This window comes from Cryptomeria japonica, chromosome 5 (assembly GCF_030272615.1).
Source record: "Cryptomeria japonica chromosome 5, Sugi_1.0, whole genome shotgun sequence".
NCBI lineage: Eukaryota > Viridiplantae > Streptophyta > Pinopsida > Cupressales > Cupressaceae > Cryptomeria > Cryptomeria japonica.
Genome location: NC_081409.1, coordinates 662,409,802 through 662,481,890, shown reverse-complemented (window position 1 = coordinate 662,481,890; position 72,089 = coordinate 662,409,802).

The following is a 72,089-nucleotide window of genomic DNA, read 5'->3' as shown; positions in this document are numbered from 1 at the left end:
GGCTATCATTATTCCTCCAGCGTTAAATTCCTCCACTCATTCTCTCTCCTCATAACTTTCCCGCTTGCTGGTGCAGAGACACCTAAGCACACAAGCATGTCAAGAGGTCAAAAGTTATAATATGAGCAATTTTATTGTATTTGAGTCATTCATAATGTAATAAGGTTATTTGAGTCCATTGAATAATAATATGTAAGGCTAAATGAGCCATTTTGTCCAAAGATATCATATTTGGTCCATCTTGAAGTGTTAAAAGTGTCCATGTAAGGTTAGAGTCATTTATGTGAAAAATGCAAAAAATTGTAAAAATTGCAAAGTTGCAACATTGCCAAAAAGTGCAACAAAAGTGTAAGAATGTAATCCATTGGTCATGAGGTGGTTAGATTAGTTAGGAAGGAGTTGGAAATGGTTTATAAAATCATGTTTTGTCAAAATCAAGAGGGTAGAGCAGTTTGGAGGGGATTTGACAAAAATTATCCATGAAACCCTCAAACTGTCATGAGGTTTTAAGGAATCTGTGGCTGTCATGGATCCATGGAGGATCACATTTGGTGTGATTTTTATATGTATATTTTATTGAATGATATATTAATGAAATAGATCTCAGATGAATCCTTTCTTATGCATTTTTGTGGAGTATTTGGCAAGATATGTTTGTTTTTACAATAATTGTCAAAACCCTGCCAAGGGTTACCCGTTTTTGGGAAAATGCTCATAACTTTTGATTTAACCGCTGGATCTGGCTGAAACTTGGAGACAAATTATGTAACTCAGTAATCTAAATTCTAACTAAAGTGATTTTATTTGGGATCAATATTTAAAATTTTATTGATAAATGTTTGTTACAGTTCATGGTGAAAAGCAGACTAGTGAAGACAGTAGCAGTCCGACTGCAGCATTTGGTATGGTCACATGAGGGATCATAATGCAGAAATATTATATATGTTAGAAATTTCTTTGAATCCTCTTTCTATTGTTTTTTTTCTGACTTAATTTAGTTAAGAAGTGAATAATTTGTGATCATTTTGGTGAAAACGGTTTTTAAAGGATGAAACCCTGAACTAGGGTATTCCATGGCAAATAAGAATTTGTTCTCTCATGTTAAGGTGAATGTTATGATCTAAAATCTTGAATGAAGGTCTATAGGGATGTAATATAACCTTTTAAATTGGTTTGGTGTTGAGAAGAGTGGTTGATATATTTATATGACTCTTGATTCAAGTTTAAAGTCTACCCTTGAATGAAGGTTTGACGGTTTGTGATAGATGCTCTGCATCAAATTGGTATTAGAGCCCAAGTCCCTTGGAAACGTGGTTAAAATGACCTGGAAGAAAAATTTTGAGTGAAATTTTCACTTTTTTCTTCATCTTTACCTCTTTATGCCTCTTTATGTTGTTGCTTCCTTCTTTACAATTTTTGCATTTTTCACATAAATGACTCTCACCCTTACATGGACACTTTTAATGCTTCAATATGGACCAAATATGATATCTTTAGATAAAATGGCTCATTTATCCTTACATATTATGATTCAATTGACTCTAATAACCTTAGTGCATTATGAATGACTCAAATACAATAAATTTGCTCATATTATGACTGTTGACCTCCTGGTATGCTTGTGTGGTTAGGTGTCTTTGCACCACTTGCACTCTAATCACTCATTAAGCCATTTAATCAATCTCTTTAATCATTTGCACATCCCTAATCACCTTGATTATTTCAAATAAATTCAAATTCTTTGAATCTCCCCATGCCTCCTCTTCCCAAAGAATTTTTAATTCCTTTATACATTTAGTCTTCCCACACATCCTTTTATTTAGGAATTTTTAATTCCTTTTTCTCCTCCCAATGTACCTGGGAGCTCTTCCCCATGTAACTTGAAAATAAATGCCTTTATGTCATATTTCTTGAATCTCACACCTTGTCCTCTCAATCCATGTGCTCCATCTCAAATCGATCACAACCCTTCATTTTGAAATCAATCTTGGCCCTCCATTTTGACCTCCTCCAATCTATAAATTGTGGTCTCCTTTTGTCATTTCCATATCCACTTTTCATCTAATATTATATTATCCATCTGAGAGTCAAAATCATCCATCATGCCTTCATAATTCCCAAATCATCCCACACTTAGCCATTATCATCCAGCTCATCCATCTATCAAATATTATTCAATCTTGTTGTGAAGTGGAGAGAAATCCACATATCATCCATCAAAAGAGAAAATCAAAGTAGAGAAACAAGGGAACCTCTACTTCATCAAGCTCAATCTGAGGAATAAGTCAATATTTGTGAAGGTATAATGGTGTTTATTGAGTTTATTTGAAAGTTTTATGCATATTTGTATTCAAACTAACCTTATATCTTCATGATAGTTTTCCCTTCCCTCATTTTGGCATGCCTGATGGAACCCACATCTTGTTTTTCTACCAATTTGTCAATATTTTGTGTTTTTAGCACACAGGTTTCACTTTAGTGCCTCTGTCTCCAAATCAATGTGTCCGCCCCTTTTGTTTCAGCACATCTGTAGTGGATTAGTGCATCGGTTTCAAATTTTGAATTTTTGATCATCTTTTTTGTGCATATTTTTTATCGATCAGTGCGTTTGCCTATGAATCAACACTTTTGCTTCACTATTTTGATGCCTCCATTTGAAAAAATATTCCCACCTAACTTTCTTTTCAAAATTTTCATTACAAAACTATAAATCAATGCCTACGCATGTGAATCAGTGCCTGCACAGGCATCAAAACGCATGCGCTTAATGAAAAATCTTTGCGCTTAGCTTTTTCTTGAATTTTTCATTAAAAATTGTGAATTAAGTGCTTGTGAATGTGAATCAGCACCTATGCCTATGGATCAGTGCATGTGTTTTGACACCCAAGCAATTTTCATAAAATGAGCATAATGTTTTGCCTAGGTGTCAAATTTTCAAAATTCAAAATGAGTTGGAAACAGGACTCGAAGATCCAAAATGGGTTGTCAATAGATTTTTCATATCATTTTGCAAATTTTAGTTTAACACATTCAAATTCAAGCTTTATTTTTGAACTTTAAATGAACATAACTTTAGCATATGAGATCATTTTTCATTACTTTCTTTTTAAAAAATTATCTAGAAAATATAAGGAATCTAATTTTGTGATTATAAAATCATAAGGAATTTACTCATATTTATATCTTTATACTAATTATCTTATCTTTGTAGCCTCTTTGTTGGTCCAAGACAAAAAAATCAAACTACGAATCAGCTTTTGTAGAATGTTTGTCGAAGGCTTTTGGTTTTCCACTAAAGTAGATTTAATTCATGTATTAGATTAGAAAACACATATTTTAGGGTTAAAAATAATTTTTGCTTTCCATGTCTTTTTCACTTGCACGTGTGTAGGGTGGACCCATCATTATGCTTAGTATCCTCTCCCCTCACCTTTGTGGATCTTGGGTGTAAGAGAAAAGCGATTAACAACACCCATATTTTTCTTTTTGTAGTGAGGGTTATTCTTGATGAGGATTTGATCACCTCACAAGGGTATCTTGAATTGGGACACATCGCGGATATCAACTCTCATAGTGTGATCTCGAGCGTGTTTTTTGAGCCGCTATATAAATATGTCGGTCAGGCAGCTGAAAGTGCTAAGTGAGTTCGACGTATGTGGAGGCTCTCTCTGCACTGATAAGCTCAATTAGAGCCTTCAGTGGCTTGCTTCAAGAACCTATCATTGGATTGGTGATCCCTCAGTATTACACTAAGAACTTTGTTTAGTAGCCCAAAATCCCACATTCATAGTGCAGGGGATGTAGTTCATACCCCGAAGTTACCTCTCATGTACCCAGTAAAGATGAGATAGGAATTTCCTGTATAGTAGATCCTCAGATCTTTGGGGTAAGAGAATCTGGTATGCTCGAGAAGTGAGTGTGCTATAAGGGATAGCTAGTGCTACCAGAATCTCTATATGTTCACTTATTTGAGGTATTTCTTTTGTGAGGGACCTATTGAGTGGTTCCCATCTTCCAACCTAATTCATGGTGTCTTCAAGTGTATTCAATTGTGCTACACTTGTGAAATCAATTTGGGCTAATCTAGGCCCCCCCCATCACTTGCACACTCATCATTGAGTGGTATACTTGTCCAATGTGCTTGTCATTGTTTGATTTCTCTTGTCAATAATATATGACATCCAAAACATTCCCAAATTGACAAAACCCTTCAATTTTTATTTTGTCATTATCAAACCCATATTTTGTCATCTCCATTCGAGTCAAATCCCTAATCCATTTTCATCCATCTAAACAACCATGAATCCCCAACCAATATCTTTGGCCAATCATCAGTCTAGTGTTGGGTAGCCTTCCCCTTCTTCTTATCATCAATTCATTCTTCCATAATCATTTTCATTCCATCCTCAAGGAATTAGCTGATGAATACTAAAAGGGGGGGGTGAATTAGTATACCAAAAAATGTTGAATACATACTCTTAAATAGTTTAACAAATAACCGGTACAACAGATTCACTAATAAACTGGTTAAGATAAATGCAAACTAAATAGCAAATAAAGAATTCACCCACAAGAGAAAAATCACCATAACACAAGATGTTTTGACGTGGAAAACCAAATGGGAAAAACCACAGTGAGAAAAAAATCACAAGTAACTATCCGCAAAATAGAAACCAGACCGGTTAAGGTCAGACTGGTTAAGATCATACAATTGTTCTTCACTAGAACAAATCCTGTTAGGAAACTAGATCTCTATTAGGAGATAAGTCCTGTTAAAGACTACCTTGTGAGAGGATTTTAGATTCACCATTGTGAACCATCTTGTTAGAGGATTTACAAAGGCTTTGCTAGGCCTACCTAGTTAAGGGTTTCAGACTTGTCAAAGATATGAGTAATTAACAAGTAGATTATCTAGATACTAGCATAGTATGGTTGGTTAGATCCTTGATAGCTCATTGTTAATGCACATTTAGAATTACTTCAGTCTTCAATATCTCCACACTCTATTTCTTCATGCAAGCCTAATCTTCTCTTCTATGATAGCACATACAAACCCTTATCAACATCTAAAACCCTAGACATGATGTCCTTATAAAGGAGTCTAATTTCATGTCGGTCCAATAGGATTAAATTACAAGTTCCTAGGTTCAGTGCATCAGGACACATTTGGTAACATGGCACAAAATCACCGCCAAAGTGTCAGTGGATGATAACTCATCATAGAAATACCAGTTGGTAACTCATCACAGAGTAATACCGATTCATACAGTTTACCGATTATCGGTTGTCAAAAATGAAGACTGGAAAGAATGTTAACTATCGCTTTGTTCCTTTGTACCGCTTGAGATCCTTGAACCGCTTGAGGTCTTTATACTGCTTGAGGTCTTCAGTCAATTTATGATCGGTAAACAGCTTCTGCAAAACATCGATAGTCTGAAGACTGTAATACATAATACCGGTTGGAACAATTACCAATTGAGCATAACTCATACATAAAGAAAGTGATCACAAAACAAGTGTGTTTCCATCAATGACAATCAAAACATCATCAAAAATGCCAACAATCTCCCCCTTTGGCATTGATGGCAACACTTAGGAAAATTTTGACATCTAAGTGTTTTACAACAAAAATATTCCATAATCAAAATTACTCCCCCTAAGCATATACACTATCCCTTTTTGCAAAAAATACAATGTATACAACTCCCTTAAAGAGGTAACATGAAAGTATACATGAAATGGTAACATTCACCAGAATTTTAAATACTACTCCCCCTTTGCCAACAATGACAGTAATGCAAAACAACCCCTGTTTCCTTATATATATTAAAATAGAGTAAATGTTTATGACAATAAGGAATGAAACTTATCAAAAACAGATTTAAAATCTTGCATAAAAGTCTTCATGGCTAATGACCATGACTGAAGTAATGAGGTAGCAACCTCACTTTCTATTTGCATCTGAGATACCAGTTCTTCCATGGCATCAATGGTACTCATCTCTTGAGTTACCGTTAAGGCTTCCAGATTGAGAAAGCACTTCTGAAGTATTTGCAGTCTAGGTAATAAGACCAGTTGAAGCTCCTACAAATCTCTTATCTGGTTGCTAATCTCCAATTCTATCCTAGCAGACTGAAGTTGATACCGGTGAACTGTTTGCCCATATGAAGTGAAAGAATCATATGGCATCTTGGAGTTGCTTATGTACATCTACAAATCTGATTGGAGTTTATCCTTTTGTGTGAGCACATCATCGCAAAATAGATGGGGTTGGCTGATTTTGCTGAACAATAGTTTGCCCTCATCCATACCATCTCTTATATCCTTCTGTTGTTTCTGAAGTTGAGACCAGAGCTCATTTAGTTTCTTGACTAAGGCAGTGTTTAGTGCCTTATGATGCTTCTTCTATGCTTTTGCTTCAGCAAATTCTTCCAAGCATTGTACCTAGTCCTCTACAATGGTACATAGAAGTTTCAGTTTTGATAGAGGAATCGGTATTGGGGAGTTTAGTACCTAGAATCAAACTAGTGATGGTGTCAACCATAGTTTGAATGACATCTTGTTCCTTTTTCCTCCTCAATGTTTCCAATCTTTCTTGTGTAAGCTTTATGCTTTGCAGCAGCTCTGATTCATTTGCAGATTGGAGATTAATAGGACTAGAGATGTTATCCGGTTTGGCTTGACCATCGGTTGCCTTGGGAGTCTCTTCTTGTTTGGCTCTTTCTTCTTCCTTCTCCTCTGTGACTCTTTTCTTTTCTTCTTCTTTCTTCTTTTGGTCCTCTGCTTGTTTCTTCCTCAGTTCTTCCTTCTTCTTATCTTTTTCCTCCTTTTTCTCCTCTTCTTTCTTCTTCTCCTCTTCTTTCCTCTTCTCCTCTTCTTTCCTCTTCTCCTCTTCTTGTTTCCTCTTGTCTTCTGCTTTATTTTTCTCCTCCTCTTCCTTTTTCTCTTCCTCTTTCTTTTTCTCTTCATCTTTCTTTGCTTTCTCCTTATCAGCCTTTTCCTTATCCAATTTCTCCTTTTCTGCTTGTTCTTTATCCCGCTTCTCCTTCTTTGTGTTTTCTTTATCCTGTTTCTCCTTCTCTGTGTCTGGGGTGACATCTTCAACATCCAATGCATCAACATCAATAGTGTCAACCTATTTTGTAACTCTTTCTCCTTCACCATCAAATACCTCATCCGGTTTGGCTAAGGATAGGTTAGGGTCTTGTTCAGCCTTCTTGTTGGCCTCAGACACTTGATGTAACCAAACAACAGCTTTGGCATGTAAATGAGTGTCCTTCTCTACTTCAGAGGTTCTTCCTTCTAGCAGCCCAAGTCTTCTTCTTCTCATGAAGAAGAGACCTTTATGCGTGCCCATTATCTCAAATAATTCATAATTGGAGGCTTTAGGAAAGTATTGAGAAAATACATTCTCCCTTATTTCCTATTCTTTCTCAATGGCAATGCACTATTTGTTGTCCAAATAATTGTATAAAGAATCAAGTGTCACCGATCTAATTTTAGATGGCGACCGGTCATTAACACACAAATATTTTATCATTTCTTGCTCTACTTCTTCCTTCTCATTATTAGAGAAATCATCAAAATATTTTTTTAAGTCATCAAGCACCTTTCTCTTAATATTCTTTAAAGTCCTTTGACAATGTGTTAGAGGCTTGTAAGAAGAGATGTCTATATTTACTTGTGTTGATGATGTAGGTGCAGTACCGGTAGACTTAGCCTTCTTGCTTGATTGTTGGGTTTTCTTATGCTGCACTTCCGCTTTGGTATCCTCTGACTCTAGTGAGTTGTTTTTGGTCTTCTGCTTCCTTTCAAATACTTTAGTGGATGCAACTTCTTGTTTCTTCTTGATAGGTGACTGCTTGGTCACTTTAGGACTTGTTGAGGTAACTAGTGTCAATACCGATGGCACTACCTTGCCCTTTTTCACTATAGGATTTTCAACCAGTGTTATCCTCTCTAAGTGGGTGCCGGTTCTCTTTTTCTTAGCATCTAGAGGTGAGACAAGCAGGGTAGAGGAATACCCATCTAACATGTCATACATCACCTCATACCCCATAGGTTCTACTTCTTCCTTTCTTGGCTCTACCACTTCCATTATACATTCATCTACTTTTATAGTAAAGAAGATGTCCTCTTCATATTTCTTTACATTATCTCCAGATATCCTCTTCCTCTGGCTCATTTTCTACTTGAATTCATCAAAATATTTATTCAAGACCTCAGGATATCCGGTTCCCACCATTTGGAGACTTTCCCTAATTTGTTTAGTGACTGGTTGGTCAGTAGACCATTGAATATCACCAACTCCTGGGAAATAGCCTTGGAAATAGAAAAATAGGCTAACCAAAAGTTGTCCAAATCTGAACCTCAGAGCATTGTCCTGTATGATGGACTTTAGGTTCAGTAGAAGTTGTTTTTGCAAACATGTACATAGATCAAATGAGGTGTCTTCCTTGATCATTCTGTATGCGGCATTCACTACAACAACAGGGATAGAGTTTATTCGGCTAGCATAAAACACTTGGTAGCCAATCACCATGCAAGCATACTTGACCAAATCATCATTCATGGGATTGACAGTCATTCCTTGTTGATCACTCAAAGAACTAGTGAGCTTAGTCATTTTAGCCTTGATGACTTTCCTTAGGGCTAGCACCTCACCAATGTTGTGGAAACTGGTGACAGCATGAATTGCTTCAGGTTTTATGTCATGCGTCCTCTCAAGATACATTTTGTCACCATGAACTCTGCTTAGGATGATGCAGATGTGCTCGTCAGTGAACTCTTCAAGAAAATAAACAACATTATATAGTTTCTTCCTCTCTAGGATGTTGTATTCTAGTTTAATTTTCTTGTCATCCCCACAGAACAGACTTAGCTAGGAATGAATCACTAAGGATCCTAGGCCTTCCAATTTACAATCAATGTACCCTGAAATATCTTCTTCAACAATGACTCCGATAGGTATTTGGGACAGGGCATTGTATTTCATTTTCCTTTGAATAAATTCAGTTGAGTCCATAGGTACACTAGAACTGGAGTGTGATGCAGAAGCCATGATTAACAAGAATTTTGAGAAATACCTTCACAATTTTTAAATTTAGGGTTTGTCAATGCAGCTCACACCACACCACTTTAGTTGCTTGATTACCACTTAGTGTTCTTCACCGATAGGTTGAAAATATCTCTAGATTCTTCTGCAAGATTTGAATTCTCTCTGAATCGCAAGTCGAATCACCTTTTGTCATTTTGCTCTTGAAAATTTCTTCGCTCGTAAACTGATAAGTGAAAATGACATTAAGAATCCCTTTCAAACAAATTCTTCACCTACCATAATAAATGCTCCACTGCTAGGGTACAAACCCTAATTTTGCCTTTCACCGCTTCAAAAACTTCTACCAATTGATAGGTAACATATACCGATTTGATATGCAAGGTTTCATGGAAATTATGGAGTGGCTTATTAATGGTTACAAGAAAGGTGTGGATGAAAACAAAAAACTCTGCAATAGAATCTTGATTCTGGAAATCATCAATACTGGGGAAGGGAAGACCATGGTCAACTATATAGAGGACTTGAAAAGAACCATTGCCAAAGCTGAAAACATAAGAGATGCTTTCAACCCCAGGTTTGAAAAAATAGAGAAGGATTTGCTAGAAAGGAAAAATCTTGCTGACACTAACGACCAAACTCTCTCGGATATTGTTAGCAAAGTCGGCAAATTGAGGAGTGTCTAAAGAGGATTGGTGAACAGAGCCTAAGCATCCTGAAGATTTCAGCTAACAACACCAACACTCTCATTAGCAAACTGGATGAAGAAAAGGAAATCCTGGACATTGACCTAGAAACTGAAGGAACAGGGGAAGTTCAGGGCCCCAGAACCTATACTAGATGTAAAAAGAAGGATAAGAAACCTAACAAGGATCTAGAAGACCTTAAAGTTGTCGGGGCCACTTACAATGAGCTAGTGATAAAGGTGGAGGACCTGTTGAAGAAAATTACTGTGTAGCGCCTTCTTTGTTTCTCTATTGTTGTTTGTTTTGCTGTCCTTTTGGTTTGCTGGCTTTTTTGCCAGTATTTTTGTATGCGGTTCTTAAGCACTAAAATTTTTGGTGTCTTATCTTAATCTCCTTTGTTAAAGGTTTCGGGTACTAAAAACCTAATTTTTTTATTAATTAGAACATATACTGGTTTGAGTCTTTACCGATATAAATCGGGGGTTCAAAACATTTCACAGATTTGTTCCCCCTCTGCTTTTCTGAAGCTCAGTTTTCTGGTTCAGAGACTTCCACACTAGGTGCAAAAACCAGTTCATCCTGTGACACTTCTTCACATTTCTTTTCCAAGTTTTATGCATTCCCGCTTGAATAGTTTCAACATTAATCTTCCCTTCTGGAGTGATCAGTATGTCATCTGATAGGTTCTTTCTCATTCTGCAAGTTCTAGCAGTGTGTCCCAGTTTGTTGCAGTGGTAGCATACCATTCCAGGTGTTCTCCATGGTCCATTATTCATACTACCATTCTTTCTTTTGCATGTTGCAGCAGTGTGACCACTTCCATGATAGATCATACAGGTTGTTCTTGAACTGGTTGCTGCTTGATAACCACTTGACGGATAGGTATTGTACCAGTTGGGATTTCGGTTCACAGAGGGTTCCGGAAAAACTCCTTGAGTCCTTTGAGGATATCTCCTAGTTTTGTGCACAATAGACCTGCATTGAAATGCTCTATGCCCAAACTTGTTGCATGCATAATAATTTCCATTGAGTCTATTGGATCTAGGCTTATTGTTTAGAAAATAAGGAAAATTATTGTAGGCCTTACTTCTACACACATTAGCAGTATGTCCTTCTTTCAGACAATTAAAGAAAACAGGTTTAAAATTTTGCTTACCTTTATCCTTTGATGTTAGTTGCTTCTTTGATGCTACATCTTTTGTTCCAGAGGTCTCATCTTTCTCATAACTAGAGAAACCAAGTCTAGTGGTATTCTTTACCGATTTTGTTGATTCAAGCTTTTGCTCTAGCTTAACAGTACTCTAATTGAATTTGGCAAGTATTTCCTTCGACTCAGTGAGTTCCTTGGAAATAGCAGGATTAGATTCCTTCAAGGTTGCATTCTCAAAGATAACCATCTTTAGTTCACCTTGCATTTCTTCTTTTTCCACTTTACTCTCTTGGAGATGAGTGGTAAGGGCACTAATTTCTTGCTTCAGCTTGGAGATCTCATGATCTTTGTCTTTTACTAGATCTTCATCTTTCCTTCAGTTCTTAAGCTCTTGACACATTCTAATAGTCAATCCTTCCAGTTCCCTTCTCAGGTTGTCATTAGATTCATTGAGTTTTTCAACTTCTTCAACTAGGGCCTCCATGTCTACTTCATCAGAATAACTATTTTCAGTAAGCTTCATCAATTTCTCATCATGCTCTCTTCTTTTGGCCAAAGAGGTTTTATACTTGACTTTGATTTCATCATAGGCTTTCTCAGTCTGAGTGAGATGATGAGTAAGTTCCCTCACGGCGTATTCCCCCATATCTCCTTCCAAGTGGTTACACTTATGGAAAGGTTGACTCTGATACCAATTGATGAATACTAAAGGGGGGGGTGAATTAGTATACCAAAAAATGCTAAATATAAACTCAAATAGTTTAATAGATAACCAGTACAATAGATTTACTAATAAACCGGTTAAGATAAATGCAAACCAAATAGAAAATAAAGCATTCACCCACAAGAGCACAATCACCATAACACAAGATGTTTTGATGTGGAAACCCAAATGGGAAAAACCACAGTGAGCAAAAACTCACAAGTAACTATCTATAGAATAGAAACCAGACTGGTTAAGGTCATACAATTGTTCTTCACTAGAACAAATCCTGTTAGGAATCTAGATCTCTGTTAGGAGATAAGTCCCGTTAAAGACTACCTTGTGAGAGGATTTCAAATTTATAGTTGTGAACCACCTTGTTAGAGGATTTACAAAGGCTTTGCTAGGCCTACGTGATTAAGGGTTTCAGACTTGTCAAAGATATGAGTAATCAACAAGTAGATGATCTAGATACTAGCATAGTATTCTTGGTTAGATCCTTGATAGCTCATTGTTAATGCACATTTAGCATTACTTCAGTCTTCAATATCTCCACACTCTGTTTCTTCACACAGACCTAATCTTCTCTTCTATGATCGCACATACAAACCCTTATCAACATCTAAAACCCTAGACATGATGTCCTTATAAAGGAGTCTGATTTCATGTTAGTCCAATACGATTAAATTACAAGTTCCTAGGTTCAGTGCATCTAGACACATTTGGTAACATGACACAAAATCACCGCCAAAGTGTCAGTGGATGATAACTCATCACAGAAATATCGGTTGGTAACCCATCACATAGTAATACCAGTTCATACAGTTTACTGATTACTGGTTGTCAAAAATGAAGACTAGAAAGAATGTTAACTACCGCTTTGTTCCTTTCTACCGCTTGAGGTCTTCATACCGCTTCAGGTCTTCAGTCAATTTATGACCAGTAAACACCTTCTGCAAAACACTGATAGTTTGAAGACTATAATACATAATACTGGTTGGAATAATTACTAGTTGAACATAACTCATACATAAAGAAAGTGATCATAAAACAAGTGTGTGTCCATCAATGACAATCACAACATCATCAAAAATGCCAACATTAGCATATCAACTTAATCAATACTAACCAATCCAATCAATCAACCTCATCCTAAGGTTGACACTTTGTGAAAGTTTAATTTAGACCTTTACCTTTAATCAATCAATCAATTGGCTTTTGTTCTTGGGAAAGAATCTCCCCCAAGTACCTTTTCCTAATCATTTTGGGTTGATCAAAACTCTATTCCTTTTAGGCCCCTTTGCTTAGGAATGTAAGCCTACTCTAAATAGAAGAAGGTTTGATCAATTGCAAAGGTTTAAATTTTACCTAGCTTGGTTGTCACCTTTCTTGTGGCCCACATCATCAATTCCCATCCAAACCCTGATCAGGGCTGAGGTGTCATCCTAATCCAAATCAATCTTGTCCTAATCCAAGGACCAATCCATATAAATCAAATCAAATCCAATCTAATCAAATCAAATCAAGCCCAATCCAATCAAATCAAATCAAGCCCAATCCAATCCAAGAAAATCAAATCAAATCCAATCCGAATTTACTAAGTCTTAATCCTCATCTTCATCTAGCATCATCTCATCATTTTTCTTAATCAAGTCTAACTTATCCCCTCATTCTCATCATTTTGAGGTTACGCTTGCATGGTCTACACACGCTCACAAAAGAAAAGTTGGTTACCCAAAATCCACATTCAAGAATCATGGGTTGGTTCGAAGAAATGGTTATAGAAGTTTAAGGATCACCCTATCAACCATGTTGGGTATGTGAAGGATCATGAGGGACCAAAAAGTGGTGATATCCTGACTAAAGTTCTAATTCATAGGCTGATAAAAAAAATATCTATAACTTTCAATGGGTATCACATTTTTTGAATCCAAAAAATGTGTCACGTTCTATGCTTTGTCTACTATAGGATTAAAAAAATAAAATTGAATTTTATAAAATTTTGACCAAGTTATAGTGGTCAGACATAAGAGTTTTTAATATTTCTAAAAAGTTATAGTAAAAAAATCATAATTAATTATTTATTTCAAAAAAATATGCATCACATCTAGACATGAGTCTTATATATAAAATCTTATTAAAAAGTATTGTGATTTGATTGTGGTTAGGGTGGTCAGACACACGCCTGCTTCTTATCTTTTTCCTAAAATTTTAGTACTACTGCATTGAAATTTCAAGTTTTCATCAAATAGATTTATTTATTTTCATAAAACAAATAGTATCTTAGAAACTGCATTCAATTTTATACAAAGTTTATTCTTACGTATTTTTGAAATAATGTTGGTAGCTTATTCAATTTTTTACGTCAAGTTTCCTAACTCTTTTTTTCTATTTTTCATTGCCACTTAAGGGTCTTCTTGGCCCACCATGATCCTGTACATACCCTGCCTATCAAGGCTCCCACCCCAACCCACTCATCAAGTCAGTCCCAATTCATCTCAAATCTCTTTTTTTTTCCCCTACCTTTGACAAAGGAAAATCATCTTATTCCCCATCCATGTCTTTATATTATCTCTCATCCATATACCACCCCCCCCCCTCAATCCAATATGTATACCTCCATTTCCCTCCCCATCCACATCCCAATCCTCATCTATTTACAACACCTCCATCACCTCCACTCACTATCCAAATCCTTTACACCATAGTTCTCCAAGCCTTAGTCCTAATCCCCCAATCCATAATCCCAATCCTCCATCTAATGCTAAACCTCCAAATTATCCTTATCCTCCAAAATCCACATCATCCCCATCCTCCAAGTCCTTTCTTCATAATTTTATCCAAGAAATACTAGCAAAAGAGAAAAAATCCCCACCTCCAAATAAAGTTGCCCAATCTCCCCAAGTCCTCCATCCACCTACATCCACTCCAAATCAAGACAAAACTCAATCCCTTTAGATTCATGACACTCCCATCCCTCCATCCACTTAGGTTGAAGCTTTCATATCCTCCTCCATCATGCAATCCCTACAACTCCAAACATTCCAAGAGCTTGTTCTAGAGAATGCAAGCATAGATTTCTCTCTATCTCAAGATCAAAGCATCCCTCCATATCAAAATCCATGTCTACCCTCCACTCCATCTCATGATCCCATCCCCTCCACCCCCTCTCAAGTGGAAATAATCCCTCCATCTAATGCTCTCCTTACAACTAAAGATCCAATAATCCCTTCCACTCCACCACATGATCCCATCCCAAGTCAAGATCAAAGTATTCCTTCCTCTCCATGTCATGATACCAATCCATCTCATGATCCTAATTTTCCTCGTAATCCCCCACAAGATCCCATCACCCCTAGCCAAGTTATCCACAAATCTAATACCTACCAACTTGGCTCTTCCACCTTCATCCACTCTAGTTTTGTCGAAGAGCTTACAATCCCTTCCACATCCCATCCTACTCAAAATGGACTCGCATCTTGTTTCCAAAATAATAAGTATCCTATTGGAAAAAGAATGTGTGAAAAAATGAATTGTCAAGGCAAAGGGTTAGGCCTCCGTGAACAAGGTATATTAGAACCCCTTCAAGTTAAAGAAAATGAAAGTTCATATGGCCTTGGATACAAATCTCATGCTCAAGATGTTGGTATATCTTTCATACCTCCTAAATCCACATCAAAATCACACCATCCCCCATCTTCCAGACCCATTTTGGATCCTTATGTTCCAAAATGAAAGCCTTCATCCATGTAAGGAAGTTTAAGTAGCGGAAACAACTTCCTACACTAACCTTGAGAGGAGGGTAATGCAAAACTTTTTCAGATTGTTACAACAGTTACAGAAAATAGAAATAGATATAATAGCATTCATACCACAACACAGTGATTTACGTGGGGAAAACCCTTTCGGGAGAAAAACCCCACCCTCCAAAAGCAGCTGGAGGGTAATGCAAAACTTTTTCAGATTGTTACAACAGTTACAGAAAATAGAAATAGATATAATAGCATTCATACCACAACACAGTGATTTACGTGGGGAAAACCCTTTCGGGAGAAAAACCCCACCCTCCAAAAGCAGCTCAATATTTTATTCAGCAATCAAAAACAGATTACAAAATACTTGCAGAGAAAGCTCTTCGCAGGAGTAGCACTAATCAGAGATTCAGAGGCAACTCAATAGCCATAGGACTCTTACACACAACCTCTATCTCACACACCTCATAAATAGGAGATACAACACAAGAAACCGTCAAACGGTATTACAAAACCATGGGCTAAAACCACCCAATAAGGTGTAGCCGACCTTATCTCCCTTCTAGATGCCCTATGACATGTTAAAGCACACATCAACACATGTCTCTCCCTTTTACAGCTCATTTATGTATCCGATACAAATTATTTTTCCTATTTCAGGAGTACAAACTTCTGGAGGCCATAACTTGAGAACCGGGTGTCCGATTGACGAACCGTTTGAAGCGCCGGAAAGCTCGCGAAGTGCTCTATCACCTCGTAACCCGCTTCGCTAGTTACGACAACTTTTCAGGGCGTTTCGGAGCCTCTAAAGTCCCCAAAATTAAGTTTAAACATTTTATTGCACCCCTCCAAGACGAAAACTTTAATATCTTCAAAACTAGCTGTGACCTTGCGACGAAACTTTACCGGAATGCTTATCTAGCCAATCAAAAGCTTCAGGGAGAGTTTCGCACCATTTCGTGCTCAAATGAAAACTTACTATAAATAGTAACCTCGCATAAATGCAAGATTGAGACACCATTTTTCCCAACAAATCTCCCACTTGTCGAACACCTTGCATGAGCGGAAGGGAATGTCAACACAATGAATCAATTGCTAGGGGCCATAAGGCCCATAGACTCTGAACACCATCTGAACTTCTCTGTGCTCACAGCCTTAGTTAAAGCATCTGCAACATTCATCAAAGTGTCCACCTTAACCAGCTTCACCCTACCATCTTCGACCATATCTCTAACAAAATGATACTGAACATCAATATGTTTGGTCCGGGCATGAAATGTCGGGTTCTTAGCTAGGCTAATTGCACTCTGACTGTCACAGTAAACTGTCACTGTACCTTGTTTTATTCCAATATCCGAACACAGTCTCTTAAGCCAAATGGCCTCTTTACAAGCATGAGTAGCTGCCATATACTCTGCTTCAGTAGTGGATAAAGCAACCACAGCCTGTCGCTTACTCATCCAACTAATTGCACCACCAAACAAAGTAAACACATAAGCACTGGTGGATCTTCTGCTATCAATATCACCTGCCCAATCTGAATCTACATAACCATGGATATCAAGGGAAGTCATGTCTCCAACTGAATTACCATGATAACACAAAGAATACTCTGAAGTACCCTTCAAATATCTGAAGACTCTTTTGACTGCATCCCAATGAACTCTACCAGGATTAGACATATATCTAGAAAGTACTCCCACTGCTTGGGCAATATCTGGTCTAGTATAGACCATAGCATACATCAAGCTTCCAACTGCACTCTGGTAAGGCACTCTGCTCATGTCTTCCATCTCCAATGGGGATGTAGGACAATCTGAAACAGATAGTTTCGTTCCAACTGTAAAAGGAACACTCAATGGTCTACAATTCTGCATGTTGAACCTCTGTAACACTGAATTCACATACTTACTCTGGCCTAGCCATAGCTTTCTGTTCACCCTATCTCTTCTAATTTCCATCCCAAGAATGTGCTTTGCTGCACCAAGATCTTTCATTTCAAATTTAGCAGCGAGCTGAGACTTCAGTTCTGAAATCATACCTTTCCCTTTACCAATGAATAACATATCATCAACATACAATGCAATGAATAAGAAATGATCACCATAAGATTTATAATAAACACAGTGATCTAATTTAGAACATTCAAATCCCAAACTCAACACATATGTATCAAATTTCTGGTACCACATCCTAGGACTTTGTTTGAGGCCATACAAAGATTTCTTCAATTTACAGACCAAATTACTTTTGCCTTTCACCACATAGTGCTTCGGCTGTGTCATATAAATATCTTCCTCCAAATCACCATGAAGGAAAGCAGTTTTCACATCCATTTGCTCAACCTCTAAATCATAAGCAGTAGCAATAGAAAGCAAAAATCTAATGGACGTCATTTTTGCAACAGGAGAAAATATCTCACCGTAATCAACACCCTCAACCTGAGAGTAGCCTTTTGCAACCAACCTTGCTTTATACTTCTCAATGCTTCCATCTGAACCAATCTTTTTCTTGAACACCCATTTACAACCAACAGGTTTTCGTCCTTCAGGCAATGGTACAAGATCCCATGTATCATTCTTTTTCAAAGCTTCCATTTCTTCCTCCATAGCAATCTTCCAGGATTCTGCATCATTCATACCTAATGCCTCTTCTACAGATTTCGGTTCATCCACACTAGTATTCAGAGCAAAAATACATCTCCAATCATCAGGTGAATACCTTTCAGGTGGTTGTCTATGTCTTGTAGACCTTCGAATAAGCTGAGTTGGAGGTTCTTCTTCCTCTTCTGAAGATTCAGAGCTAGACGAGCTCTCCTCAAATTCTTGCCTATCTAGGGGTCTCGATTCAACTCTTTCAGGTGTAGAAGGAAGTTGAATCACATCTTCTTTTTTAGTCTGTTCTGGCTGCAATGTAACAGAAGGAGACTTAATTTCTCTAAAAATAACACTTCTACTGTGAATTACCTTTTGTGCAATAGGGTCCCAAAGCTTGTATCCTTTCACACCATAACTATACCCGATGAAGATACATTTCACAGCCTTGTTCTCCAACTTTGTTCGCTTCTCCTTTGGCACATGTGCATATGCCTCGCAACCAAAAACTCTAAGATGTCTCAATGAAGGCTTGTGACCTGACCATGCTTCCATAGGCGTTTTATCAACAAGAGCTGATGTAGGAGACCTGTTAATCAGGTAGCAAGCAGTGGCAACAGCTTCAGCCCAAAAATTTTGTTCAAGACCAGCACCACTCAACATACTCCTAGCCTTTTCCATCAGTGTCCTGTTCATTCTTTCTGCAACTCCATTCTGCTGTGGAGAATACAGAGTTGTCTTCTGCCTGTTAATTCCACAGTCTTTACAGAATCTATCAAAATCATTAGAGCAAAACTCACCGCCATTATCAGTTCTCAAACATTTTATTTTCTTTCCAGTCTGCAACTCAACCATTGCTTTAAATTCTTTAAAATGACTAAAAACTTCAGATTTACTCTTTAGAAAATAAACCCATGTCCTTCTACTAAAATCATCAATAAATGAAACATAATATGTGGATTTTCCAATCGAAGAGACATCTACTGGACCAAACACATCAGAATGGATAAGATCCAAAACACCACAAGTTTTATGAGAACTCGAGTAAAACTGAACGCGGTTTTGTTTTCCATAAATGCAATGCTCACAGAAATCAAAGTCAAGGTTACAGTCATTCAAACCTTCAACAAGGTTTTTATTTTTCAAGGTCCTTAGACCCTTTTCTCCAATGTGGCCAAGTCTCTGGTGCCATAACATAGTCTTCTCTGCAGGTAACTTTGCCTCAGACGAAAGAGCACCCTTACGTACCCAAAAACCATTTCCATCTGCTGAAGGTGAAACCTTCAAATCTTCCAGTGAAGTATCCGCAGATTTGCTTTTTACAGAAGTGCTATTACACTCAACAGTGTATGCTTCAAGCTTATACAAAGTGCCAAACTTGACACCTCTAGCAACTACCATAGCACCCTTAATCATCTTACATCCTGTTTCAGAAAAGACTACCTGCACACCTGCATCTATCAGTTTGCTCACAGATAACAAGTTTCGTTTTAATCCAGGGATATGCAACACACCATTAATCCTTTTTATTCTACCATCAGAAAACCTGATTCTAACTTTACCTCGACCAACAATGTCTAGTTGTGAATCATCACCCAAGTACACCTTACCTCCATTAAATCCTTCATATTCAGAAAACCAATCTCTATTGGAAGTCATATGAAAAGATGCACCTGAGTCAATTAGCCAGGCATTATTACCTGCATGAGTCGCCAAAGCCGCAATAAATGCATCGCCATCTTCCTTGTCAGACTCAGAATCAGAATCGAACTTTTTCTTTTTCTTCTTCTTTTCTTCTTTGCAGTCCTTACGGATGTGACCCGGTTTACCGCAATTCCAGCAAATGACTTTGGACTTTCCAAGAGATTTCGATCTCCCTTTGGATTTGGACTTGCCGCGCTTCTCATTCTTCTTGCCTTTCTCCTTAGGTCTTCCATGAACGGTTAGGGCTTCCTTTGAACTGATGGATACCTTCCTTCGCATCTCTTCACCGAGTAGGGCACCCACCACGTCTTCAGTTTTCAAAACAACAGAAGTACTACCGATAGCCATAACAAGAGAATCCCACGAATCAGGCAAAGAACAAAGCAAGATCTGACATTTCTCCTCCTCATCCATCTTAACACCGACGGATACTAATTGAGCCACAATCATATTGAATGCTTCTAGGTGGTCTGCAATTCGTCCACCCTCTTCCATCTTCAAGGAATACAATTTCTTTCTTAAGAAAATTTGATTTAATAAAGATTTCACTTGATACATCTCACCAAGCTTAGTCCATAGCTTCTTTGCAGAGTTTTCTTCATGGACATTGATTAGAACAGAGTCTGCCAGGCACAGTCTGATGAGACCCTTGGCTTTTCGGTCCATAACATCATACTGAGCTGCCGTAGTAGGATCTGAGGGCCTTTGGACATTCGCATCAACAGCATCCCAAAGATCTCGATCTATTAGCAGATCTTCCATCTTCAGCTTCCACATCTCAAAATTACTTCCATTAAATTTCTCCACCTCTATTCTCCCTGACGAACTCGCCATCTGAATATTCCTGCAACAAGATCAAAAAGTGTCTTCTGCACAAGCTCCCACTCAAATCTGGATTAGTTCAAAAAACCCAACTGCCCACAATTGAAACCAAAGGTGATCAGGCTCTGATACCACTTGTAAGGAAGTTTAAGTAGCGGAAACAACTTCCTACACTAACCTTGAGAGGAGGGTAATGCAAAACTTTTTCAGATTGTTACAACAGTTACAGAAAATAGAAATAGATATAATAGCATTCATACCACAACACAGTGATTTACGTGGGGAAAACCCTTTCGGGAGAAAAACCCCACCCTCCAAAAGCAGCTGGAGGGTAATGCAAAACTTTTTCAGATTGTTACAACAGTTACAGAAAATAGAAATAGATATAATAGCATTCATACCACAACACAGTGATTTACGTGGGGAAAACCCTTTCGGGAGAAAAACCCCACCCTCCAAAAGCAGCTCAATATTTTATTCAGCAATCAAAAACAGATTACAAAATACTTGCAGAGCAAGCTCTTCGCAGGAGTAGCACTAATCAGAGATTCAGAGGCAACTCAATAGCCATAGGACTCTTACACACAACCTCTATCTCACACACCTCATAAATAGGAGATACAACACAAGAAACCGTCAAACGGTATTACAAAACCATGGGCTAAAACCACCCAATAAGGTGTAGCCGACCTTATCTCCCTTCTAGATGCCCTATGACATGTTAAAGCACACATCAACACGTGTCGCTCCCTTTTACAGCTCATTTATGTATCCGATACAAATTATTTTTCCTATTTCAGGAGTACAAACTTCCGGAGGCCATAACTTGAGAACCGGGTGTCCGATTGACGAACCGTTTGAAGCGCCGGAAAGCTCGCAAAGTGCTCTATCACCTCATAACCCGCTTCGCCGGTTACGGCAACTTTTCAAGGCGTTTCGGAGCCTCTAAAGTCCCCAAAATTAAGTTTAAACATTTTATTGCACCCCTCCAAGACGAAAACTTTAATATCTTCAAAACTAGCTGTGACCTTGCGACGAAACTTTACCGGAATGCTTATCTAGCCAATCAAAAGCTTCAGGGAGAGTTTCGCACCATTTCGTGCTCAAATGAAAACTTACTATAAATAGTAACCTCGCATAAATGCAAGATTGAGACACCATTTTTCCCAACAATCCATTACATCAATCTTGGGTCCTTGCATCTATCCATCCACCACCCCATCACCTCAAACGATCCCTAAACAAGATCAACAAAGGGACACATCCTTTATTTCATTTCAACATTCTCCCTCCATCATCCCATACATAATATCTTCAAGTCATCTGCCCTTATACACCCGCACCATTTCTATTGGAAGCAATTGGGATACCAAATAAAAAAGGCATAAAGTCAAGAATTCATAAAAATCAAAGGATCATTATGTCCCATCAAAAAGACATGCTCAAGAAAATAAAAATATGATACAGAAGAAGGAAAAATCCAAAAGGCCACAAAGGCCCCAAAATAAAAGAACCAAAACTATGTGGATTCCCAAACTACTCATAGAAGCAATTCACCTCAAAGTAAAATCCAAATTGGCATCCAAACTTGCTAATCCAAAAGCTCCCTCCCCTCATAAGTCCTCCAATCCTCCATCTAACAATCTGCCATCATCAAAATCCATTTTGGGCCCTTACGTCATAAAATCCAATATCTTAACTCCATCACCTCCTTCATCTATTTTGGGCCCTTATGCCCCCAGAACCACATTTGATCCTCGATCTAATTGAAAACCTCCTCCTCTCCAACTCCACCACCCTTCAAGGTGTGTGCCAATTATGATCTTCCAAAATTTTCTTAAAACCTCATCCATTATCTAACATCCATTTTTCATAATCCCATTCCTTTAGTCCAAGCCTTTGCATAAATCCTTATCCCCTCCATATTTCATCCATTCCATATCCCCATCTAATTCTACCAACATCTATGAGCATGCCTCCAATTATATGTCTATTATAGCACATCTTCAAGGGATAGCATCAATGGAACTAGATGCTTGAGTCCTTCCTCTATCCTATCACACATACACTATTCTCCAAATCTACTTATCCTATCCTTATCCATCCAAGAAGTTCAGAAAAGAAAAAAAAATTAAAGAGAAAAAATTCATCCAATGGTGAAAACCACTTCTTGTGGAACCTTGGGTAAGTACCGTGATGAAAACTGGGTAAACAAGTGTCATGTGTAATCCCCTCATCCTCTTGCACTCTACACTTGGGGGAGTGCTTCATCCATGCCATCCTACCATCCACATCTACCATATTCCTCCATCTCCTATCCATAATCCCATCTAAATCCATTCTTCTTTCCTATCTTTGATTTTGACTATCCTATCCATATCCTCCATGTCATATCCCTCATCTTATCCAAATGCATTCTCCATTCTTACCTTTGGTCTTGATCATGTTAGAGGAAAAATAATGTATATGCATTCTTTGGAAAATCCAAGCCTTAATTGCTCTTCCATCCATATCCCAAACACACTATTCTTCCATCTCATACATCTTTATCCACCATTGCACTACCTTCAGTGGGGTATTTTCCTCCATTGCAACATAGTTCTTGGATCCCCATTCCACCCATCTTTCATCCTTTAGTCCTCCATATCCTATCACTATCCATCTACTTAATCCCTCCATCTCCTATCCAAGAAATCGCTTGCTACATCCATCCTCTTACCAAGCCTGGGTTCTCCCTTGTCATTGGTCCCCATCCATTTACCATAACCCACAATCCAATCCTATCATATTCCCCATCTCTTCCAATCCAATCCAATCATATCCCCCATCTCATCCAATCCAACCCAATCATATGCCCCATCCCATCCAATCCTATTTGATCATTAACCCCCCACCCATATCATCCAAGCAATTTATGATCCCCATCACACTGAGTTTTTCCCATCAACCTGAGATTATATTTACTTGCATGTAATATAAATACCCATCCATAGTGTGCTAACTGAATCCAAGTGGAAATCCTCCCATCTACACACCTTTCAGAACCATCTTATATGTTATCTCCCATCAATCTATCCACACCCTGCCCATCGGGATGCATCCTTCCCATGTTTGGCTGTCTATCCAAGACCATCACCTGCCCATTGGGATGTATCCTTCCCATATCCAATAGTCCACCCAGATCCACATCCTACTCTTGGAAAGAGATATCAGTTGTCCATGTGCATGTTGTTTTCATGATTGAGCTTTTTGCTTTGATTTTTTATCTTGTGTCCTAGAACTATACCTATTCAGGGTTGCCTCGATCATCCTATATCTCAATATGTATTGGTTGGTGTATAATGGGGCATAGTTTTTATGGTTTGGTGTGTTTGATGGTTTCTCTTGTGCGATCCTACAGTCCTACATGTACATCATCATCGATGTTTGCGAACCTGTGTGCATTGAGATACCTATTGTCTAAGAATCAATGCACGCCTTGGGTTTTTCATAACATCCTGATTTCTATAATCAGTGGTGTAGACTACCCTTAAAATATTAAAACTATGTTTTCTCTCCACATCTACACAACAAGAAATCCCAACCACTTACTTCATTTTATTCATTCATCTCATTTCACTCCAATTCATTTATTCTCCCTTAATCATCTTTATCCTTTTTACATGCTCAATCCTCTACTCCTCTAATCCATTTTGAGAGCACACCCATGTTCGTAGAACCCGCATGTCCACTTGAGGGGGCATACCACTACCTCCTTGTCATCAGGTTCCTCATCTCACTTATGATTGTGGCATCATTCTACTAGTCCTTATCCTTTCTATCCACTATGTTTTATTCTTCTTTGATATAACATCATTTCATGACACTATATCAAAGAGGGGCAAAATGTAGACACCTTTAATATTTAACTAATTTAAGCCTCTCCACATAATTAATTAATTTAATTATGTTGGTCTCTTTCTTCCTAAAACTAATTAAATCAAATTTAATTAATTTATCACTATGGACCTATAGTTAATTTATCAAAATTCATTATTCCCCATTCTTCTAAAGTCATCTCAATCATTAATTCTAATTAATTAACTTAAGTCATGTGATTCTTAAAAATCACTTCTCCTAATCCTCACTTAGCCTAATTAATTCTTCTAGAAGCATTACTACCATTATTCCTCCACTCATTCTCTGTCCTCATAACTTTACCACTTGCACTATAATCACTCATTAAGCCACCTAATCAATCTCCTTAATCATTTGAACATCCCTAATCACCTTTATCCTTTCAAATAAACTCAACTTGTTTGAATCTCCCCATGCCTCCTCTCCCAAGGAATTTTTAATTTCTTTATCCATTTAGTATTCCCACACATCCTCTTGTTTTGGAATTTTTAATTCCTTTTTCTCCTCCCAATGTACTTGGGAGCTCTTCCCCATGTACCTTGACAAGAAATGCCTTTATGGCATATCTCTTGAATCCCACACCTTGTCCTCTCAATCTATGTGCTCCTTCTCAAATCGATCTCAACCCTTCATTTTGAAATCAATCTTGGCCCTACATTTTGGCCTCCTACAATCTATAAATTGCGGTCTCCTCGCCTCATTTCCATATCCACTTTTCACCTAATCTTATGTTGTCGATCTGAGATCCAAAATCATCTATCATGCCTTCATAATGCCCAAATCATCACACACTTATCCATTATCATTTAATTCATTCATCTATCAAAAATTATCCAATCTTGTTGTGTAGTGGAGAGCAATTGATGTAGGAGCATCATCGGTTGATGAGCAATCTTGCATCAACCAAAAATATTTTCATTTAGTTTTGTGTTTATTTAGTTCTTTGTGCAATTTTTTGTTTTCTTGCTGGTTAGTACTGGTAGTTGCTTTTTCTTCGTGGCAGATCTTATTTTCAGTTTCCAGATGGTTTCATGTGCTTGCTTCTATATTTTTAATTCATTTGGGTTCTTTTCCAGTCAGTTTTCACTTCTGGTTGACTATTTTTGGGTTTTGGGACAGTTGTTGTGCTTACCAATTGGTTTTCCTTCATTACCGACACAATTATTGGTATGTGGATCTATCTTGGGTCTTGTTTGATGTTCTTTGGCATGTGGATGACCTTCTTGCTAAACCGCATCACTTGGTTGTTATTTTCTAGAAAGATTTATTTAATTCTTAGGGCTGACCTAATTACACATTTCATTTTCCTGCATTGGTGAATGTAACCTTATGAGGCTGACCCGGATGTGTTCTGGTGGGTATAAATATGTTATTATGTATTCATTTGTAGGGGTAGAGGAAGTGGAACTTATAATAGGGATGAAGATTCGCATGTGATCCGGTTGATTCTTAGAGTCCCAGTTAGATTGTATCTAGCTTGAAGCCTGCATGTAACTGGTTAATTACCAGATGTTCTTTGATAATAATATCATGATTGTTAGATGATTGTTAGAAGTTCTAAGGCTTTAATATGATCAGTTTATGTAAACTTGTTATGTTCTCTTGTTGCATAAGTCAATTGACTCTATTGAGGGTTTTTATTGGTTATAGCTGCATTAAGTGGTATCAGAGCTAGTTATGGATTGGCTGGTGGAAGAATCATTTGTGAACATTGAGGCATTCCTTGGGGTGGGTAGATTGCCGATTGGAGGCAAGCTACATGTGTGTTCAATAGATTTCCAAGGGGAGGCAATTGAAACTAGTAGTCAGATCATTGAGTTGAGGTAGTACACTAGAGTCGTAGAAGAGATGTCAATGAGGTAGACAAACCCTTAGAGGGTAGAAAAGATGATGGAAGACTTCAAGAATGAAGTAAGGAATGAAATCCAAAACTCTTTGGCTGGTTTGCAGAGAAACCCTAATTCTAAGGATGAATATGAGGAAGATGGTGAAGAGCTTGAGATAGCTAAAGGATCAAAAGATGAAGAGAGGAAATATTCATGAGAGTAGTGGTGCAAGTGAGTAAAGTTCATAAAGTTGAGGTTTCCAATTTTTTTGGAACGTTGAACTTGAAGGATCTGATCGATTGGATCAGAGAGTTGGAGGACTACTTTGAGTTTAAGGATGTCAACGACCTGCAAAGAGTCTAGTTGGCACAAACCAAGTTGAAAGGGAATGTTGCCTTATGGTGAAAAAAATTGCAGAAAGACGGGGTGGAGAATGGTGAATTGAAGATCACCCAGTGGAGACAGATGGTTGCAAGATTGAAGGCTAAGTTCATACTGGGAGACTGTGAATTGGAACTTGTCAAGAAGTTACAAAACCTAAAATAGAGAAACATGACTATGAATGAGTATACTAAGAAATTCTACAAGGTGGTGATTAGATCTGGACATAGAAAGGTGGATAGGGAAAAGGTGGTGAGGTACATCAATGGACTTGCTTTTAACATTCAAGTTGAGATGAGTATGTTGAAGGTTTCCACAATTGAAGAACCTTACCAGTATGATTTGAGGGTTGAGGAGAAGGTGAGAAGAAGACAACCGAATAAGGAAAGGAGAAATTCAAGATGAACGATAGTATGAAGAAACTAGTTGAAGAAGAGGAGTCAAAACCTAAGTGGAATAAAGAACCAAAATAGAAGCCATCGAGGAATGGTCGCAGTAGTACTGGTAGAGAATTTACTGGAGAATGTTTCAAGTGTGGAGAAACTAGATATAGATTCTATTAATGTAAACAAGGAATGGAAAGAAATTGTGTGACAAGTGAGGAACCAGAAGGTGATGGTACCAGATCTGACTATGCACCAAAGCAAGGAGAATCACTTATGTTTAGAACAAAGGATATCAGATATACTCAGAGGAAGAGTCTTTTCTGGACTGTGTGCAAATCAGGTGGTAAGTATTGCAAGGTCATTTTAGATAGTAGAAGTACTGATAATTTAGTATCTAAGGAGATGGTTGTGAAGCTTGGGTTGAAGAGGCTTAAGCATCCTTGTCCTTATGAGGTAAGTTGGTTACAAGATGATCAAAAGATAGAGATAAAGGAGTAGTGTTTCATGAGTTTCGATATTGGGCCTTTCAAAGATGAAGTTTTATGTGATGTTTTATCTATGAGTGTTTACCATGTCTTATTGGGAAAGCCTTGGTAGTATGATAGAGGAGATATTTATGATTGTAGAAGAAATATAGTTACTATTGAAAAGTATGGGAAGAAGTTCACATTGATTTCTTTGAAGGAGAAAGAGAAGAAGGTGAAGAGGTTATACCAATGGTAGAGGTTATACCGGTGGTAGAGGTTATACTGGAAGGTTTGATAGAACTGGTTGCAGAGGTCATACTAGAGGTTTTGAAGAAAGATCTGATAGAACTAGTTGTAGAGGTTAAACTAGAGGGTGACATGAGTTTGTAGAAGGAGTTGATGGATGAACCCAATGTACATATGGAACCGGTTGATAGAGAGATGATGGTGACAAACCAGATGAAGTCTTGTGGCAAAACCAAATTAGAGTTGCAAAAATAGAGACAATCTATAGATTTGAAGAAAAGAAAGAGAAAGAAAGGGAGTCAAAGGTTAGAAAAGCTAGTTGAGGCACCAGAGGAGCTAAAGGAGAGGTTGGAAGATAACGAAGATGTCTGGATCAGAAATGAGAATGGGATCTTCATTCCAAATCCTTTTAGGTGTTCGTGAGTTGCCTCTCTTGCAACATATTTTTCTACCTAGGTTGTCTAATGCAAGAGAATCCCCAGTTGATGAGAAATATTGCATCAACCAAAAATATTTCCTTTTAGTTTTGTTCTTTCTTAGTTCTTTGTGTAGTTTTCTATGTTATTACCAGTTAGTACTGGTAGTGTCTTGTTCTTCATGGCATATCTTATTTTTGATTTATAGATGGTTTTATGTGCTTGATTTTAGATTTCAGTTCATTTGGGTTCTTTTCTCATCAGTTTTTGCTTCCGGATGACTGTTTCTTAGTTCCAGGATAGTTCTTGTGCTTACCAGTTGGTTTTCCTTCATTATCAACATGATTCTTGGCATGTGGATCTATCTTGGGTCTTGTCCGATATTGTTTGGCATATGGCAGACCTTCCTACTAAACCGCATCACTTGGTTGTTATTTTCCAAAAAGATTTATTTAATTCTTAGGGTCAACCTAATTACATGTTTCATTTTCCTGCATTAGTGAATGTAATCTTATGAGGCCGACCCAGATGTGTTTCGGTGGGTATAAATATGTTATTATGTATTCATTTGTAGGGGCAGAGGAAGTGGAACTTAGAATAGGGATGGAGATTCACATGTTGTGATCCGATTGATTCTTAGAGTCTCAGTTTTATTGTATCTGGCTTGAAGCATGCATGTAACCGGTTAATTACCGGATGTTCTTTGATGATAATATGATGATTGTCGGATGATTTTTGGAAGTTCTAAGGCTCTAATATGATTAGTTTATGTAAAACTTGTTATGTTCTCTTGCTGCATAAACGGGTTGACTCTATTGAGGGTTTTTACCGATTATGGCTGCATTAGCAATCCACATATCATCCATCAAAGGAGAAAATGAAGTAGAGCAAGAAGGGCGCCTCTCCTTCATCAAGCTCAATCCAAGAAACAAGTGAAGTTTTGTGAAGATATAATGGTTTTCATTGAGTTTATTTGAATTTTTTATGCATATTTGTATTCAAACTAACCTTATATTTTCATGATAGTTTTCCCTTACTTTAATATTTTTAAGGATTTTGATAAGGTTTTTATTAGAAGCCTTAGCTTGATCATTTCCTTGCAAGTAGTAAGGAATGGAGAAATGGTTTTGGATATTAAATAGCTTTAGAAAAGTTTGTGTACATCCTAATTTTTGAAGGGTCTGCAATTACCTATAATGATGGCATCCCATGCCATAGCGACATATGAGTTAATTTAGAATAAAATTTTTTTATGTGTTTGCTAGTGGTGTAGGTGAGTGGATTGAACTTGACCCATTTGATAAAGTATTTTATTTTTGTTATTACGATCTTGTGGCCATTAGAGGAGGTGGGATGGATTTTGCTAGCAAGATCAAGCCCCCATTATGAGAAGGGATAAGGTGTAATAATTGGTTGCAATGTTTGAGAGGATACATGAATCAAATCGCTCTGTTGTTGACATGAGAGACATTTCTTCAAAAATTAATAGGCTACCTGTTCAATTGTATGCCAATAGTAGCCCATTATGGGGATATTTTTAGAAAGTGTAAGACTACTTGAATGTGTCCCACAAATACCCTCATGTGCCTCACGTAGTGCTCTTTGTGTTGGCAAATGCACACTCCATTAAGAAATTGTAGGTGATTTAAGGTACTGTCATTGCTGGAAACCTTACAATCATATGATACCGGCAAGCACTGGCATTGATAGACTCTACACCGGCATAGAGTTCACCGGCACCCTGGCCGACAGAAATTTTGTTTAATTATATTTTGTATTTAATTGTAAAATCCTTTTGTAAGCCAACATGGTGGATTGTAATAAGACTCATATAAGTATGAGATCTTGTAGATCATTTAGAAGGTAGATATGGATAGATTATTGCAGACTTAGTGTGTGAATTGTAAGCCAGATTTTAGATAAGGGTTTATGATTATTGCAAAGCTTGAACCGGTACTGAACCTGCATAGAAGATGCTGATCTGAAGCACTACATGACATTGGATTTGTATAATCCATTTTTGTAAGTCAGTGAGACTTCTTTTGTAACTGAGCAGTGACCTCTAGGCACTTGGCCTTCTTGCATGTGCAAGCCCCTATTGTAATAGTAATATTCTCTTATTGGCCAGTAAGTGAATATTGTGGGTCACAAATCCCTCTAAGGTTTTTCCCAGACTGAGTTTCCTCGTTAAAATATTGTATTATGGTGTGTCTTTCATGTTTTGGTTGTTTTTCTTATTTATTGAATTAATTTTGGTTTACTGGTACACATTTTTGAAATGCTTTTCATACTATAAGTCAAGAAAATTCTTTAACCAGTCAGATACTGATTCACCCCCCTCTCTCAGTATCTTTGGGAATCCTAACACTTTGAGCTTCTTCTTTCCATAAACATCATAAGAGGATTTTATCAAAGTGCTTCTAGTATAAGGTACCTCCAAGGATAGTGTATCAGATGGATCACCAAATGAAGGTTTCTTGTTGGCTTCTGGTAAGGTTGGGCAAGATGTTATTATGAAGGTACACATAAATTAATGTCTTGATAGCATGGTGAATTAAGACCAATAATTTCACATAATATTTTAGATTTTGGGACATCATATGTTGGTACTAAGAGATTCTCAACCAAACACTTACATTTGTGACTATTCTTAGGCATTTCTAACAAGGAACGAATCGTTTCCATGGTCTTAGTTGTATTATTGACTACTTTGGGTATTTTCTCAAATTATATTTAGGTGGAGTGTTGTTTCAAATATTTGACCATCCTTCTATAATGAAGTATATTCATCCTTTGTTTGGTACTCATCATTGACTTGCTTAATGACCAACTTAGAGTCATCATAGACATGTAAATCAAAAGAAATTCTATTTGATTTCTATTTGGAGTCCTATGATGAGATCCTCATAGTTAGCAATGTCATTAGTTCATTGAAATGCTATCTTATAAGACTTTGGGATGAAATCACCTTGATGTGTGATAATAATTTTTTTTTCCCTGATCCATGTTTGGTGCAAGAGACATGAATGTATAGCTTCCATTAGGTGGATTGTGTAACTATCATTATGGCATCATCAAAAAAAATTGGGATTAATGTATGACCATATTATAGAGGGGTTTCAACTAGCTGATTTGAAATTACTTATCCTTTGATTACCTTTCTATTTACATATTCATTGTCAAACTCACTTAGGATCATTATCCATTTAGTTGTTCATCCAATAAGATCTTCCCTAGAGAGAAGGTACTTTAGTGGATCTATCTCTGCAATGAGCTTAGATTTATGACTAGGCATGTATAGTTGAAGTTTTTGAGTTCTCTAATCATGAAAATAAGAGCTCACAAATTTAGCTATTTAAACAAGCAATTAGACCTATTTCACACACATTACATTAAAACAAGATTGAACCCAATATCAACCTCAAATTTATTAAAAGGAGGGTTGAATTCAATTTGAATTCTAATTAATTTTGATTGATTTTAAAATGTAATTGAAAGGATGTAATTTGGGTGTTAGAACTAGATGGCAGTCTTTAACATATATAGGAAATCTTAGATTAGATATGTAGCCACAAATGCAAACATAAAACCAAGATGTAGAGGGGAATTTGTAACCAAAGCTGAGAGAGTAACATATATGATTGGGATGCAATTAGTAGCCTAGTCCTCTTTGGGCATCTTGGTCCTCAAGAGTATCCCAATCCTCTACAAAAACTAGATCTATTTTCCTTCGTCTCCTCTACCTAATTTTTCATTTGCAACTCCTGGATCTATCACCTATGCACAAAAAGAACATAAATTGTGTTATGGAGGGGGGTTTTCCTAGGCCAAACATCAAGTTTGGAATTAACCTTTGAGTTGAATTAAAATTGAATTGGAAATGCTTGAATTGAAATGATTTACCTTAAATTGATGAATAAATGTCTTGAGGATAAGTCCTCCACATGTTGATGTAATAAGATAATAAATCACAAAAAATCCATCATGAAATCATAATTGAAAAAAATTGAATATTCTTTAATGTAGTTTTTTCCTCCTTGAATTAGATCTACTCTTGAAGTGTTGCTCTTGAATTGGAATGATAGAATAATAATGAGATAATGATAGATTGATGAAATGAGTTGAAAAGGATGTCTTAGATAAGGGATTTCATACTAAAATAACCTTTAGGTGGACTTAGAATTATTATATTTTTGCATGGTGCTATATTTGAATAGAATAGGACCATCTTATTATACATTCAAAGTTTATGGCAAAAAGAATGAGACGAGGATGCATTTATCGATACGGTCCTAACAATTTCAACTTGAATATTTAATAATTCAAGATACTAGGGTTATAATGCCAAAATTAGTTTTGTGTGACAATATATAATGTTTATATTGGGGAAACATGTCTTGAGATTTAAAATAGGGTAAAATCTATTATAAATTAGGATAATAAAAGATAAAGGGTTTACCTTAAAATAAGACTGTAATATTGAATTAAATATTGATTAATTACAATAAAGGTCCTGTAATTCATAGAGGAATGGGAAATAATAATTTAATGGGTTCTAAGAGAGTGTTAAATTGGATGCCCGAATTAAAGGTGTACAATTTATAATGCTACATGTATCCCAAACTTTAGTAGGGTATGACCTTACGATCACACTCTTGATAAAGTAGAAATGAAGAAATAAAGCATCTGATAGTAAGACATTTTGGGGATAGGAAACTAAATTCAAGGGATGTGCAAGCCCCCAAGCATAGGGTCCTATCATTCCATGCAATTAACATGTATACAACAATATTACTAAAACACAATGTTCCAAGCCAATTAGTTGAAGAGACCTCGATAGTCAAAATGTCTCAACTAATAATACCATTCTCAATATGTTATTGCAAGAACACAAATGAATTTATAGAAAGAACAAGTATGTGCACTAATTTAAATGAGAAAAGACCATGATTCAATGCTATCAAAGTCTATTATTCTATGGGTTCATGGGAGATGGAGAAAGAAATATGGATTCCACAAGCTATCAAATTATGTTATGCTAGTTGAACAATGAAAAAGGAAGGGAGAGTTGAAATGAAGAGTCAAAAGGTCTAACAAATGGTCTTATGCTAGTCAACTCTTCCTACTATGACATTGTATGGTTGTAGGAATGAAGTACCCCATCTAAGACTTTTGGTCTAGTTTCAAGCATGCAACAACCTATATAAAATGCATAATAGAAAAGTTATGGTTTTGACAATTAAACATCTAATCCGAGACTTTGGTCTAGTTTTGAGAATGTACATCCCATCTAAGATGTATTAAAGAAAATGTTTGGTTTTCAAAATCAAACATCTCATGTAAGAGTTTGGTATGGTTTCAAGAATGTACATCCCATCTAAGATATATATTAATGTGAAATTAGAGGCTAGGTCCCTCCTTAAGATGTCGACATAGCCCCATGTTGATATATTAAGGTAGAGTTTTATAAAGGATAAAAATCTTCAGCACCAAGGAGATATCCTTTTAGCAAAAATGTACATAACTCCAAGATAGAGAGGCATAACTCTTATGAGCAATTAAAAGAAATAATGTAAATAACTCCAAGATAGAGAGGAATAACTCTTATGAGAAAGGAAAATATAGTTGCAAGAAGATATCTTGCACAACTATAAGGGATCATTTTGAGGGATACAAGGAGGAAGAGATCTTTACCCAGAGATATCAGCCTCCAAAAATATATGATATATTTATTAAAGATGACATTTTTGAAAGGGGAAGTAACCAAGAATACACACCTTCCCCACCACTAGGAAAAAATGGATTCTTAGTAAAGGATTGTACACATTCACTAAGGAGAGATTGTTCACAAAATGACACACCATTTCAAAGAAAGAGAAAGTTATAACCAAGGTAGCTATATGTTCTCACATGGAGGAAAACTCTATGCATTAAAGGACCTAAAGTTATGAAAGATGCAAATGAATAAAGGAAAAAGGAAATCCTTGGAAAAGAGAGAGAATTGAAATATTATTCTTGCCCCCCAAGTAAGGAGACAAGGATATAAATTTAACACCAAAGGGAGATCATTTAAAAAAGACACACTTTTCTAAAATAAGGAAAAGATACCTATTAGGGATATATTTTCCTACAACAGGGATGAGATCCTTAGCAGGGATATGTATGTCCACAATATAGAAGGGTTTATTATAAAACATTCAACTAAATAAATGGAAAGTGGGTCTTTAAGAAAAAGAATGATTTGATGAATGATTATAGAATTTCATCACTAAGGAAGAGGTACTAATCAAGGATATATACTTCTAAAGAAAGGATAAGATTCACATTAGGGATAAATCTTTCAATAAGATGGAGTGGATCCTCAGTACAAATATACACCCCCTCAATCAAGAAGAGATCCTTATAGAAGACACATCTTCAACAAAGTGAAAGTTTAATCCTTAAGAAGGAGAGAATTATTCTTTCCCCCTAGCATAGAGGCAAGAGAGGATACAAAATAGGCTATTATGTTTCTACCAAGGTATGATTTGACAAAATTGTACCACCATGAATGGCAATGAGCCTCTAATAGGTAAGGTACTAATGTCACATAGTGAGGAGCAACATAATAGTCACTATTGGTATTTAATTACATGATAGATTAGACAAAGAATTTGAATATGGCATGCTAAATTCTCTAGAATCAATGGAAGTAAGACCATATTGAGATGATAAGCATAAAAGAATAAATTTGAATAGTCAAAGGTAAAAAACCAATCAAATGGTCTCTTAGGATTTTTAATAAGATTTAGTCTTCTCTAAAGAAAGGAAAGTGGTTAGCCACTATTCTCATGTGGTGTAAATGAAAGTGTGTAGATAGGATATAAGTAGGGAAGATTATGCCATACAATATAAGATCTATAGGGACATTGATCTCTATATCATGTCCACTATATTCTTATTTAGAAAGGATGTTGAAGCCAATATTGCAATACATATGAAATTGTAATCAAGAGGAACTTTCATCACAAACCTCACTGAGATTGGTAGTGTAAGTATTGTGAATAACCAAAAGGATGAATGGAAGAATAAGGATTTATCTTTATTGGGGGATAAACTTCTTTATCTAAAATATTCATGTCCACTTGGGAGGTAAAGAAGTCCTCTTGAATTTTGGGAAACATATCTTCAAGAAAACAAGTATCATGATGTTTCATTGAAATATCTTGATCAACAAAGTAGTGTCTAGGGGAAGAATGGGCCTCTTGTTGAATTGGTTGAATGGACCAGAATATTGAGAGGGGGGTGAATTAGTATTCCCACAATTTCTAAAACTTTTACTGATATATCAATTTCATCAATTAAACTCATCAACATGAAATAGAAAATGTAGAATAAACAAATAAGACAACCAAAAACTAAACACCAGATTTTATATGTGGAAATCCAAATGGGAAAAATCACGGAGAGGGTTGTCTCTCAAGATAATATAACTAGTTATATAGTGTTTACAAAAAGGGTGGCTCATTGACAAATGACTCAATACTAGATACAAAAGCATCTCATTGTCAGAATGTTCACTACAATAGAAAGTAAGTGAACTGGTAAAATTGCATCTCCTAATGCATGAGGTCAGTTCCAAATTAAGCTCAGATAACAACTCATAGAAACTTACAACAAATCTGCTAAGGGATTATTGTACCATTGTTCATAATTGCCTATAGTAAGTCTAGTAAGGGATTATTGTACTACTCTATAGAACAAACTACTTGTAGTAGATCTAGTAAAGGATTATTTCAACATTGTACACACTCTAATTCTTCTTCACATACCTTCACTCATACACTGTATACTTCTTCTCTTACTTCAACTACTCTGATGTCAACAACTTTGTCACTCAGACACTTCTTACTCTACTACACACACACTATGCTTTATTCAATCTCATATACTTCATACACTTATTTCTTCATTTCACACACCTTCTATATATATATTGGTAATCTCATAAACTAGTAAGCTCATACACCAAGATACTATGTTGGCCTAGCACAAATGTTGCTGCTCAGATCAACACATTATCCAAAAATGCCTAGACCAGAAAACAAGAAAATTGTTGCTAATTTTTTGTGCCAACCTTAGCAGAGCTCGGATCTATAATTTCAATCGGGCTTGTTCCCTCATCCCGCAACACATTGGGAGTAGTCATGTGGTCACGTGGGATAAGAGAAACATGGAGCAAAGGGTATTTTTTCTTTTCCTGCATGATTTCAAATGTAGCAATGGTGGGGGCTCTTTTCTATTCAGGCTCCAAAATTCTATTTTTGAGTTGACCGACTTGGGCGGTCAACTCACTTAAGGTCACCGATTTGAGGGTTCCAAGTCATTCACGAGTCGATTCCCCTTTATTTCCTCTTATTGGTCATTGGTGGTTCCACCTCAGATTAAGGGCCCCAGCTAGCCCGCAAGATTTTCTAATCTCATAGATGATGTCGCAGAATAGTGGGATGGTGTTCCGGCTTATGATTCCCGCCACCCCGCACAGGCAAAGGGGAGGGGTGAAGTCGCATGCAGGGTAGTGGGGGAACAGTAAGGAAGTCTCTTCCTCACTACCCCGCAAGGAAGGATAGGGCACACAAAGGCCCCTATGAGGTAAACAAGGCTAAGGGTGGATGGCTTCCCCGCCATCTTGCATGCCATTCCAAGGGGTCACAAAGACCTTGTAGAATAAAGATGAAGTAACAAATATGATTCCTCGCTATCTCGCAAGGATTTTTTGGGAAGCATTTATGCCTCACTGAATAAAGACTAACAATTGGGTAGTGTCCCCGCTATCCTACAATAGATTTCTTGGGAGGTAAAGCAATTTGCAAGATAGGAGATTGTAGGGGGAGGGTCTACAGTACTATCCTGCATGGTTGGTCAGGTAGCTAGGCCATCATAGAGTAGGGTGGAGACATGGGTCTGTGGAGCCACGTCAGCCAATTATGGTCATTGGATCTTCATAAAGGCTCGATCTAATGACCATGTTTTAATCACAGATTGGCCTTGCTAGATGCCTATTTGGAGAGATCTCGCGCATCCATCTTCATGTGAATCTCTTAGATCAACAATGGACATTTGAATTTGTAGTGGTCATTGAGTTTTGAATGCTCTGCATGAGGGTGGTTGTCGGCCCAATGGTCAAAGACGTTCTTTGCTCAATCGATGCTTGATTTTGGACCCAATTTTAGTGCAACCACCGAATTCGCTCAACTTTCCTCGAGATTGGATTGTACAGGCTGATTTCAAATGCCACTCATGCCTCTTCAATGCATTATGAATACTTTTGGGTTTGATAGAGATTTTGCAGACGCCATCCCATGCACATTTCTTCTGATTTTTAGGAAATGATTGTCCCTCCCATGCCTCTGTAGCCAATTTTAGATGCCACCCATGCCCTCTTCAATGTAGTTCAGAGACTTTTTGGATTTGTAGGTACCCTAAGATGCATCCAGATGCAGGGTTTTCCTTGATTTGTGGGGTGTTTTCTCTTCTAGAGGCAAAGGATGCCTTCAGAGGCTAGATTCAACACACCATCAGATCATCCTTGATCTGATCTTCTTCTCCCCTCTTAGTTTTTTGTAACCTAACCTGGGTGGGGTTAGGGTTTCCATTAGTTGTTCAATTTTGAGTTATCCCAGAACTATAAAGGAAATTTGTTTATCTTTCTAAGGGATCTTCTTCCTTTTCATTTTTTATTGAATACTTATTTTCATGATTTGTAAAAGTTGTCTTGCCTTTACATTAATAGATTATTCTTACTTTGCCTCCTTTAGTTCTTACGACCTGTGCAATATTTTACCTCTTTGTATGAATGTATTCTGCTTTGTTTTCTTTAGTTGTAAGTGTATGTGTTGATCCCTCTGTGAATGTTGACTGTGAACTAAACTCAATTCCTCTCTTCATTTCATAGGATTTCAACCTTCACTCACACATAGGTGGCTAACTAGGATATGAATTTATGAATAAGAGAAATTTTATTAATGTTCTATGCAGATATAGGAAGGACGATCAAACTCTCAATCTAGGTGCAAACCTTTTCCTTTTCAAGCAGTCCTTCTTCCCTTTTTTCCTTCAGAAATCAGTATTGTTAGATTATTTGTGTTGGCTTGGTCCAACACCTACATCATATTGGAAAGGAAATTGACCTTCTCCGAAGACTCAACCTCACCTATGCAAGTCCCACAGTTGAGAGGTTGTTTCCATTTTTCACAAGGTTGGTGATCAATCCTGATCACCAAGAGTGCAAACTTTTGTGATAATAATAACCAAGTCGGCCTACACGGACCGCTTACACACTTCCATCACAAACTTCATTTATCAAAACATATGCCTTAATAACCAAGATGAACAAGAGTCATCTAGACCCATAGATACAAATCCATAAAAACAACTTCCAAGAATAATAACTCCCAACTCCAAGCCATAGATTCTAGATGCAATACAACCAATACAAATAATATAACTAATACCACTAATGTCAGAAATGAATATAAACTAAGATAAGCACATCATAGGATTTTGGAGATGAGGATTTTCCATAAATGACTCCAATAGATCATCTGTTCCTTATTGCTTCATATCACATACATACCTATCTTCCATTGATGCTCAAATTATGATACCAAAAATGATTCCAACAGCATTTAACAACAACATACCACATCCAATCTTAACCAGATTACTGAGTTTGACATCAATGACAATATTCACACAAATCCAACAATCTCTCCCTTTGTCATTGATGGAAAAACATCTCTAAAACATATAACTCCCCCTTACTCAAGTATCTCCATTAAATTTTCTTTCTCCTCCTTTGGCATCAAGGACAAAGGATGCCTTTGATGAAACAAGAAAAAGAAGAAGAAAGTAAATGAATGCATTCAATTGAAAAAAAAGAATGTCAAGATTGTATACCAACCAAAAAGGATTTTCAATTGCTTTTCTTCCGAAATATTTGTTTATAATTCTCCTTAAGCTTTAAAGGGAGAACCTTCCAGAAGTGAACAACCAACATAATTCTAATAGATAAACTCCTACATTCCACCAACATATCAACAACATGATAGAAACTATCCAGAGCAGTCAGATTTTTCTCATGCTAAACTACATGACCAAGCAATACTGAAAAAATGCTCTAATTTAGCTTCAACAATTTCCTTGACCTTCTAAAAAAAACTCACAAAGTATTCCCTTTTCCTTTGTAAAAATAACAACTCAACTTGAAGAGAATTTACCTTTTTCCTTTATTCTCCATCCTTGTTGCTCAGAAAATCAAATGACTTACCCAAAGAACACAGTTCTTCTTCAAGAACTTCTCTCTTTGCTTTATGCTTCACTACAATAGTCGGCCATGAAAAAAAATACATGTAAATTTTTCTATCACTATAGATACAATCTCTCATTTCATTTATGCATTTGGATAGAGCCCTCTATGCATCATTTCATTTATCCAACATACTTTGCATGTTATCAGCTTCTTCATCTGAATCTTCTACACTAACAAGTTGCATAACTAATTTCTCTTTAACTAACTCAAATACAAATTTTGATAGCACATCACTGGCATCTTCAATTTTAATATTGTTCCAAAGAAAATGATCTATTAGGACATTCTCAATTCTATATACCTCAATAGAAGTAAGCCACGTCTCTCCAATCTTCTTTATTCCATCTCCTCTATCAAAAATTTCCAACAAATTAGACTCATCATCATCAGATTTGGATACTTCTACTTTCTTCTTTGCAACAACTATTGGTATTTTGGTATGGTTTTTTCATTGATGTCAACACCTACTAAAACACTAGCACTTTGGAGATCCAAGAACATTCACTGGCAAGCAAGTAACTATTGCACAGTTATTGGTATATGGTTCACCGACAGGATATAATGATCACCGACACTTGGAATGATATGGAAGACACTTGGTAATGTCAAAGAAATCAAGTGGACACTTTGTTTTGAAGAATTAATCATTGGTATATTCATATTTGCATATTTTCTTTTACTAGCAAATAGGTCCAGGGTTACCTAGGATTACACTGACAGGTTTATCTTTTCCAGATCAGCATGGCACACTATGGAGATGATTAATTATTGTTGTAAATGCATTAAGCTGACATGTTTAATCACTTATTGCATTGGATAATATATTATTTTTAAAATGTTTTAATTGTAATATCTTGTAGAGTCAACCTACTAAAATTGGTCTTAGGTTTTGGTATAAATGTAAGATTTTATTTGTAAGATCATGTGTGGAATGCAAAAAAGAATTGTGTGAAGGTATATGCGAGATTAAGTAGAGCTATACACAAAGACATCATTTGAAGGTGAAGCTAGATTTTTGTAGAAGCATATCAACATTACATTGGTACTGAATCCAGCATATGAAGATGCTATTTTGTACAGTACATTCTTATTGGATTTAACCATCCAACTGTAGTCAGTGTGACTCTCATGTTGTGATTGAGCAGTGAGCTCTAGGTTGTTGGCCTTCCTGCATGTGCAGACCCCATTTATGTACACTTGCTATCTGCAATAGTATCATCTGATTGTGGGTAAGGCTTCCCACCATGGTTTTTCCCTTTACAGGGTTTCCACGTACAAATATTGGTGTTATGTGTTGTGGATAACTTTATGTTTATGTTTCATGCATTAATCTTTACTGGTATAGCAATTAACTGTTAACACTGTCTACTGGCATACTTAATTGGTTTACCGGTATTAAGCATTAAGTTGGTTAATTTGTTTTTGGTTTGAATTTATTTGACAACTGATTCACACCCCCCCCCCCCCTCTCAGTTGTCTCTGGGACCTAACAATTGGTATCAGAGCTTAGTCCTCTTTTGCAGAAGTTTAACAACTTGAGGAGATCCAATGACTACTAATTATTTCAGGAAGGACAAACCTAAACTTGATGGAACCAACTATGGGATATGGAAGATTAGAATGGAGACACATCTGAATTGCATTGATAAAGACATCTAGGAAATTACAAGGAATGGTTATACTATTGCTGTAGCTGGTCAGACCACTCCAACTACCTTAGCTAAAGAGGAGGAGTATGATTGTAAAGCAAGAGAAGGACTTTTGAGCACTTTATCAAATCAATAAATCATGGGATTATCAGATAGATCTACTGCTAAAGCTATTTGGGATCATTTGGAAACACTGAATGAAGGAGATTCCATAGTCAAGATTGCAAAACTTGAAAGCTTCCGAATTAGGTATGAACATCTGAAAATGGAAGAAGATGAAAGGATTTTTGCTTTCATGGAAAGAGTAAATGAAATTGTTTTGGGTATTAAATGTTATGGAGGAACCTTGAGTGAGGATGAAATTGTTTCAAAAATCTTAAGAGGATTGCCACCGGCATATAAAATGAAGGTTACTGCCATAAATGAGTTGACAACAATGCCTAATACATCAGTAACTAGGGATACATTGATTGGAAAACTTTCAACTTTTGAAATTGAACAATTTGGTCCTATTGCTACTATAAAGATAGATTTGGCCTTTAAAGCATCAACATCGTCTACTCCATCATTTGACAAATCAGATTGGAAAGCCTTTTATGCAAGAGAACTTGAAGAAACTAGGAAGGAGAATGAAAAACTTGAAGAACTTGAAGCACTATTTGCAAGGAAAATGCCTAAAGGTCTAGTTGGAAGTAAGTATGAAGGTCAAGCACCCTTTAAATGTTTTAACCGCAATAAGATTGGTCATATGGCTTCGAGATGCCCTGATAGACATGCTAGACTAAGAGAAGAAGCTAGAAGAACATATAGGCCTAATCCTGAATATCAAAGATACAGATTTAAGAAGAACAAAGACAAATCTTGTTACATTGTTGATGAAGGTGTGACTGATGATTCTGGTGAGGATCCAACAGACAATGGATGGGTTTTTGTTGCTATAACAGAAGATCAACTGGTAGAACAAGCCCTAGCAGCTAAAGTTGAAGTAAGGATGAATGGATCATTGACTTAGGATGCTCACATCATATGACAAGAGACAAAGGTAAATTCTTGAACTTTCAAGAATACAATGGAGGTTTAGTAAGATTTGGAGATGACAATGCCTTTTCAATCAAAGGTAAGGGTTCAATATCTCTTGATGGTAAGCATAACACTAAGAGTGTCTACTATGTTAAAGGATTAAAGCATAATCTTTTAGGTGTTGGTCAATTATTTGAGAAAGGATTTTAGTTACAATTTAAGAATGGAAAATGCAAAATCATGAATAGAACTAGTTTAGAAATTGTAACCAGTAATCAGACTACAGGAAATATCTTTCATTTGAATAACAGTGAAAGCATGCTTGATTGCACATATAAATGAAAGTTGGTTATGGCATAAGAGACTCTGACATGTAAACTTTGATTGCATGGTGAAGATTAGTAATTCTAAGGTAGTTAGAGATCTACCTAAAATTGTGAAACCTCATAATACAATATGTAAGGAATGTCAATTTGGAAAACAAGTTAGAGCTAGTTTCAAAAGTATTCTAGAAAAATCAAATAATGCTCTTGATTTGATTCACACTGATTTATGTGGTCCAGCTAGAACTAAAATCTTAGAAGGTGATAGATATTTCATGCTAATTATTGATGATTAATCTAGAATGTGTTGGGTTACTTTTCTCAGAGAAAAATCAAAAGCACTAGGAAAGTTCAAACTGTTCAAAGCAATGGTTGAAAATGAAACCAGTAAGAAAATCAAATGTTTAAGATCAGATCAAGGAGGAGAATTCACACCTAAGGACTTTAATACATTCTGTGAAATGAATGGAATCAGAAGACAATTATCAACACCTCAGACACCACAACAAAATGGAGTTGTTGAAAGGAAAAACATAACTATCTTGGATGCAGCAAGAAGTATGTTATCTGAAGCAAATTTACCACATGTATATTGGAGAGACACAGTTAACATAGCTGTCTATACATTCAACAAAGTTCACATCAAAGGTGAAACTGGTAAGACCCCTCATGAACTATGGTTTGGTAATACTCCTACTCTTAAGTATTTCAGAATTTTTGGAAGTAAATGTTATATTAGAAGAGATGAGTATATTGGAAAATTTGATCCTAGAAGTGATGAAGGAATATTTCTTGGTTATTCATCTAAGTGCAAGGCATATAGATGTTTTAATAAGAGATTGCAGAAAATTGTTGAGAGTACAAATGTAAAAATTGATGAACAATTTAGAGGAACTTCAAGGTATATAGACTCTGAACCGGCAACAATAATTGTGACAAATGAACCTACACTAAATCCACTAGTACAGAATGAAGATCCAGTTACCCCGGTACCATCAAAGGATTCCACAATAATTGAAGAACAACAACAAACTAAGACACCTCGGTATGTAAGATTGAATCATTCTGAAGATCAGATAATTGGAAACAAATTCAAAGGAGTTATGACAAGAGGAAGATTGGCAAATGAAGAGATATGTCTTATTTCTCAAATTGAACCATCATCTATTACTGAGGCATGTGAAGATAAATTTTGGATTAAAGCTATGAAAGAAGAATTAGAATAAATTAAAAAAAATAATACTTGGACATTAGTTCCCCAGCCTAAAGATAAAAATATAATTGGAACCAAATGGGTATTTAGAAAAAAACTTAATGAAGATGGTAAGGTTGTCAGAAATAAAGCAAGACTAGTGTGTAAGGGATATTCTTAGAAAGAAGGAGTTGATTACAATGAAACCTTTGCACCAGTAGCTAGAATTGAGGTATTCAGATTATTCTTGGCTTTTGCAGTTCACAAAAACTACAAAGTTTATCAAATGGATATTAAATGTGCATTCTTGAATGGAGATCTTGAAGAGGAAGTCTATATTGAACAACCTGATGGATTTTCTTTGACAGATGACAATGATATGGTTTGCAGGTTAAGAAAAGCTCTGTATGGATTGAAACAAGCCCTAAGAGCTTGGTATGCAAGGTTGGATAAGTATCTTTTAAAGATTGGTTTTACTAAAGGAAATGTAGACAACAATTTATATTACAAAATAACTAATGATTATATCTTGATTATAGAAGTATTTGTTGATGATATAATCTTTGGAGGAGAAGATGGATTATGTAAAGAATTTTCTATTAAAATGCATCAAGAATTTGAAATGTCTATGATTGGAGAAATTAAATTGTTCTTAGGATTGCAGATTTCACAGACTGACAAAAGTATATTTTTGAGTCAATCCAAGTACTTGAAAGAGTTACTAAAGAAATTTGGGATGGAGAACTCTAAACTGGTAAGCACACCTATGACTACAAATGACAAATTATCTCAAAGGGATGAATCTACACCTATTAATCCAACTAGATACAAATCTATGATTGGAGGTTTACTGTATTTGACACAAACCATACCTGATATTATGAATGCAGTATGTATTGTTTCTAGATTTCAAAGTAATCCTAGAGAAAATCATGAATTAGCTATAAAAAGGATTTTCTGGTACTTACAAGGCACTGCAAATCTTGGATTATGGTATCCTAGAGATGAAAATTTTGATCTATGTGCATACACATATGCAAATTGGGCAAGAGATGTAGATGATAGAAAAAGCACCACCGGTGGAGCATTCTTTCTTGGAAAGAGATTAGTTTCTTGGTTGAGAAAGAAATAGAGTTGTACATCTTTATCAATAGCAGAATCAGAATATGTTGCATCAGCAACTAACTGTATACAGGTACTATGGCTTAAGCAAATGTTGAAGGACATAAAGGTAAAATGCAAGGAACCTATTACTATATATTGTGATAACACTGTAGCAATTGATATATCTAAGAATCAGGTATTAAATTCTAAAACAAAACATGTTTCTATCAAACTAAATTTTCTAAGGAAGAAAGTTGAAGAAAAGGAGATAAAACTGGTTTATGTGAATACTAAAGAACAACTTGCAAATATTTTCACAAAACCTTTTCCTAAAGAGACTTTTGAATATCTCAGAGATTAGCTTGGATTCATACAACCACCGATAGAGACTTAGACAATTGATGATTGTCATCAACTGGCAGAATTAAAAGACAAATCTTTTACTTCGGTCTTTGATGAGGAAGCTACTTCTCAGGGGGAATAGTTGGTATATTGAATTGATTGGTATTTTGTATATGAACTTGGTATTATTATAACTTTGGAATTTGATGTCAAAGGGGGAGAGATATCTATGGAAAAACACATTATCTTTTAAAGAGAGATTGGTATTGAAAATCTTTGGATAACACATGTTGCTCCTAGGGGGAGAGATTGTTGGTTTTTGGTATTTGGTATTTCTATTTTGGCACTTTGATGGTTTTTCCATCTTGTGTTGCCATAAATGCCAAAGGGGGAGATTGTTGGTATTTTGGTATGTTTTTGTCATTGATGTCAACACCTACTAAAACACTAGCACTTTGGAGATCCAACAACATTCACCAGCAAGCAAGTAACTATTGCACAGTTACTGGTATATGGTTCACCGACAAGATATAACGATCACTGACACTTGGAATGATATGGAAGACACTTGGTAATGTCAAAGACATCATGTGGACTCTTTGTTTTGAATAATTAATCATTGGTATATTCATATTTGCATATTTTCTTTTATCGGCAAATAGGTCTAGGGTTACACCGGCAGGTTTATCTTTTCCAGATCAGCATGGTATGCTATGGAGATGATTAAATATTGTTGTAAATGCATTAAGCTGACATGTTTAATCGGTTATTGCATCGGATAATATATTGTTTGTAAACTTTTTTAATTGTAATATCTTGTAGAGCTGACCTACTAAAATTGGTCTTAGGTTATGGTATAAATGTAAGATCTTATTTGTAAGATCGTGTGTGGAATGCGAAAAAGAATTTTGTGAAGGTATATGCAAGATTAATCAGAGCTATACATGAAGACATCATTTGAAGGTGAAGCTAGGTTTTTGTAGAAGCATATCAGCATTACACCAATATTGAATCCAGCATATGAAGATGCTATTTTGTGTAGTACATTCTTATTGGATTTAACCATCCAACTGTAGTCAGTGTGACTCTCATTTTGTGATTGAACAGTGCACGGCCTTTCTGCATGTGTAGACCCCATTTATGTACACTTACTATCTGCAGTAGTATCATCTGATTGTGGGTAAGGTTTCCCACCATAGTTTTTCCCCTTACAGGGTTTCCACATACAAATATTGGTGTTATATGTTGTGGATAACTTTATGTTTATGTTTCATGCATTAATCTTTATTGATATAGCAATTCACTATTAACACTGTCTATCGGCATACTTAACTGGTTTACCGATATTAAGCATTAAGTTGGTTAAGCTTTTTTTGGTTTGAATTTATTTGACAACTGATTCACCCCCCCTCTCAATTGTCTCTGGGACCTAACAACAACCACTTCTCCATTAACCACAAGGGAACCTAGATCTTTAATCACAACAATGTCTTTTTCTTTTTTATCCTTCTTTTTCTTCTTAGATTCCAAAGAGCTAGTAGACACAGTCTCCTTCCTTTTTCTCTTTCTGGAGGAAGAACCCTTTTTAGCTGAATTGGTAGCCAGGGATACTGGACCAATACACCAAGCATCCATAAATGATTTAAATCTAACATTACATGCATCTTCTCTCTTATCTAAACCACTCAAATATCGAAATATTTGCCTAGGAACCGAGACTCTAGATTCCCATATCAGTTTCTCTATAGTCAGAAGCGATCCCAGAATATACATAGCCAAAGAGATAAGCAATGATCCAAACCGAAAGGGATAACTTTGATCTTTTGTCATTTTGATATTTTCTAATAGTTGATCCTTTAACAATTCACATAAATCAAACACAACATCTTACATAGAAATGTTATGCGTAACATATACTGCAATTGCCGAAGTTAAACCTTCTCTATTTCTGAAATAAATCTTATAGGATATTCCATATGCTACATACCTCACAATAGGATTATTGATTTTGTCTATCAACAATTCTTTCTAATCACATTTCACATCAGTTAGGGTTTCAACTTCCTTATTCTTTATTGTCTTCTTAACCGGTACACTTCCACTATCACACAAGCTAGAAAAAATTAAAATAATGTCCTTCGTGATTGGATAGGGTGTATCCAACATGATACATTCATTCTACATGTGACTCAAAATTAACCTGATCACATCTTCATTGTCAAACCACGGAAACTCATGCTCCATAAATCCATTCCTTTGTGACTTAACTCTTTAACCTTCTGCAAATCTACTTCACTAAGACTCCTTGCCATTTTTTTACTCTTCTCTATGTCAAATTCATATAGCCATACCTTTTCCATGAACTGAAAATTTTTGTTGCTTTATTCGAGCTAACAATCATCTTAGATTCCATTCTTTCTATGCTTCTTTGTTTTTCGTTCTTCTCTTGCTCCTCAAACAATCCTTTTTGCATATGACAAAAATGATCTCGAACTCCCAAATTTAACTTACCAATTCCTTCTAGGGTTTTACCACCAAAAGATGTCTTGTCGATGATGTCAAGACTCAACATAAACCTTGCATTATCGAATAGCATCTCTAACAAAGTCATGTCAAACTGACAACATGAACCAACTCAAAAGAGGGGACCAAAAATTTTTCTTGAAAAACTCCCCCTTGAGCTGAAACAATATGCTTAGTTATTGTAGGAAGAGGTGCCTACACTAGATTCTGGAACACCAGACAATCTTCCATTGTTGACCTCCTTTCTCCAAACCATGACTTCTTTTTCTTTGATTGACTTGTCTTCGCCATATTCTTCTTAGTAGACTTCTCAACTTCATTTCTACACTAATTAGCATAATGTCTGGATTGCTAGCACTTGTAACAATTGATGTTGTTCTGCACTAAATTTACTGAATGTGTTCTAGATCTGCACTAACTAGCTTTGTGACCATACCCACTGCATACATAAAAATATCTATGAAAGTTATTATTCACCTTATTCTCTCCAACCAGGTTATGATATTGAGTCATAGCATGATTTCTACAATAATTTTCTTTATGACCAAACCTCTTACAATGATAACATTGAATGCTTCTATAGTCTGCATCTTTATGTCCACATTTATTGTACTAAAAATAATAACCGTTAAATAATGGTCACCTTTGTTCATGCAGTTGTCAACCCAGTAGTCTCCTTGCTATAGATCTCTGATTTTGAGTTTTGCTTGCATCTTCTGATTTCTTCTCTTGTTTTTCCTTAACATCTTTTCCTTTATCTTTATAATTATGATTTGAAATTTCACCAGGCTGATATCAAAGTCTAGTCTTGTCTAAATGAGTTTTTTGCATGTTAGTCAAATCTTCCAAAAGTTTTCTGCTATTGCAACACCACTCTTCACACCTCTAAATTGGTCTTCTATATATACCATCTTCTTCATTACAACCATCAATTAGGTTGGCCAAAATAAAGGATAACCATAAGTCCTATTAAGCCAACCACCAAACACAATTATGGTGAATGTGGTCCAAACTAGAAGATAGAGAGGACCTAAAAAATCATTTTACACTTCTCTAAGTAGCTTCAAATAATATACACATTGGCACACATCATCTAGGGGTGGTAACAAGGTAACATGTAGAAAAATAATGTAGCACATAGCCAATCAGCCCCAAAACATAGCATCTAAATGAATAACATAATGCAAATCCCCACACACCAAAGATAGGACCAAAGTACAATTTAACACACTCTCCAAAACTGACATATATTATTGAGATCATAACACAAGCTGGAAGACAAAGATTTGTTTTCCAAATCACACCAATTACCTAGACAAAAAATATCAAATGTACTACAACACCATGCATACCACACAAATAAATTTTTATAACATTCAAAATCATTCCCAAATACTTCTTTCTCACTGTCACATCTATACATGCTAGCACAACACAAACAAATAAAGATCACTATATTGTTAGAATGTCAAGAATAAAATCTTGAACAAAACATCAAATTAAATATTCTTGCAGAACACGTCGACACTTAAAACTAGAACTAAGACAATGCACAAACATTACGAGAATTTCCTCCAAGTTGCAACACCTAAAACATCAATGTGGAGAAATGTAGAGAAATTTTCAAATCAATCAAATCTAGTTATGATAGACAACCAAATTGTGAGTGAACAACAATCACTATACACTTCAGTTGCAACATTGGGAACTTGATATGATAGAAGTGCAATGTCCATAGAGCATAAACATCATGTTCAAATCTACAAAACCAAATTCTCAAATGCAAAGGAATGCAAAGCATTCTTCTAGCTAGACTTTAAATACTCTTTACTACATATCACATCTCCTGATATTTCAAACATTCCAAAAATAACATTAACATAAACAAGAGTGTTAGAACCAAGGAAAACATATCCCAACCATAATCATCATGCTAAAAATCTACAACTTATTACCATTAACACATCATATTGAATGCAAACATCAAACACCAAGAAAGTGGATATCCACAACCTAAAGCAACTGAAATCATTGATATCTATCTCCTCATATTTTACCAAAATATATTTGACAACCCAATACAAACTACAGGTTGATAATGAATGACAACACTGCCAACACTTCCCCATTGATAGTAAAAAAACATCAATGATAACACAACAAATTCCCATCATTAAGAACACGTCATTAAGGACAACACATATTGTTAGACATCAAGTGACATCAATGACAACACATATTGCCAATAATTTGTGTATGTAAAATGAAAAATAATTTGTTGTCGATAGGTACCAATGGAACTTATTATGGTAATAAAAACTCTTGATCCCTTATTATAGTCATGTTAGTCAATTCAACAATTTAGAACAAATTTGAAGAAGAATCAAACAACACATGTAATGGTTGTGTAAATAGTTAACTTTAATATGATACAATTACATGATGAGTACTTGACACTTGACATAGTAAATAAGTGCAATGAATACATTGAGTTCAACAATTAGGGTTTTAATGTTGATGTAAAGTGATGGAAAGACAAAGATTTAGAAGTAATATTCTACAATTTTGAGTATTTTAATACATAGAAACAATTGTAACTACCAACTTTTGGATGTTAAAATGATTATCAAATCGCCTAGGGATGATGTATGTTTATGCATGTCCTAGCAGCATAATTTAAACTTTTTGAAATTAGATTAAGGTAATGATAAATTTAATTAGAAGATGTTATGGCCATAATAGAATTTGCAATTGGACAAAAAGGATCAAAATTACATGTTTAGCCCTAATTTGGATAAAATTCATCATTAATAAGAAAAACACGATTTTTAAATTTAAAAAAGATTTAGGTAGATTAAAATAATTTTCAATATTAAACAAAATTTAATGAATGAATATGTCAAATTAAACAAATTAATATATTAAGTCTATATATTTAAAACCCACATACAAAACAATAATAATAATAATGATACAATAGTCCAACATGTTGACTTACAAAAATAATCCGAATAAATAATATATAATCAAATAAAACTAAATTTACAATATTGTATTAATGATGCCCACTTAAATTTCACTCATAAATATTTTCTTAAACTATTGGAGTATCTCTATGGAAAGTTTAGCTAAAAATTCATGTATAAATGTGCCAGTATCATAAGGAACCATTTTTAGCCATTTTATATTGCTTAGTGTGGCTCAATGTAACTATCAGATTTTCCTTATTTTATATTCTTCAAAAGGTGTGCTTTATTAAATAGATCCACCATTTATCTAGAATGAAAGCTCCATTCCCAAATTTTAACGTTTTATAATGTTAAAAATCAATTTAATTATATTATAATTTTGGGTGGGAGAGATAGACCGTTGCATAATAATAAAGAAAGCAAATATTATAACATGATAATTAAATATTTTATTACTCATGAGTTGTTTAAACTTGACCATTGTCGCGGTCAAGATGATTTAGCTTCCAAATTTAGTACGACAAAACTAACTTAATTTATTATATATAGAAAGTTACGAGTTTCATTGGTGGAAATCATAATCATCACATATATTATTATACACCTTTTAATTGGAATAAAAATCTTGAAATCATTATATTTATCCTTTTAATTGGAATAAAAATCCTGAAATCATTATATTACTAAATAAATATGTTGTTAACCAATAATAGAGGATATATTGAGTTGGTACCCACACGGTTTTGACCCTTTTTTCTTTTCAAACTTGCATGATCTTCATTTTTCTAACATTTGAGTACAGCTTTATTATATTATTATTATAAAAGAATGGATTTAAGAATTATATTTCCAAATTTATGTGGAGTAAAAGTCTACAACACTATAAACAGGTTATTAAATACAGATTAAATTATATAAATAAAGTAATAAATTTAAGTAGAAAGAGGAATGAATATATATTGAGGTTGATCATGACATTTTGAATTGTTTTATTCAGAAAATAAGTTTTTTTTTCATTATTAAAGATGAGTCTTAGTAATTGATAATGACATTCTTAGTAGTTTGTTCTTGGTAAGTATCATTTGGATGAGGGTTAAACATTTCTGAAAAAAGTCTTGGAGTAAAAGTTAAGGTCAATTTGAGAAATTTATGATTTTGCATATCATCATCACCCAACCATGCAGTTATGAAATAGGAGAGGGCTCACAAAATTATTGGGATCATCCTTGAGATCTTTGTTGAACGCTACTAGATGTTGAGAGAGTGTAATGAATTAGCATACACTAAAACTTGTTTAAATTAAACTAATAAAATCATGACATCCATTCAAACCAATATGCATGAAAGTAAATAATTGAAACAACAAATGCATCCAAACAAGAACACCAAGGTCTTTATGCGGAAAACCCAAACTAGAAAAAACCTCGGTGAGAATCACTCACAATATATATTAACTGTTTACAATGCTTAAGGTCATAGGCTAGGGAGCTCATTGCTCCGGACTTGCAGGACAAGGCACACAACCTTAGGCAATATACAAAAGAAAGACTTGCACAACAATTTAGATCACTTCTTTAGGGCAAGGTACAAAATCAACTATCTAGAGATACAATATGAGAAATAGATTCAACTAAATGAGAAAAAAACATCTATCAAAATACAGATAACAATTCACTATTTAAGAACTTATCTAACTGCTTTGTAGCACTAATGGGTGAGGTTGTTGATGTCACAACTCAAATCATTAAATATTTTAATTATCGAACTAGGTGTGCCTTAGAGTTCTATGTGGTAAGGATGTTTCCAACTTTTGTTGGGGTGGGGGGGGGTGGGGGGAGGGTTTATAGTGAAAAGAGTGATTTGTGCTTCAGTCATGCTTCGTCGGGAGCTTTTGGGAATTACTTCCTAAGGTTAACTTCTAAATCAAAGATCCTATTTTATTTTGTCATAAATCAAAACTAAGGCACTTAACTTATCCTAGACCGAGACTTTGGTGATTTAGGTTCAAACCAAACATGACTTAATCAGAATCAATTCATGGAATGCTTAAGCTACAAATATTAACCAAATTCAAATTTAATCTACCACACACATACAAAATTCAAATTCTAAATCTACTTTGCTATAAAAGAAACCTATTTTACTCTTACAGAGAATCAAAATGTTAATCTAAAGCACACTTGAGATGAAACTAAATTCCATGAATAAACTCAATAAAGCTTTTGCCTAATCTTTACTTCTATTACCATTGTCATATTCTACTGAAACCATTTCCGATCTAGAAATAATTAACACTTGAACTACTTAGAAGATCCAAATCTAAGCTATCTTAAAGAAATACAAATTTGAACATTCATGGGAAAAATTAGCTAATTCCAAACATTACAGGAACTAAAACTACTAACAAACTACAATAGATAATTATCATGAATTCCAACTATTTTTTATTTTAATCTGAACCTAAAACTTGCTAAAGGAAAGATAAACAAAAACATGAACACAAGATCACCTCCCTTTGATTAAGTGGGATTTGCTCTTCCTTTGGTGGGATCTTTAAACATTGTAGATCAAATCAACATCTAACTTGCATTCAAATTGGGCCTCAAAGGGGAGTGGAACAAGGTTTGGAATTGCAAATTGTAGAATTGAAGAAACTAATGATAGAGAATGACTGATAACTAACTCCTTTCTACCTAAGAATAGATGGATATATAGACATATCCTTATTTAAAATTCAAACTAAGGTGCTACCCACCCAGATGGGTAACGAATGTTAACAAGATTTATAAAAATAAATGTTCTATTATAGAGCTTCACTTCATCACTGGCAAAAATAGAAGTTTTATAAATAACCAATAAAGTAAGCTTGAAGATAATAAATACATTTCACAACTGGAACAATTAGGATCTCCACATTGTTTATTTGAAATTCCAACAATTCTGCACCATGAAACAACCTTTCAAAAATCTAAAACAAAATCCACAAAAATAGAACAAGAATATAGCAGCCAAGATTCTAGATAAATGGTCACTTCTTCATTCATTTGATCTTCAAAGTATTGCATTTAATACAAAATATCATTTCTAATATATCTGCTAATTAGCTAAGTATAACAACAAAATAAGTAAACATGAAAGTATATAATCTACCACCAACTACATTAATTAACAAAATATACAAAGCTATTAAGTATAAACTGAGTATTTAAAGTGTCATAAATAAGCACGCATCATGCTCCCTCTCTTATTTTCAACCATATCCACATGGTTGAGGGTCTGGTAGATCTTTGTTCATGGTTTCAATCCAAATGACAAGATCAAAACATTTTTGTATATATTCCTACTAAGTCCTAAGAGGAGCATAGACATTCACTTGTTCCATTTTGTTCATCCAGTTTCTTAGAATGTCTCTTGCAAATTGGCAAGGTGCATTAAGTCTTGTTGAAGGTAAAATAACTAGAGGTGGTCTAGTGTCAATCCATCCCTCCTGTTTCTCTTTTGTAACCCCTATTAATGTCCTTACTCTAGTTAAACTCTAGGTACTATTATGTGGAGAGATAGGTGTTGGATATTGCTGAGAAGTTTGTTGGAATGATGTGTTGTCATTGATGTCAACATATTCTTCTATTTATTCCAATGTTGCAGTCACATTAAATGAGTTGGTTTAGTCAGTGTGTTATAGTTGAGCTATTGTGGTTTAATAGGTTTATAGATACTTATCTCTAATAGATTCAGTTAAAGTGTCAATGGTCTGCATGATGAATTGATTGAGTTATGAGTTCCAATATTGTGGTTGTTTGTGGTGTTCATTGTTCTAGTTTCTACTCTGCATTACTTTGGAATTGAATTATATTGGTTTCCAGATTTAACAGAGTGTTTGGGATGTTCATATGTCTCCTCAATTCAAATCATTTATGATTTGGATATCTGCAAGTGAATCTTTTAGTTTGACAGTCAGTTCAACGTGTGTTCTTGAGGTTCGGTATATTGATGATGGAGATTCTAGTAAGTGGTGATGTTGAAGATGTTGTTGTGGTGATTCACGTTCCTTGTGGATGTTTCTAGATCATGTTCTATCAATGTTGGTGTTTTGCATTGATCATTGTGCACATTATTGAAGATTTTCTTGATCTGGTGGTATTCTTCATGTTATGTGACATTCTTGGTGACTCTAGTGTGTTGCAGATGTTTGAGGTGTAATTCTTGGCAGTGTTTCTTGCATGCAATATAGATTAAGGTCCATACTATGTCTTAGCTGACATTTTTTTGGTTTGCATGTGTTGTTGTAACTTGTGAGGCTGTATTATTGTAATTTTTGTTGAGGATTGAGTTGACCTTGAAATATAGGTTGATAATTTGTATAAATATATGCAATATTCATTTGTGATGTTAGACCACCGGAATAGTTCATCCATTTGATGGAGGAGCACCATAGTAGTTCATTCGGTTGGAGCAGTTAATAGTGGAGTTGCTTGGAGATCATTGCATTTCTTCATGTTTTTGGATTCTAAGTTGTGGATTTGGATTTATCATCTTGAGATCATTGTATTAAACATATTCTAGATTCATGGCATTTGGATTTGTTTTTGGTGAGATATCGATTCTGGTATTGTAAGAGTATTGATGCGTTCTTACCAGTTGGTCTTGCACTGAGTTAAGTGAAGCAAAATTGGGTTGCAGATGGTTTTCGTAACTTCTAGATCATTGGAAGATGTTTTTTTGCGCTTGACCGATGTTCTTGGAGGTCTGCACGAAGTTCTAAGCATTATTGGAGGTGTTCTTGGTGATTTTGGCTGACATCTTATTGTTTGCACGTTTCATCATGAACAGGTTGATCTTTGGCCAACTTGATTTAGTTGTTGTTTCTTGTGGATGGTATAAAGAGGAAGTTTGGAGATTAATTTTGTAGCACAGAGCTCAAAGGAAGAAGAGATTGAGAGCAGATGTAGTTTTGGGAGTAGTTCTGGTCTAGGGGGATTGAAGTCTGGAGGGACTGAGGTCTGAATTAGTGTAGAACAATGCAAACTATCACTGGAGACCGAATTGCTAAGAATATGATCTCTGGATCATAGATTTGAGTTGTAAGTATTTTTTTATAATCCTGGGTTATGGTCCAGCATATGTGTAAAGCTTGAGGGCATATGTACATCATAAACTGTTATAAGGATTTCTCTTTCTATTTTATCGGTTATATCTTGTGTTGTGTGTATCGATTACCGATATCTTTCATTCTAATAGTGTTATAGGCTACAAGGCAAGGCTTCCCTTCATTGGATCTCCCTACCTTGGCTTCTTCAAGTGGTATCAGAGTTGGTTATGAACCTGTTGATGGAGGAAGAGCTGGTTATGAACCTATTGATGGAGGAAGAGCTTCTTAGGAACCTATTGTGAACCGGTTGGTTGAAAAGAACTTGAGGCAGCCTGTGGACTTGTTCAGATCATCGAGCATTGAGGAAGTACAAGGCTTGCAAGCAAACCACCAAAGCTAATAGCTTGAGCTTGAGGAAGTTGGTAGGTGGAGACTTGAATAGATCATCGAACTGAGGTAGGCACCAGGGTGGTCTGATAGATTCACCGAGGAGAGGCAATCAGAACTTATAGTCAAACAATCAAACCCCTGAGGCAGTTGCAAGTACCTATTGGCATATCGCCAAACCAGATCAAGTGATGTGACTCACTTTTCAAATATCCCTAAGAGTCTGATTCTGGAGCACTAGAGTAGTTCATCTGGTTGATGTAGGAGCACTGAAGTAGTTCATCTGGCTGATGTAGGAGCACTAGAGTAGTTCATCTGGTTGGAGCAGTTAACAATGGAGTTGCTTGGAGATTGTTGCATTTCTTCATGTTTTTGGATTCTAAGTTGTGGATTTGGATTTATCATCTTGAGATTGTTCTCTTAAACATATACAAGATTCATGGCATTTGGATTTGTTTCCAGTGAGATATCAATTTTGGTATTGTTACGGTATTGGTGTGTTCTATTAGATACTTGATCTATCCCAAAGACATAGAGAGGGGGGGTGAATCAGTGTCTAACCGGTATATGAAATATTTAAACTTGTTTCCAATTTTGCAACCCAAATTAATGTACTGGTAAAAAAGCAATAAAGCAATAAATAAAAATAAGAGATACATCATCAATGCACACCATAACACAAGATATTTTGGTGAGGAAACCCGGTAGGGGAAAAACCTCGGTGGGATTTGTGACCCACAATATTTACTCACTGGCCAATATGAATAAATATTACTAATACAATAGGGGCTTTCACGGGTAGGAAGGCCAACAACCTAGAGCTCACTGCTCAATCACAAAAAGGAGTCACACTGACTACAAAATTGGATGATTAAATCCAATGACAATGTACTACTCAAAATAGCATCTACAATGCTTGATTCAGTACCAATTTAAGCTCTATCAAATACATCTCAATGACAATGTACTACTCAAAATAGCATCTACAATGCTTGATTCAGTACCAATTTAAGCTCTATCAAATACATCTGCCACAAACCTTTCTTCGCTCTACTCTACTCTTATTCGCTCATCAAAATTATTACATCAAAATACATATACATATATTTGCTCTCATAATCCACTTGCATTAATTACCTATGCATACCTATCACTTTCTCACATACCTATGTCTCTTAAAAATGACCTATAAGATCTCATACATATATGAGTCTTTACAATACATCATGTCGGCTATACAATATAATTACAATACAAAACAATATAATTTCCATGTTGCTTGGGGTGTCGGTAAGATCTTCTGTCGGTGTAGACTAGGTGCTAGTGAGAATAATCTTGTTGTGCCTGCCAATGCCAGTAAATGATGTTTGTTGCCAATGTATGTTGTGAATCATATTACCAGTTGGTTGCCATCAATGACAACATCAACTATTCTCATCTAAATGTAGAATGCCAACATGTTCTTACTAGTTGGTATTGCAGTGAGTAAAGCGAATCGAAATTGGGTTGAAAATGGTTTTCGTAACTTGTGGATCATTGGGAGATGTCATTTTGGGCTTGACTAATGTTCTTGGAGGTCCACACGAAGTTGTAAGCATTATTGGAGGTGTTCTTGGTGATTTGGGTTGACATCTTATTGTTTGCACATTTCATCATGAACCGATTGATCTTTGAATGACTTGATTTAGTTGTTGTTGCTTGCAGATGTTATAAAGAGGAAGTTTAGAAATTCATTTTGTAGGAAAGAGGTCAGAGGAAGAAGAGATTGAGAGTAGATGTAGTTTTTGGAGTGATTCCAGTCTAGGGGGACTGAAGTTCGGAGGGATTGAGGTGCGGATCAGTGCAAAATAGTGTAGATTGTTATCAAAGGTTGAATTGCTGAGCATATTATCTGTGGATCATAGATTTGAGTTGTAAGTATTTATTTTTAATCTTGGGTTGCGGTCCAACATGTGTAAAGCTTGAGGGCATATGTAGTTCATAAACTAATACAAGCATTTCTCTTTCTATTTTACCAGTTATATCTTGTTTTGTATGAACCGATTATCGATATCTTTCATGTTGATAGTGTTATAGGCTGCAAGGTGGTTCTTTCCTTCATTGGATCTCCCTACCTTGGCTGCATCCATTTTGTGAGATGTATTTGCATTGCATCTGTGAGTGTGTGATGGAGTAAGTGTGCGAGCAAGTGTTTTGATCTTTTGGAAATGTGTGGCAGAGAAGATCGGATTGTGCTTAACCAAAACTATAACAAGGTGTATGAAGATGTTATTTCATCAGTTCATGATCCTCCAGATGTAATACAAATGTTTTTGTAAGATAGTGAGTCTTCCTCATGGTTGTAGCCCTTCTTGTTTTGTGATTTGAGTAGTGAGCTCTAGGCAGTGTGCCTGAATGCATGTGCATTCCCCATTGTAATATTTTATTTACTCCTAACATGGTATTATCTCATTGTGGGTAGGTTACCACTATGGTTTTTCCCTTAACCAGGTTTTCCATGTCAAAAATCTTGGTGTTATGTGTGTTATTGATGTGGCATTGATTTGTGCTTTCATTGTTAATAATGATATCTAAATTTAAGTGTGAGTTGTGTAGAGTTTGTGACAAACTAATTCACCCCCCCTCTCAGTTTGTTTCCTTATTGCCAACAATTGGCATCAGAGCTTGGTCATAGGTTCAAACCCCTCGCTTGCACTGGGGGGATTGTTGCAATGTGTGCGCCTTGGTCTCCTTGTGGTGTGTAGCATAGTGCTCAGGTTTGTTACATGGCTGAATTACCTCTTGTGGATTTAACAAGTGGTATCATATATGTTTTTGATAAGCCTACTGCTATATACTATGATAATTCAAGTGGTATCAATATTTCTAAGAATCCGATGTTGCATTCAAAGACCAAGCATATATATATTAAGTTTCATTTCTTGAGAGAGAAGGTAAATGAGAAGGAGGTTAGATTGGAGTATGTATCTATAAAGGAACGGCTTGCAGATATCTTCATGAAGCCTTTGCCTAAAGATTCATTTGAGTTTCTCAAAGAGAAGCTAGGGGTAATTTCCCCTCCTGATGAGAACTAAGATGCATTGAATTGCATCAGTCTGATGGACTTCACAGGTATATCTTCTTATCTAAATTGATGAGTGAGGCTGCTACTCACAGGGAGTAGTCAATGGTGTGTTTCAGATGTTCAAAATTGTTTGAGAATCAAGATTTATGTTGTATGTGTCTTTTGCATTGATGTCAAAGGGGGAGAGAAGCATGTGAAAAACTATTATGTTGATCTTAGGGGGAGATAGCTAAGAGTTATGGGAATGATTTCTTTCTTTGCATTGATTGTTTTTCACATCCATATGTTGCCATCAATTCCAAAGGGGGAGATTATTGGATATTGCTGAGAAGTTTGTTGGAATGATGCATTGTCATTGATGTCAACATATTATTCTATGTATTCCAGTGTTGCAATCAGATTAAATGAGTTAGTTTGGCCAATGTGTTGTAGTAGAGCTATTGTAGTTTAATGGGTTTAGAGATAATTATCTCTAGTTGATTCAGATAAAGTTTTAGTGGTTTGCATCATAATTTGATCGAGTTATGAGGTTTGGTATTGCGGTTGTTTATGGTTTTCAGTGTTCTGGTTTCTACTCCGCATTGCTCCGAAATTGCATTATCCTGGTTTTGGATTTGGCAGAGTGCTTGGGACATTCATATGTGTCCTCAATTTAGATGGCTCATTATTTGGAGGTCCACAAGGGAATCTTTCAGTTTCACAATCAGTTTAGTGTGTGTTCTTGAGGTTCGGTATATTGATGATGGAGATTCTAGTACATGGTGATGTTTTAGATGTTGGTGTGGTGATTGGCATTGCTTGTGGACGTTTCTAGGTTGTGTTGTATCCATGTTGGTGGTTTGCATTGATCATTGTGTGTGTTATTGGTCATTTTCCTGATCTGGTGGTATTCTTTGTGTTATGCAACATTCTTGGTGATTGTAGCATGTTATTGATGGGGTTCACCTAGTTGGTGTTGCTCAGTTCCACCAACTCACCAGGCCTAGTTGCTCTCTAGACCTTCAAGTCCTTCTCAGTCTCTTCTAGGGCTTGACTCTTGACCATTCCAAGGTGTCTGCTTCAAGTGTTCTAGCTAGTAACCCTACCAATTCACAGTGCTTCCCATGTGCTCAATTATGGCTTCTTGGCTTCAACTTCTCAGATTGACCTCCTACTATCATAAGTTGATGCAGAGGTGTGGAGGTGTCTTCTAACATGTTTTTAATGCATTTAGGATCCATTTGAGGTTTTCAATCATTAGGTTTCTTACCGATTTCAAAATCTTGCCTAGAAAAGGGCTACAAGGAATTAGCCTTATTAAGCCTCCAAAATCTGGTTTTCTAGGGCTTGAGTGAAAACGGTCAAAAAGACCCCCTAGAAAGTTTGGTTTTTATTTAATTTTTCACCTAACCTCAACATATTTTTGTGTTTTTGGCTTCTTTTTTAATCGTTCAATATGCTAACCCCAAAAATGAGGGTTTTGAAGAGTTTTTAGGCCTTCTAGCTGATAGTGACTGGTCAAGTTGGGGTTTAGGCATTAAATGAATTAGTCAAGGCTTCTCTTTGCATTAGAAACTTTGTACAAAATTCACGGAACCCTCCAAAAGCTTATATGGTGGTTTGGCATTCACCCCTACACTTAATACTTCAATTTCACTTTATTTCCTCTAGTCGGGTTGCTCCTGGACTCGCCTAGAACAAGGTGATAGTCATACTGAAACTCATCTCCAGCACTTGTCCCTACATATGTTCACTATACAAGTGGTTTCCCTTCATTTCTCAATAGGTTGTGATGGTAGCACATGTGAAATTCATGGGGTAACCATTTTTACATAAAATTGCTATATACAAGCCAAGACTGGCAGTTTACAAACCAAAGCAAGAAAACACAAAATTAAACTATCTACAAAGATTGAAAAGGAACCAAAATACTGTAAAACACTAGATAAATTCAATCCATTGATGGATCAATGGATTCAATCCATTTTTAGTTACAAAATGAGTAAAATCAAGCCAAAATGCTACCAACTAGTCTGAAAAATGAGTAGTTTCAGATTGTTGAACTTACAAAACACATTCTCTAACCTTGGTAATCATGAAAGAGAGGGTACTTATAGCTTTTCCCACCTGTGGAATCATCCTAGGGCGTTGGAAAATCCCTAACTCCGTTGCTAACCAATTCAGGACAAAAGTTGTCATGACAACTTTTTGCAACTTTGCACTTTTGCACTTTTTGGTCTTCTCAACCTATGAGACCTATTATAAGTCATCACACATGAATTTTAAAAAATTTCTAAGACTACTTTAACCCTCCCTAATTTTTATACCAAGTTTTGACACTTTTGACCATCAAGAAGGTCAACTACCTACTCAAACCCACTATTTACACAAAAATGCAAACCTAAGAAGAATGAACTCAACCTAGGCCTACATTGACTCAAAAAAATAACCCTTGGACCCTCCTAGAGTCCTTATTCACTACTGACTTGGCTAGGGTCAGTACAAGACAAAATTGAGAAAACTAGATAGCCTAAGTCCTAGGTGCTCCTGCACCATTCTCCCAAACAAAAGAAAATCATGTCACCTCCTTGGGAATCAGATTCTGATTAGTTCCAATCTTCTTAAACTTTTTCTCTAGCACCAATGTAGCTTCAGCATCATCCATACCTTTCCATTTGATTAGCTGCTCCCAATAGGCTTGATGCCTTGTCTTCTTGGGGATCCTTGAACTCAACACCTTCTTGGCCTTTGGATTTGGTTTGGCTGGTAAATGAAGGTTGTTCACATCATTTGATACCTTTGATTGAGTATAATCTAAACCTTGAATTGGTCCCTTGTAGCCAACTAAGTCTGCTATGTTGAAAACCAGTGACAATCCTATGTCACTAGGTAGATCCACCTTGTATGCATTTTCTCCATACTTGGCTAGAATGGCACATGGACCTATCCTTCTCATTTGCAACTTGTTAGGCACTCCTTTTTGTAGCCTTGCTTTGTTTAGGTGCACCATGACAAGATCTCCCACTTGAAATTGGAGGTTCTTCCTTCTTTCATCAACTTTTTGTTTGATTTTTCTTGTGTTCTCTATCAATGCTTGCTTGACTGATTCATGTACCTCCTTCATTGATTGAGAAAACTCTTTTGCATATCCACTTCTTGCTGCTACACTTCCTAAGTCTCTCAACTCCAAAATGCCTCTTGGGTGCACACCATAGACCACTTCAAAAGGGCTCTTGCCAGTAGTCCTATTCATGGTGTCATTATATGCATATTCAGCTTGTGAGAGTACTTGATCCCATGTTTGACCATATTCCTTAGTAAGGCACCTTAATAAGTTTCCTAAACTTCTATTCACCACTTCAATCTGACCATGTATTTGAGGATGGTAGGCTGATCCAAAAGAGAGGTTGGTGCCAAGCTTTTGCCAAAGTGTCTTCCAAAAATGACTCATGAACTTTGAGTCCATATCTAAAACAATTCTCATGAGTAAACCATGTATCCTCACTACCTCTTTGAAGAACAAATGAGCTATTTGGCATGCATCATGAGTAGTCTTGCAAAGCACAAAGTGAGCCATTTTGCTAAATCTGTCCACAATGACATAAATGTTGTCATATCCCTCCTTTGTCCTTGGTAAACCTACTACAAATTCCATACTAATGCATTCCTAAGGTCTATTTGGTATGGGAAGAGGTTGGTATAAATCAACATTTGTAGAAGTACCCTTGGCTTTTTGGCAAACTATGCAAGTCTCCACATACTTGTTCACATCTTGATTCATCCTTGGCCAATAGTAGTACCTTTGAACCAACTCTTGAGTCTTATTGACTCCAAAATGTCCACTAAGGCTTCCATTATGCTTCTCTTGAATGAGGTTTTCTCTCATTGAGCCTCTAGGCACACAAAGCTGCCCACCTTTAAACAATAGCCCATTTTGCAAAGTAAAATCAGAATACTCACTATGGAAGTGATTTTGATACTCCTTACACACCTTGTAGGCATTTGAGAAGTCTTCATCCTTTGGGTACAAGCCTTTAAAACTTTCAATCGGATTTCTTGGACTGTCAAAAGTCTCCTACTTAATGCATCAACTACGTGGTTCAACTTCCCTTTCTTGTGCTTAATGGTGAATGTATAGGCCTGCATGTACTCCACCCATTTCATGTGTTTATGACTGAGTTTGTCTTGGGATTTTAGAAAACTCAATGCTTGGTTGTCCATATAGACTACAAATTATTTAGGGAGGAGATAGTGTCTCCACTTCCTCAAAGCCTGCACTAAAGCATATAACTCAAGATCATAAGAGGAGTATTTCCTCTTGGCATCACTTAGCTTCTCACTATGGAAGGCTACTGGTCTTTCTTCTTAGCTTAGGACAACACCTACTGTAACATTTTTTGCATCACATTCCACTATGAAAAGTTTCTCAAAACTAGGCAACACTAGCACCGGTTGAGTAGCTATCTTCTCCTTCAAGGTTTCAAAACCTTTGTTTGTATTTTCACCCCACTAAAAATTTTCCTTTATTCCACCTCTAATGGTGTCTAACATTGGCTCACATATAGCACTGAATTGCCTAATGAACTTCATGTAATACTGAGCTAGTCCATAGAAACTTCTCACCTCTATTGTTGACTTAGGAGTAGGCCAATTTACAATGGCTTCAACCTTGCTGGGATCCATCTTGAGGTTTCCTTGAGACAACACAAACCAAAGGTAAACCAACTCCTACTTAACAAACTCACACTTATCCAAGTTCATGGTTAGCTTTTCATCATACAATCTTTGTAATACATCTTGCAAGTGATTAATACGATCAACTCTATCCTTACTGAAAATGAGAATACCATCTAGATATACCACCACAAATTTACCTATGAAGTCCTTCATCACCTCATTCATGAGTCTCATGAAGGTGCTTGGAGCATTGGATAAGCCAAATGGAATTACAAGCCACTCATAAAGACCCTCTATTGTCTAAAAGGTAGTTTTCCATTCATCACCCTCCTTAATCCTAATTTGGTGATATCCACTCTTAAGGTCAATATTGGTAAAGTACTTGGCTTCTCCTAAACAATCCATTAGGTCTTCTATTCTAGGAATAGGGAACCTATATTTGATGGTGATCCTATTTATATCTCTAGAATCAATACACAATCTCCAAGTACCATCTTTCTTTGGGGCTAACACGGTAGCGACAACACATGGGCTAATACTTTTCCTAATTAGGCCTTGGTCTAAGAGCTCTTGGATTTGCTTGGCAATCTCAACATTTTGTTGGGGAGTCATTTTATAAGCTGCCTTATTAGGAAAGGATGATCTGGGAATGAAGTCTATTTGATGGCTTATGGTTCTTCTAGGAGGTAAGGTGGTTGGTTGTCCATCACTTACTATGCCTTTGAATTTGTTCAACAAATATTGCACCTCCATTGGAAAATCTAGCTGCTCTTTCTTATCTTCCTCTTTGGGCTTCATTACTAGTGCAAACCCTATACCTTCACCTTCCTCAAGTGTCTTCAAGAATTGCTTTTCACTTACCAAAAGAACATTAGGACCTGCTTTCCTCTTTTCACCTTCCTCAAGGATAGAGTGAATCTTGAATGTGACTCCATCTTTCTTAAAAGAGTATGCATTCTTGGCTCCATCATGGATAGCTTGTCCATCAAATTTCCATGGTCTTCCCAATAGAAGATGCCATGCATCCATGGGTAGGACATCACATAACACCTTGTCCTTATACCTTCCAATGGTAAAATCCACCCATGCTTTCTCATTGACTAGAGAATGTTGGCCTTTGTTCAACCAAGTGACTCTATAAGGATTGTTGCGAGGCATCCTTTTCAATTTGAGCTTACTCACTGCCTCTTCTGACACAATGTTGTTTGTAGACCCTGAATCAATGATCACTTTGCAAACTTTGTCCATAATCTTGCATTTGATCCTAAACAAGGACCTTCTTTGGCTTGGCTCTTCTTTGACCAGTTCTTTGATCAAAGTTATCCTTATCATCAAGTTGTCACCTACCTCTAACTCTAAGGCAACCTCTAAAGTCTTGCTACTTGAAGACTCTTCTTGAAGATAGTTCACTCTTCTTTCACTACCATGTGATGATGTTCCCTTCTCTGGACACCTATATGCTCGATGACCAAGCTGGTTACAATGGTAACACTTCATTGTTGCAAAATATGAGGAACCTCTACCTTGGCCACTAGATCTTCCTCTGAAACCACTATTGGATCCCCTTCCTCTATTGAATCCTCCTTTATTAGTGTCACTATCTTGTTGCTCAGTGAGTTTAGACTCTCCTTGTGTTCTTTGTTCAAAACTTCTTCCTCCAAAGCCTCCCCTATGGCCTCTATTGTCTTTTCCTCTACCCCTACCCCTATTGCTACTTGAGTCATGTCTTTTTTTCAGTTTTTCCTCCACCTTAAGGGCAAGTTGATAGGTTTGATGGACTATTTTTGGGCTCATTAGACTAATTTCTTCTTGGATGTTCCACCATAGACCATTTAGGTACTTAGCAACCTTGAGACTCTCTTCTTCTACTGCACGAGATCTAAGGCTAAGTTTGTGAAACTCCTTCGTATAGCTACTGACATCAAGGTATTTTTGTCTTAAATTTTGCCTCTTCCTATGAATTTTCACTTCATAGTCATTAGGGAGGTAGACTTCTTTGATTTTGACTAACATCCATTTCCAAGAAGAAATGGGTGCTTTGCCTATTTTCTTCCTTTCATCTTGCACAAATTTGCACCATGTGAGAGAAGATCCTCTCATCCTTGACTTGGCTACCTTGACTCTCTGGGCTTGAGTTATGCCTTCACATTCAAAATGGTTCTCCATGCTTTCTATCCATTCTAGGACCACTTCTGCCTCCATCTTACTAGTGATTTACCACTCAAGGCCTTCAATGCCTTCAGGAAAGGTTCTTGCTCTTGGATAGGATTAGGCTCAAGTATTTTGTCTATCTCTAGTACTTCTTTACCATTTCCTTCTGCTCCTTCCACCTTTGCCAACACTTCATCTACCTTGGTTTCTACCTCACCAAGCTTACTCTCCAATTTTAACAACTTCTCCTTCAAGAGTCTATTTTCCTCCTCCTGATCATCTACTTTCTTTCCCAACTCTGCATTGGTCACCATGTTGTTATCTCCTATAGATTCCACTGAGGAAATCTACTCACCTACCCCAAATCTTATAGGCTCTGGTAACAATTTTATGGGGTTCACCTAGTTGGTGTTGCTCAATTCCACCAACTTAACAAGCCTAGTTTCTCTCTAGACATCCAAGTCCTTCTCAGTCTTTTCTAGGGCTTGACTCTTGACCATTCCAAGGTTTCTGCTTCAAGTGTTCTGGCTAGGAACCCTACCAATTCACAATCCTTCCCATGTGCTCAATTATGGCTTCTTGGCTTCAACTTGTCAAATTGACCTCCTACTATCATGAGTTGATGTAGAGGTGTGGAGGTGTCTTCTAACATGTTTTTAATGCATTTAGGGTCCATTTTAGGTTTTCTATCATTAGTTTTCTTACCGATTTCAAAATCTTGTCTAGAAAAGGGCTACAAGGAATTAGCCCTATTAGGCCTCCAAAATCCATTTTTCTAGGGCTTGAGTAAAAATGGTCCAAAAGACCCCCTAGAAATTTTGGATTTTCTTCAATTTTTCACCTAACCTCAATATTTTTTTGTGGTTTTGGCTTCTTGAATCACCATTCAATATGCTAACCCCAAAAATGAGGGTTTTGAAGGGTTTAAAGGACTTCTAACTGGTAGTGACTAGTCAAGTTGGGGTTTGGGCATCATATTACTTTTTCAAGGCTTCTCCTTGCATTACAAACACTTTCCCAACTTCATGGACCCCTCCAAAATATTATATGGTGGTTTGGCATTCACCCCTACACTTAACACTTCAATTTCACCTTATTTCCTCTAGCCAGGTTGCTCCTAGACTCGCTTAGAACAAGGTGACAGTCATACTGAAACTCATCTCCAGCACTTGTCCCTACATATGTACACTGTACAAGTGGTTTCCCTTCATGTCCCAATAGGCAGTGATGGTAGCACATTTAGAATTCATGGGGCAACCATTTTTACATAAAACAGCTATATACAAGCCAAAACTGGCAGTTTACAAACCAAAGCAAGAAAATACCAAAGTTAACTATCTACAAAGATTGAAAAGGAACCAAAAATATTATAACACACTAGAGAAATTAAATACATTTCTAGATCAATGGATTCAATCCATTTTCAATTACAAAATGAGTAAAATCAGGCCAAAATGTTGCCAACTAGTCTGAAAAATAAGTAGTTTCAGATTGTTGAACTTACAAAACACATTCTCTAACCTTGGTAACCATACAAGAGAGGGTACTTATAGCTTTTCCCACCTATGGATTCATCCTATGGCATTGGACAATCCCTAACTCCATCACTAACCAATTCGGGACAAAAGTTGCCATGACAACTTTCAAAAGTTGCCATGACAACTTTCATTAGTTATCATGACAACTTTTTGCAACTTTGTACTTTTGCACTTTTTGGTCTTCTCATTCTATGAGACCTATTCTAAGTCATTAGACATAACTTTTAAAACATTTCTAAGACTAATTGAACCCTCCCTAATGCCTATACCAATTTTTGACACTTTTGACCATCAAGAAGGTCAACTACCTACTCAAACCCACTATTTACACAAAAATGCAAACCTAAGAAGAATGAACTCAATCTAGGCCTACATTGACTCAAAACACTAACTCTTCGACCCTCTCAGAGTCCTTATTCACTACTGACTTGGCTAGGGTTAGTACAAGCCAAAATTGACAAAACTAGTTGACGATTTGTATAAATATGTAATATTTATATGTGAGATGTATCTGCATTGTATCTGTGAGTATGTGATCGAGTAAGTGTGTGAGAAAGTGTTTTGATCTATCAAAAGTATGAAGAGGAAATGTGTGGTAGAGTATATTAGACTGTGCTTAACCTAGCATATGAAGATGTTATTTCATCAATTCATGATCACCCGGATGTAATCCAAATGTTTTTGTAAGACATTAAGTCTTCCTCGGGGTTGTAGCCCTTCTTGTTTTGTGATTTGAGTAGTGAGCTTCAGGTAGTGTGCCTAAATGCATGTGCATTCCCCATTGTAATATTTCATTTACTCCTAATAGGATATTATCTCATTGTGGGTAGATTCCCACCATGGTTTTTCCCTTAACCAGGTTTTCCACATAAAAAATCTTGATGTTATGTGTGTTATTGATGTGGTGTTGATTTGTGCTTTCATTGTTAATAATCAAATCTGAATTTAAGTTTGAGTTGTGTAGAGTTTTGTGAGCGAATTGTCTCACCTCCCCTCTCAATTTTCTGCCTTTTTGCCGAAAATAGGTTCTCTTCTTTGTATTTTCACTAGTATGGTATTAAATCTTTCCCAAATTCTAGCAAGGTACAATAAGGTAACTGATTTTGGACATCCTTGAAAGGTTTAATGCTTTCTATTAGGTTTCTCCTATATGTTGGGACTATCTATTGTATTTGTTCTATTGCAATAAACCAATATATTTTGTTCTTCTCTATATTGATTCATTTGATCTTCCCATTCAATCTAATTTTGTAATAATGATACAAAAGATCTAACCTATGTCTCACCAACAAACAAATTTATAAAAGATTTGGTGAAATTCCTCAAAAGAAACCTATGCTGGAAGTATTCACACATTTGATTCTGAATGGTGGGATGACTTCTTAGGAAGTCCTCAACAAAATCCCTATCATCTGAATAATCAGTTTTTCTTTCCAAAACCAACTAACTAATTTTCCATTGTAAAATGATTTCTCTTAGAAACAATGCATATAGTCTGGATGGCTTTCTCATTGCCAACAATGCAAAGGATACTTATGCAGTTTCTTCCACCCTTTGATTAGCTTCATTTTTTTTCTTCTCCAAGTTTTCAATCTCCTTTCTTAGTTCAAAATTTTCCTGTTTGTATTTCATGGTAGTTAAAGAAAGGTATTTGGGTGAAGAAGATGAGTTAGAGACTTCATGGTCATGTGTCTCCTAATAGCCTGGCTTTTCCATTACTCTTCTTTTTACTCTAGCTCAATATTTAATTTATTAATCTCCTCAGAACTTTCTAATGCTTGAGCATTAGATTTTCATAGTGCTTCCTTTGTTTCAAGTAACTGCCTCCACATAATATCCTATCTTTTTTTTCTTCATTTTTCAGCATGTTGAACAACTTGTTGTAATTCTTCCTCCTTCCTTCTCAAATTTTCTTCAAAAAGCCACATTTTACTTTTTGTTTCTTCTATTTCTATCTCCATTCTAAACATTGCCATTGGCCTCATCTATTCTTTTTCCTCTTCAATCCTTTCTCTATCTTGTTTTTGTTTAGGACTCTTCTTCTTCAATCATTGGTTTTTTTCCTTCCCTTCTAATAAATGTCGGGGAAGGTAAAGGAGGTTGTGCTTGTTCAAGAGGAGGTGAAGGACATGATTGATCTGTGTTCAATTCAGACTCCTCTGAAACTTCAACCTCCTCTATTTCATTTCCTGATTAATAGGGAGAATGATTAGAATGTTGTATTTTTGGTTCATCAAAAGAACTTTCATCAACTTTGATATAAATAGGCTATTCCTCATTAGAAGGGTTTTTAGCTTCTTGAACAAGGGACTTTGAGATAGTAGTTTCTTTTATAGGAGCAAGGGATTGTATAGGGATTTAAGTTTCAATGCGGCCTTTAGGAGATTCATGGGGAGATCCAAGAGTTCCATTGGGATCTTCAAGAGGTTGTTTAGGTGTACTAGCAGGAGCTTATGTAGAGGTAGTAGTAGCACTAGGCTTTTCTTCTAACTACTCCTGAATTGATTTCATACAAATCCATAAAAATTATCATCTAAAACTACATTATTAACAAATAATTATTTGGAACAATTTTTGGAATTCCTTAAGCAATAAAGAAAAAAAAAATCTTTCTTACAGTTTCATCTGATATAGGAGGCATGCCCTTGTCCATAGGGACATTTCCCAAAACTTGAATTAAAAAGGTCTATATGGTTTTCTCTCCTTGGTTTATTGACAACTAAGTATATATATCCATTGCATCTTCTTGTTTTGATTGAAGCGAGAATTTTGCATCTTTTCATTCCTTTCTCGATCTAAAGGAGTGAGGTAAAAATGAGTGACGAAGGGCAAGGGCATGGACAGGGGCAAGAGAAGGGATAAACATCCAATGCTAGCTCTTCTTCTCCTGCAGAGCAGGCAAGGGCCTTTCATGAGGTATGATTGAAAAATCAGGATTTTTTTACATCCATGTAGGAATTGTCATTGATTTACTATAGGTTACTCTAACAAATTTACTTTTCTCAATTTCTATTCTTCCCTATTTCTTCCCAGAAGGTTCCCCTTTTTCAAATTTTACCCACTTTGGTGTGAGTCCATTTTTGGAAATTTTACTAGTTTTCCCAACAAGTGAAAAGATATTCAAACCACCATTCTTTCTCTAATTCCTTCTTCAAAAATTGAGGCTTTATAATCAAATTAATTAAACTATGATATCGTATTGAGCTACCCCTAGCTTTTACCCTAGATATCATAGAAAAAATTTGAGAAGACAAAAAATATAGGATATTAAAATTCAAACTTTGTGCTGGGTGTTTCCATACCTGAAGTGTGTCAAAATTTGCATTCTCAACCCCAATATGGTCCCATACTAGTGCTCACAAGTAAATAATTTCATCAACCACTTTACAATAGTTTTCTAGGGCTCATCCAATCTTGCATTACTCACACCTTTCGTGCTTCTCTTATGTAGTTATAGTTTAGGTCATCACTGTGGCTCCTAATGAAATGCATTCACTATGTCTTGAAAATTAATATGGCCCTTATTAACTAGCTCTACCTCTGTTGGAACCCCAAACAATTCACTGATAAATTTTGGGTTCACTTCAACAATCTCCCCTTGGACTCTTGTGACATTAACATGGAAATTCCTCACAAATTCCTCAACTAATTCCAGTTCAAAACCCTCATACATTTGTATGAAATTTAACCAACCTGCCTCTCTTAATAATCTTTTTGTCTTAGCATACAAATTGCAGTCATTTGGCTCTGATTTTCTCTTGTTCCCCATTTTAGGTCTGCAACTAAATAAAGATGCCTATGTTAATTTCCCAATTAGTTACAATGTAGAATGGACAATTTCTTTTTTGTCGGCAAGAGTTTTTAAAACTAAAATGATGGTTTGTCTCACATGTTTTGCATTGATTTTCTTTAAAAAAATCAGATGATCCACACACCATTTCTCCATGCTTCCTCTTTTATTTGAAAACTTGGCAAGAATCCTGATGTGTGCAGACCTCTTTAAGTAATGATTACTTCAAACATGAAATTATTGTTATGTCATTCAAATTTATTCTCTTATCTCTCTACCATCATTACTTGGACACTTAATACTTTTTAATTATAATGTTAATAATGAGTTGGCAAAAATTTCTATACCCACAATGCCTACTAATTGTACTTTATACTAAGTAAATTAGAAAATAATTCTTCAAAAATAATATTCACAATAAATGCATATGTAATGCCCTTCCATATCACTCTTTTAATGATACTCTTTCCAGATACTTATGGTTTTATGTATGTTTTCAATGCTTTTAGTTTTGGTGCTAGACATTTCATATTGACACTTGATACATTATGGTTTTATGCAGATGATGATATACTTAGGACTATTATGATGATGGGACATATGTGGTTATTTATGTGCACTCATTATATGCATGTTGTTGTTTATATCTATTTATGATGATGTTGTCTTTTGTACTAACCCTACTTCATGCTCATACTGGATATGATGAGGTTATTGATGATGTTATGTTGCCATGCTTGTACTATTCATGTGGATGTGAAAGGGATGATGTTATGCCACTCATTTATGAGCAAGGTGTGATGTCGCGATTCTCTTTCACCTATTTGATTGTTTTATGTTATTTGCAAATGTATATG